The 60,948-nt window shown below is 38.1% G+C and overlaps 4 protein-coding genes across 5 annotated transcripts; 1 reads left to right on the top strand and 3 right to left on the bottom strand.

Annotated features, from left to right (window-relative positions):
• Positions 1-8,052: 8,052 nt before the first annotated feature.
• dpy19l1l (dpy-19-like 1, like (H. sapiens)) lies at positions 8,053-38,121 on the top strand. Its single transcript, XM_053326688.1, has 22 exons — positions 8,053-8,411; positions 9,917-9,941; positions 10,184-10,271; positions 12,576-12,713; positions 14,196-14,316; positions 16,200-16,293; positions 17,552-17,609; positions 20,124-20,215; positions 21,644-21,743; positions 23,954-24,031; positions 26,443-26,529; positions 26,668-26,727; positions 27,403-27,483; positions 27,788-27,889; positions 28,369-28,440; positions 29,607-29,686; positions 30,605-30,629; positions 32,108-32,227; positions 32,396-32,570; positions 34,482-34,581; positions 35,303-35,428; positions 36,260-38,121. Exons 1-22 carry the CDS (start codon positions 8,186-8,188, stop codon positions 36,429-36,431), a joined length of 2,220 nt encoding a protein of 739 aa, XP_053182663.1. The 5' UTR covers positions 8,053-8,185; the 3' UTR covers positions 36,432-38,121.
• Positions 38,122-42,884: 4,763 nt separating this feature from the next.
• Positions 42,885-46,060, bottom strand: LOC128366055 (fucolectin-1-like). Its single transcript, XM_053326706.1, has 5 exons — positions 45,990-46,060; positions 45,091-45,388; positions 44,688-44,842; positions 43,350-43,629; positions 42,885-42,972 (listed from the first exon to the last, which is right to left on the bottom strand). Exons 1-5 carry the CDS (start codon positions 46,054-46,056, stop codon positions 42,885-42,887), a joined length of 888 nt encoding a protein of 295 aa, XP_053182681.1. The 5' UTR covers positions 46,057-46,060.
• A 1,628-nt stretch (positions 46,061-47,688) lies between these two features.
• On the bottom strand, positions 47,689-54,493 carry LOC128366053 (uncharacterized). Of its 2 annotated transcripts, XM_053326704.1 has the most exons (6): positions 53,145-54,493; positions 52,661-52,725; positions 51,437-51,722; positions 50,381-50,535; positions 49,388-49,667; positions 47,689-48,283 (listed from the first exon to the last, which is right to left on the bottom strand). In XM_053326704.1, exons 2-6 carry the CDS (start codon positions 52,722-52,724, stop codon positions 48,133-48,135), a joined length of 936 nt encoding a protein of 311 aa, XP_053182679.1. In that variant the 5' UTR covers position 52,725; positions 53,145-54,493; the 3' UTR covers positions 47,689-48,132. The 2 variants fall into 2 exon arrangements, with proteins under 2 accessions (XP_053182679.1, XP_053182678.1); XM_053326703.1 differs by lacking the exon at positions 53,145-54,493 and having other exon boundaries at positions 52,661-52,736.
• Positions 54,494-54,707: 214 nt separating this feature from the next.
• On the bottom strand, positions 54,708-60,675 carry LOC128366052 (fucolectin-1-like). The gene is made up of 6 exons (XM_053326701.1): positions 60,545-60,675; positions 60,227-60,291; positions 57,339-57,624; positions 56,558-56,712; positions 55,855-56,137; positions 54,708-55,583 (listed from the first exon to the last, which is right to left on the bottom strand). Exons 2-6 carry the CDS (start codon positions 60,285-60,287, stop codon positions 55,433-55,435), a joined length of 936 nt encoding a protein of 311 aa, XP_053182676.1. The 5' UTR covers positions 60,288-60,291; positions 60,545-60,675; the 3' UTR covers positions 54,708-55,432.
• Positions 60,676-60,948: the final 273 nt, after the last annotated feature.

The raw sequence follows: 60,948 nt of genomic DNA on the forward strand, positions 1-60,948 counted from the left end.
GATGTGTCTTCTCTTTTTGCGATTCTTTAATTTTCTTTTTTTTGGAAGAACTTGTGAATAAAGTGACGATATTAATTGAACTTCCCACAGGATATGTAGACAAATGGCTCACACTGAGACAGTTAGGCAGCAGGATGCCACAACTATTGTGTATATTTTAATTAAACAAAAATAGTCTCACAAATCTACCATTTCCAACTGCGATGCTATGCTTCTCCTTAACTTCTTTGGTTGTTTAAAGTAGGTAAATCTGCACCTTCTAACATTACAACATAAACAACTGAAGGATGAAAAGGCATTGTGTAATCTAATGTCATCCAGGTAATTTTAACAGCTTGGCACAGAGTTTTGCTCAAATGAGATTTGAGAGGGGTTTTTTTTACCAGTCAAGTCAATCACCAATATTTTAGATTAGAGTATTTGCTGTGGTTTTGTATTTGCACATTTACATTTTTCAAGAAATGAGTTGTGTCTTCAGTGTAATCTTCTTCTTGGCGGTTTGGAAACATCTGTACTATCACCCTCACCAGTCGAACAACATCTTAGCATCCTTGTTAGAGAGGAATGGTGCTGATATAAGTTTTGATAAACCTCATATAATAATGTATTATATAATATAAAATGTAAAACCATCTGACCTGAAAGAAACGTTGAAAGAAACAAAGATTGCTGAGCCACCAGCCTTTAATGTAACGAAGCGATGGCTCTGATGTGTATCAGACGCCGTTCAGTCTGACGTCTCCTCCTCAGTTTATCTCTCCATCAGCTGAGCAGCAGGTGAACCGGCCGACAGCTTTGTCCCGGGAAGCGAGGGATTCAAACACTCGAGGTCAAGGTGCCCCGGTAATCCGGGCAGCTGTGTTACCAGGATTAAGATGAGGCTAAGGCCATCGCTCAGTCCACCTAAAAGAGGTGTTGCCATGACAATGACCCAGGGGAAAAACATACTACAGGTACAGCACCTGCTGAGGTTAAAGGCAGTTATTGACAAAACACAAGAGAATCCAATGAAATTAGGATAACATACTTGTTGCACCTACTGATGTATATTTACACCCTCACATGTACACACACATGTACACACACATGCACACACACATACACAAATACGCAAAATCAAACTACAGTCAGACTGATTCACTATTTTTCTCTCACACATCAGTACAAATTACAGAGTTAAAAGATTCATTAACCATCAATTAAACTAAACTTCCATCCTAATGTGTTTTCAAAATTTCATTGGAACTATTTTTAACCAAGTCGCAGAGAAAGTAAATAGAAAGAAACAAGAAAATTATTATATATATATTCTATTATTATTGTTATGTTTTTCTTTTTTTCAGTGCTGTGAGCACAACAAACAAAATCTCATTCACCACCAAAACAAAAACTATCTGCATGGCTAGAAAACACAAGAGGTAAATGATAAAATATACTGTTTTGGAATTTGGGTGAACTGACCCTTTAAAACTGATGAAACAAGCCATCAGTGATTTAATGCACTTGGCATCGCTGGATCGTATAAAACTGGCCCAAAAAGAAAATATGATGATGTCCACATTTCCAGCTAGTAAATTAACTTTTGATATCAGCAAATGCTTCAGAGATTGAAACATCGAAGTCTGTCTGATGCTCAAAATCAAATAGTGTGGCCTTCCTTCTACAGCTGCAATCGCAGAAAGTAAATCATAATGCATTGCAGATCCGAGACATGTTGTGTATAGTGTCCTGTTTTCTTAGCTGGGAAGTCCACTCCACTACTGCTATTTGTGTCTCCACATTATTCATTACTTACAGCAAAACATCCATGGTTTATCAAAAGTCACTCTTGTTGATATGAAGAGGGAAAGTTTATTCATTTATTTATTTGGATCAGCGTTAGCCGCTACCAAGGCAACAGCTACTCAAGTAAACATTACTTAATAGGAAAAAGAAAAGGGGAAAACTACAGTGAATCAAGAAACTAATAATAACAATATTATGAACAAAAAGTACACTATATATTATGTATTAATGGGACATAAAAAGTCACTTAAAAAATGTGATAAAATTTTTTTTTTTTTAAAGAAAAAAGACAATGACTAAAAAAATTCCTAAGAAATAAAATGTATTCTTTAGCAACACATTAATTAGAGACGACAAGTTTGACGAAAATTGGATTCACCAAAAAAAGTACATTACAACTTTCCATCAAAAAACAACAAGAGTCCACTGATCATGACAATAAAAATCTAAACTTAAATTAAATTTTTCCAAACCCTAAACCAGCCTCTACAGATAAAAACATGGATATCATATTCATTCTTAACCTCTAACATTTTATTCCTCTAACATACACAACCACACACACACACACACACACACACACGCACACACCCCTGCCTGCGACAGCCACTCTCTCCTGCGGTCTGACTGATGTGGTGTTGCGGCCCCGGGGCCCCTGGAGAGCGCTAATTGAATTGGTTTCCAGAGAATACTAATGGGTCTTAATGTTGAGATAACTGATACTCAAACAACGAGTGATCATTGACAGCATGTGTTTCTCCTCTGTAATAAACATGTCACAGCAACACAGGGAGCCAGTTGGTCTGTAAATTAATTCCTCCCCCTTGTCCCATCCCCGCTCCCCTCCCACACACACACACACACACACACACACACACACGCACGCACGCATACACACACACACACACACACACACACACGCACAAACACACACACATTTGAACTACACTTGTGAGGACCCTCTTTAGCCCTTTTAGCATTAAAGAGCATCATGAACTATGATATTCAGGAGCTATACCACAGAAGCTAAAAGTAGCTTCCGCATATTTCTTTCTGCCTTTTAACATTCAACAGTTCTTAAACTTTCTTGTTGGTCCAAATATCTCCACTGTGGCCTAATTTTCAATAACTTTGAAACCATAAGCGGTGCATGCTGTTGCAGAGTTTTTAAAAATGATAAAATGTTTGTTCATTGAACCCCAACAGTTAAAGTAAATTCCCTTAAGAGGGACTTTTTAGGGATCTGTAACTGCAGACTAGGAGCTAATTAGACCTCTGTGCCTAGAGGCAGCAGCTGTATTGACTGGCACCAGTGCAACATGTTTTTACAGGATCAAGAGAAACACATAAAGAAATAAAATCAGATAAATGTACTTAAAACATACATAATAAAAAGAATAATCTAAACAAATAACAATATGTTGAAGCTGTAAGACCTTTGTTTTTTGTTGTTTTGTGTTTAAAGATGATTTCCCAATGGTGTTGCATATAGCGTTTGAGACTACAGGATTTCAGGACAATACAGCCATAATTAAAGTACAAATTAGTTTCCCTTTTTTGTTTTGTTGTTTCTTTTGTTGGGTGCACACCTGCAATACTGAGAGGCATCTACCCATATTTTCACCATTGCTAGTTCCTCTTGATGAGACAGTTTCCTGAGTATGCTGGTTTCCGAATAAAGGAGACTGACATAATCCATTCTCTAATCCACTAACCTAAAAAACTGTGACAAAATGCCTTAACCCAACCTTTACCCAAATCTTAACTAAAACATTATCTAACCTAAAACCCTAAAGGCAAGTTTTAACCCTCAAAGCTCTTTGGAGAAAGTGAAAGCAGGACAAAATAGTCCACACTATTAAGAAGTGAACTCAGAAGAAGAGCAGAAGTAAACACAAGTGCACACACATCGTTGAAGGGCATTTAATCACAGATTCATGCTTGTGTGCTGCACAAATATGCACATGCAATGAATATGAATATGAATCCAGACATAATATAAATGTTTCACTAAAGAAAAGCAATTCATACACACTTACGTGTCCATCCACATACAGTGGATTGTGCCCACTGCTCCACAATTACAAGGAGGTTAGTTCAACAAAAATGTGATTCATCGTTTTGCAATTTTGTAATTACTAACCATTGTATTGCATGACTGAGTAAAACATACACACAGTCACTCAGGGTCAAGCACACACATACACACACACACACACACAGCCGTCTTCCCAGTGTCCCTTGGTTACTTTGGCATCGATGGACTCCATAGCTGTCCAGACCAGAAGCCTCCTCCTCCGCTTCCTCAGCCATCTGGGAGATGTTATTCTGTCGTTTTTCTTGGGAGGACAGTCTCTTGTGCCGCAGGGATGACCTCGGTGCACTGAAAGCAGCAGCCTATAAACACCACTCACTGTTTCACACCTCAGCCTGCACACAGACAAGACAAACACACACACACACACACACACACACATACACACACAAACACAACACATATTCTGTTTTGAAGTTAGGTGCTTGTGGGTGACTGTAATCTGCAAAAATCCAGTTATTAAAATGTGTCTTTTCTTGAGTGTGGACAGTTTAATTGCTGTGTAGACAAAGCTATTCTTTGTGTGGGCAAGCTGTCTTTAATTAGCAAAAGGTCCCTTAGGCAACACATGAAGCGTCTTGAACAGAAGGTGTTGTCAACTTCCAGCTACAGCACCATCTTTGCCAAAAAACTCTGACTGTCACCGCACCCACCCACACTCTCAGCCGGCCAGCGCCAGCCCCTCTGCCATGCTGTGTTTGGTATAAAAACAAATTCCCTCAGTGTAATCGCAAGCTGAGTTAACAGTTTTCAATAGCTTGTCCTTCATCGTCGTCATCCCCTCCAGCGACACCTCAGCGTCTCTGACAGGCCTGACGACAACTCAGCCTCAGTTATTGTATTTCGGCCGAGCCCGGCAGCCATGAATCAGCCGGGAATTTGAGAAAATACCGCCGTGAGAGTGAAGGAGGAGCAAGGGGCTCCTGCTGGGTTAGAAATTGGGGTTAATGCTGAGAGATGTGGCATGCAGGGAAGGGTTTCTATCCCATGCGATGTCCACATGTGCTGGTGGGTTGTTTTTTTTTTTTGGAGTGGCTTTGCACAGGCTAAAAGGGGAAGGGCACAAACGCATGGTGCTCCAACAACAACTGTAGGGTGGTAAAACAATAAGCATTCTGTCAGACGTGTGAGTGGGCAGTGAGAAAGCCGGTTTGAATAAGGCACAGTGAGGAATCTGTAGTCCCATTTTATGAGAATCACAGTATATTTACAATACAAAAAGTTGTATTTTCTTGCCAAATAAATACATTGAAATGCAAGAAAAGTACAATAAAAAACATGGATGAACATACCGTAAACAAAAATAAAGTACAGTAATGTGAAAACTGCATTCACAAGAGACTGAAAGAAGTAAAAAACAGTTAGCATAACTATTATAGTTAATTGCTGCTTTACTCTGTGTTCCTGTCATATTGATGGGAAAGATTTCCATGTTTCTACAAAGTTTGTCACCATGAATTACAGACTTTGTCCAATGTGAAATGTCCCTATTTGCTACATTTTTAAGCACTTCCATGTTATGAAGCGCCAAGTCAGATTCACAGTCGTAATTATGACTTGGAAATGTACATGAATGCCACAAAATAGTCACAAGAAACTACAATTTCCAAGACATAATGGAGCATTTGGAGAGTAACATGCAATACAAAAAAATATGGTAGATAAAGTTTCCCAAAATAAATGATCATTTTCTTGGGTTTAAAATTGACTTGCCAGTTTTTCCAGTTAATTACGATAAGATTTAGCAGTTCCTCTAAATATCAACAACTGCAATGAAGTGAAAAACAACAAACCATCTCAGAATATTGTCTCTATTTCCCCTTTATCAAACTGCATAGTTCTTTCCAAAGAAACACCTGAATAATTACCAATAACCTGTAAAATGAAGTAAAGCATTCCCAGATCAAGTCGGCATATGAACTAATATGGAGACACATTAAGTGTAAAGGTCAAAGCCACAAAGTCCCATAAAATAATCTGACACATTTTTCCCGGTTTGACATATTCAGACTGATGACCTCACTGTGCAACACCTGGCTGTCCACATCTATACACAGACTGCTTTGACCTAGCTTTGTCCTTTTTCTCTGCTTTGACTCTCACAGATTCTCACATGCAGCGGTTGGCTTCCAGCACTGCGCCAGCGAAGAAAACAAACACACTGTCTCCCAAAAACTTCTCATCCCTCCCTGGTTTTCTCACCCACGTACCCCTCCCAATCCCGCCACCACCACATCACCCTGAGCGGGAATCGGCGTGCAGATTTTCCCGGCGGGTATTTGTTTGTGGAGTTTGATGCAGACAGTTTTTCCCCTCCCGCTCCCTCCCTGTCTTTCTCCAAGCTAAACAGATGAGTTCAACTCATCTCTCCTGATGTTACAGTCTCTTTTGCCAGATAGACTACTTTACTGTTGAGTTTAAAACTACAGTTCCCATGTATCAATCCAACATCACAATGTCTCGTCTGCTCAATTGCCTTATTTTTGTGAAAATGCATATTTTCATGTGCCTTTTATAACCTGGGAATCTGCAGAATCTCTTCAGTGTAGGGATGATGTTGATGATGATGATAATAAGGTTGCACCTGTGGTCTGGCTGCTCCACGCTGGCTCAAATAGTCCAGACTGGAGACAGATCAGACCCATGATGAGTCAACATCTTTGTCTTCTCAGCAGTACAAAGCTGGACTAATACTGGAAGCTTATTAAAATGGCAGCTGAAAAAAAACATGATAAGAATAATAATTAAAAAGTATGAAAATACAGTTTGGGAGTATGAAGCCCATATTATATGAAGACCCCTTTAAATAATGTTGTGAACTAGATTTCTAATCACCAGAGCTGCTGTTAGGAGATGCAGTGTTTAAATGTGAGCTCAGGGTTCAGATGTATTGTGGTTCTTTAGTGACATCTACTGGTTTTAAAGTGCTGGTGGAGTTTACATGATGCCACAAATTCTACCTAATGATTCCTTTCATATTTATGGACAAATTTTACATCCATAAATGTATCTAGCAGTAAATACACTTTTTTCTGCTGATTATTTAAATTAAAAGCGGTATTTCTATTATTACTTGCAGTGCAAACAGACAACCAGTAAAAAACACAATATGTGTTTGTATTAGGGTGTTCTTATTTCATTGGTACCTCTGTGTAGCCTATGGTCTTCCTTTATTTTACTGTTAAATGTGCAATGCAGAAGTTCCTGAGATTATACATGTGTGCAATGTTCTGGGATTAACAGGAACACCTTTTTCCTGTTATTAATTTGCTGTACATGACTGCATCTGCTTATTGTCTTCGCATGTTGGATAGTGTGTATCATGAGACACTGAGATTGATTACAAACTGTGTTCCTGTTACTCATCATTGTGTTCTCTACACTAAAAGTAAATTGGTCATCGTTACATGCTCGTTGCCTGTCAATGGTATGTATTCATCCATAAAGCCACACCTTCTTACTTATCTTCACTTTTAATATGGAAACAAGGAGGTCACAATCTCCGCTCAATGGACATTTTGCAACTGGTTGTTCCAAAAAATAAGAACTGAATTTGGAAAGAAAGCCTTTAGGTTTTTGGAACAATCTTCAATCTGAACTTCTTTAAAACCTCGTACCCTTGACTGAATTTAAAGCTCAGGTGAAAACTTTGGAGTCTGGGCCATCTGTATGCAAGTGTTTTATAGGGCTAATTATTTGATGTTTGATTTTTTAATACTGTAACTGTGTTGCTGCTATCTTGGCCAGGTCTCCCTTATAAAGAGAAGGGAGGAAGGAAGGAAGGAAGGAAAGAAGGAAGGACAGATGGAAGAAAGGAAAGAAAGAAGGACAAATGGGTTTTTTTTGTTTTTTTTTTTACAAAACTGTCTTTCTCATTTTTATTTCAGTTAACTATAATAATGTCCTTAATCTCCTTGTGGTACCCCACCACTTCGGCGTCGCCATGGTTACCACGTGTAGCTATCTGCAGTGGCGTCAAATGTCCAGCAGGTGGCCCACCGCTTCGCCGTCGCCATGGTTACCGCGTGAAGCTCTCTGCAATGGCGTCAAACGTCCAGCAGGGGGCGAAGTTCCATCACATTTCTCCGTGTGTGTGCGTGTGTGTGTGTGTGTGTGTGTGTGTGTGTGTCTGAAGTAAAAACACAGTGTGGTAGTAGAAGGGGGCAGATCCGTGGAGCAGATACGAGCGACTCTCTCTCTCACACACACACACACACCCCTCGGGCTTTTTTCCAGCTGCTTCAAGTGGAAGAAGAAGAAAAGGAGGAAGAAGAGGAGGAGGAGGAGGAGAGATAAACATCCATCATGGTGACTAAAAACAGAAAACAGACCGGGAAGAGTGCATCGACCCCGGCTGACCGAGACAAGAGCCCTCTCCTCTCCCCTCCTGGTAAAAGTAGCACCAGACGACCAGGCAGCAGAGATGGCAAAGCTCACAGTAGCTCCCATTCAAACGGGCTCTCCGGTATCAGACACAAGCTGGGGCTCACTCCCTCCGCCGTGGCCAAGCTGGGACTCACTCTCCTCCTCGGTAAGTTAGTAGCTTTTTAGCCTGCTAGCTCCGGAGCTAACGAGTGCTAACACTAGTAGCATCAGCGCTGAATTTAAGTTATCTGCTCTGCTCATCAGCTGGCTAGTGTTAGCTCACCTATCTGCTAGCTCACTGTGGTTAGCTACCTTGTGTTGCTATTCCTGTGAGGGTCGAATTGACGGGAAGTAGACTGGAAAAGTATGAAGCTCAAAGTACTATACTGTAACCTAGGATCAGACCTTTAGAGGGGTTCAGCTCCTAATGAGACATGCAATGCACTGCAAGTGTCCAAACCCCTCTGCTAAATTAGATTTTATTTCCTAGGCTGTGCACACACACTTGCAGGGCAGTGGCGATTTTAGACCCTTTTTAGGGGTGCTCAAGCATTTGATCAAAGCACCCTCAAATTAAGCACCCCTAAAAATAAGTAAATAATTAGTCTTTTTTTCCTAAAAAATGTTTTATACAACTTTAATTATTCCTGTCTTATGCTACAGGTTCAAATGGTTTATTTTAACAGGGTTAATGCACTGTAATGTAATTCTGTCATTAATATATAATCTATAATCTATATAATTTATTTATTTATTTTAGGGTCCTCTCTGTAGACATCTGATTTATTCTGAACCATTATCATTATTATTATTGTTATTAAACACTATAATAATAGACCTGTCTACTATGTATTGGTGTAATTTCTGTTATCCAGTGAAATTAGTAATTTAGCAGAGAGGTTTGAACACTTACAGGGCATTGCATGTCAAATTCTCAATAAGAGCTGAGCCCCCCCCCCAAAAGGTTTGATCATAGAATCGCCCCTGTTCAAACCCCCTTACTAAATGACTAATTTCACTGGATAATGTAAATTACAACAAGAAATAACAATACATAGTTGAGTGGTCTACTCTAGTGTATAATGGTCCCGAATAAACAATCACAGATTTCTACAGAAAAGACTCTAAGATAGTTAATGAAACCTGAGGGAAAAACAATATTAATGACAGAACTACATTACACTACATTAGACCTGTTAAAATAAAACCATTTGAACCTGTAGCATAAGTGTTTGTCCCATCTTTAATAGACAGGCTTGAACAATACAATAAGGGGCGCTGAGATCAAATTTAGGGGTGCTTGAGCGGTCTAAAGAGGGGTTGCGACTACCTACAACCAAGAAGTCCAGCTCCCCCCCCGCCCCCCCCCTCCACTGATTCAACCCCCTCATTATAGATAAAAGCATGACCTGGATGACTGGAGACTTTTCTTTACAGACATCGTTTCTGTTCATTAAAATCACAGCAAAGCAGCCTTTGTCCTTTTTTCTTTTCTTTCTTTTTCTTTTTTTTGTCTTTACACGTGTTTGAAGGTTTTTCTGGCAAAGTTCATGCTAATATTTGTATGATTTTAGTCCTCAACACGATTAAAAAATCACAGTTGATCTGCTTCAGTGTTTGTGTCATTGCCAATTTGCAGCATTTTCCTTTTCTCTCTCTCTCTGTCCACAGCTGCTCTCTCTGGATATCTCCACTGGTAAGTAGCTCTAGTCTGTCAGCATGCTGTTACTCACACTGTGATATATTTATACTGTCTGCCTTGTCCATGTATTATCTTGTGTTTTTTTGATCTTGTTTTGTTTTTTTGTTGATGTGGACCTGCAGATGTGTCCATAAATAAAGTTTCATACATTCACACATTACTGCTGTGTTTACTTGTTGGATGCAGCTGCTGGATTACACCTTTATCTCTCTCTTTCTCTCTCTCTCTATGATCAGGTACCATCTTACTCAGCTCTTTGAGAATGACAGACACTTTTCACACTTGTCCAACCTGGAGAAGGAAATGGCTTTTCGGACAGAAATGGTAAAATACACTTTTTTAATAATGTATTTTTTAAAATGAAGGATACACTAATAATATAGTTTTGAAGCTGATGCCAATAAAAGCTGATAAATCCAAGCACACTACAGGTTATGAGTAGAGCCTGACTACAGTATCTGTCTTGATGTCATCTGATATGTGTCGATATTATTATATTATTTATATACTTAATCCTTTTTCCCAAATCAAGTTTACATCTTGTAAATTTCCCAATTGTGGGACTTAGAAAGGAATATCTTATCTTAAATTCGTAGTAAGGGTTTAGTGCACTAATGTCATTTTATAAAAATGTACATTATTCTTAAACTGTCAAATATCACAGCCTCTATTACATATCTTTTTCAGTGTGTTAAGTGTCTGTTAACCACATTTCAAAAAAAAATAAATTATTGTTTTGAAGCTGATGCCGATATACACTCACTGGCCACTTCATTTGTTACACATGTACAACCTGATTCAATCCATTACAACAGCTCTGCCATAAATTCTGCTAAAAAAGGTAATAATTCTACTTAATGTTTATTATTGAGGTCGTAGTAGTAGGTGGTGGTGGTGGTGATGTACTGGATTGCATTATTGTGAAAAGTGTTCCTAATATTTTGTCCCCCTCAAGTATGTGATTGGAGTGGACAAAATATTAGGAACACTAGTGATTGAATGGATATAATGCATCCCAGCCACCCACCACCCACTATATGACCTCAATAACCAACATCAAGTAGAATTAGCACATTTCAGCAAAAACTGAAAATATATAAGCTTTATAAAAATAGAAGTTATGGTAGAGCTAGTGTATTGGATTGCATTAGATTGCATGTTTACCTAATGAAGTAGCCGCTGAGTATACGTTGACACATGCAAGCACACAGTTGGTTAATTCATGTTTTCTCTAATAAAATGTCAGAAGATTGTAAAAAGTACACATAATAATTTCCCCTCTCTCCATGGTGATGTCTTCAAATGTCAGTTTTTGTCAGACCACAGCCCAAAACAGGAAGAGATTTAATTTGCAGTCTTATAAAAGCAAAATCCTCAAAAATGACAAACTGGTATACCAAGAAATGTTTTGCATGTTCTTCTTGAAAAGTAGCTCAAACAATAAATCCAAATAGTTGCAAATTCATTTTCTGTTCATCAACCACTCAATTAATTGACTAATTTTAGAAGAGTTTCATCACTTGAACTGTGAGTGTGGTGCTAATTTGACAGTCTTATCAGATAACACACTCACAGAGTAAATGAGGAAGTATATAATGGCAATTCTGTAATCAGATAGTTATGAATAAATCATGTTTAAATATAATTTAGATGTGGTATGTGCAGCACAGAGTACATTTATATCACCACCAGAACTGAAACATGTAATATACAACTATTTTAATAACTCATCAGGCATTGAAGTCTTTTTTTTATAACCAAAATGCAAACCATGAACCATGAAACCCTAGTTTCAGTGTGTGGCTTGTAGGTTTTTTTGGTTTTCTTTGCCTTATGTGTTGATCCTAAGATCTTAAGATGAATATCTTTGAGTCTTGAACTGTTGAACAAAACAAGCGATTTGAAGACTGCGCCTTGCGTTTGAAGGAAATTGCAAAAGGCATTTTTCATTATTTGCTGACATGATATAAACCAAACAATAAATTGCTTAATTAAGAAAATACTTTGCAGACTAAAGATAAAGAAATGAATTATTAGTTGCAGCCTTGGTCACTTTAGAGATTAGGTCATGTTAGCCCCCCCTCCTCCCCCTCCCTCCCTCCAACACACTCAGCCCAAAACATAAGGATGTGATGTTATTATAGTTTCAGTGTCGGTAAAAAAAAAAAAACATTGAGCAGAGCGACGACTGCAAACTGCAAACAGTGTGTGAGAGCAGTGCTGCAGTTTGTTTTCTGCTAGTTTAATATTAGTACAAAACGAATTAGTACACTTCAAATACGACTCCACAAGGTCAAAATCAGCAATTTATTATGTGTCATTTTTATGGATCATTATTAATGCTGTGTGAAAGCTGCTTATGTTGCAGTGCAGGCTTTATGTCCTTTTGAGAGATGAGACACTGAAGGTGATGAATTAATTGCATGCAAACAGAATAATGTTCCTCTTCTTTCGCTACCAAATGGACTGTGAGCCGCTACCATCTGCTGAGCCTGTACTATGTAAAGTTAAATTTAGTGTCTGCTTGTCTTCTCTGTCACTCTGCCCTGACAGTGCTCTAACTTCTTTCTTCTTTTGAGTTTCTATATATGAGTTTAATCACTTTTATGTATAACGTTTTGGTTTCAGGGTCTGTACTATTCTTACTACAAGACCATTATTGAAGCGCCGTCTTTCCTGAATGGCCTCCACATGGTCATGAATGATCGTCTGACAGAATATCCCCTGGTTATAAACACGCTGAAGAGATTCAATCTCTATCCAGAGGTAAGTTTGGCATGCTAGCTACAATATGGTAGCATTACAAGTGTCAGGTATGATACTTTTTTATCTGTTATCAGACTGTAAATACGTCCAAAGCTTCAAAAAAGATTTCTACATTAAAATTTCAAATCTCACTGCACCCAAAAAAGGAACTGAGCCAAGAAAATGAGGGAAAAATGCTCAATATGTGCACAAATACTGACAATGAAAGGCATGAAGAACACAGAAAAGATGTGGATCAGCAGCATACTGATGTGTCTCTAGAGGCAAAGAAAAGGCAGGAAGTGATGTGGTAAATACGACATACTTAGAAACTAAGTATACAAAACAATATTGAGATGTAGAGTATTTGACAAGCTCACTGACATAAGAACAAGAACAAAATATATTAATTTAAAGTCATTCTTTATTTGTGCATAAGGTAACACAACTCTTATCATATGCAGAGATTTGCTGTATGTTGAAATTTAATCTTTTCAGCCATGCAGGAACAAAGTTGAAGAGAACAGAGTATGTAGTAGAGCCGGGCGATTATGGGAAAAATCAAAATCATGATTAATTGAACTTTTAACCTCGATTACGATTAATGAACGATTATCTCCACCCTTGATGAACAATGATGTATTTTCACAGTTTCTTTTGTTTTATATTTTCCACTGCTGCCCTCACACATGAGGATCTTTAGAGAGAGAAAGTAATGATGTTTTAAGGTGTGACGCTGTGGTTAATGTCTAGTTTACTTGATTAGAACTATGTAAAGATCATGGTTTGGGTTAAAATGATCACTGGAGACAAGTTTTCAAATTCTTGAAAGATATGCAACCTTTGCTGTCATGGCAACAGTGAACACCACCATTAATTGACATGAGCGAGATTAAGTCAATTAGAGTTTCTAAATGTTGGTTTTGATTATTTTTCGATTAATTGCCCAGACCTAATATGTAGTATCTAGTAAGTGTTTTGCAGTGCACCTGGTAACAGTACAAGCACCTGGCTGCATTGTATGTTGGTATCTACACAGGTAAAAGGTGTGTGTGTGTGTGTGTGTGTGTGTGCGTGTGTGTGTGTGTGTGTGTGTGTGTGTGTGCGTGTATATATGGCAGAAAATGTCAGGGAACAATTGGGCCACTGTACAAGACAACACCAGAATGTAGTTTAAAGCTGTTTTTACACTTCGATTAAATCTTTGTTCTTACTGTATACTCCTCCACAGGTTGGTAAACTGCAGCAAAAATCACAGTATTTGTTCAGATAGACAAAACAATTTAAGGCAGACCAACATTTTTAGCTCATGGAGGGAAAAAAAAGGAAAGGAAAAAGTAATTTAACAGGAGGTCTGCAATGAGAATCCTGTGTGTCTGTGCTCCTCCAAGATAACAAAACAAAGACTTTTTCAAACATGTTGTATAAATAGAGCTTTTCACTGTTTGACGCCCCCCCCTCCCGTCACCCCCCACCCCCTCGCTGTGCCTCTCTGCTCTACAGGTGGTCCTTGCCAGCTGGTACCGCATGTACACAGGTATAATGGGCTACTTTGGGATTCCCACAAAGATGTGCTGGTCCATCAACAGAGGAGAGGGACTCACGCCTGTGGACAGTTGTGAAGGTACAGACTGTTGCCATGGAGCCTCCTGTCTGATCTGCAAATATGCATACACACACACACACACACATACAGAGCTGCACAAACAGATAAAATGCTCTCACAGTCTCACTGAATTGACTGGATGAATAAATATCTTCACAGACTTTGATGATTATCCTCACTAAGACAGATGTAGTCAAAACAGCTGAATGGGGAGTTGGCAGTTAAAAGAGGTATAAATATCATAAAAATAATTAAACATGGGAATTTATTCTTGACTTTGAACCAAAACTGTAAAAAGAGGTTCTTTTTCCCCCCAAAAATACCCAATACGAATAATTTATTCTCCCTCCAATGCTCAGGTGACATGCAGCCTTACATTTAAGAGTCTAAATAGCAGCAGAACAAAAAATATAGACAGCAGGTATAACACATCAGGGGGAACAAAATGATTACTGTAGTAGCCCTGAGGGAAAGAAAAACACTTTTAACCTGTTACACACAAATATTCCTGGAAGGTAAAAATCTGCTGACAGTAAACAGGCAGAAACGGTTGTCAGCTTTCCTTCACGGAGCTGCAATCTCTGTGTTTCTGTCAGTTTCATTAGTGGAGCGTGGCACCCCTAGGGGTCGATTGTACAGGCTGTTTTCAGTGTTTACATAAACCTTGATGCAAGCCGTCTTGCATAACAGCAAATAGACAGAAAGTGGGAACGTTTCCTGTAACTGTCAGCAGCTACATTCTTTCAGATTTGGATCAGGAAGCGCTGCAGAGAGGAAATGATTTGATGGTGATATAAAAACAGTTGCAGTTAGTAGAGTGAAGCAAAGTGTATTTAGGGGTCACAAATTGAGCAACATCCATTCATATACATGTGAATTAAAAAGACACACATCAACACTAAACACACAACAGCAGGTCTGTTAACGTTCCCCAGATGTTAAATATGCCACATAGTCTCATAGTAATTCAGTTCAGCTTTAGTGTAGGGCTGCAACTAAGGATTCCTTTCTTTCTTTCTTTCTTTCTTTCTTTCTTTCTATCTTTCCTTCTTCTGATTAATCCGCTGATTACTTTTTAGTCTTTGAAATATATCAAAATAATGAAACATGGCATTCACAGTTTCAATTTGTTTGTTTTGACTCACTAAAATGTTAAGATATTTCATTTCAGGGTTAAAACACTAAATTGTCATATTTTAGAAGCTGTAATCATCAAATATTTTGCTTTTAAAATGACTGAAATGACAAATCAAGTAGCTGCCAATTAATTTTCAGTGAATCTATTAATCAACTAAATGATGCGGCGCTAATGTAGTGTCTCAAATCTGAAATCTCCCTCTCCTTAAAGAGACCCTGTAAAAACAACCTTCAGTACATGTAATTATGTTTGTTTTCATTATTGATTAATATGCCTTTTAGTTTTTATAGGATTTAAAATTGCCTTCTCGTAGCCCATGGTGTTGCTATCATTTTGGGTTAGGATTAGTATTTTGGGGGAAATTTTATCTGTTCTTGGATACAACACAAGAGAGAAATGGGAAGTTCAATATTCATTCTTAAGATGAAAAGAATAATTTTAGGCCTGCAACCAGCGACGATTTTAATTGTCAGTTTCTTGATTAATTTGAGTTGTTTTGTCTTCTTTTGCTCTGACCTATAGCACAAAACCCAAAGATATTCAGATTACTATAATAGAAGATTAAAGACAACAGGAAATACTCAAATTTGAGATCTGGGACCAGAAAAGTTTAGAAATTGTTCTTAAAAATTGATTAAATTAATCAAAATAGCTGCCAATTAATTTATTTTTTTTAAGTTTGAAACATTGCAGCTGTAATGCTTTTGTTCTTTGATCAGCCTCCACATCTCCTCTGTGTGTGTTTGTGTGTTGTGAATATTAGGGATGGGTGACCCAGCGTATTTCTATGTGACCTGTGTGTTCCTGCTGAACGGTGCCATGATGAGCCTGTTCTTCATGTACGGTGCCTATCTCAGGTAAATCCTGCCCAGCGATTTGTCTGGTTGTGCTCAGATGAACATCAGATAGGAAAAGAAATCTTAACAAGTCGTTCAGTCACATACAAAACCAAATCAGTCAACACAAACGATGTAAACGCCTTAAATGTAAGTTAAATGGCTCGTACAACCTTAAAATAAAGTAGATATCAATAAAAACAAGACCATTGTCACAAGTTTGATTTTCAATTATTAGAAAATAAAATGACACAAGAACAGAGATACTGTTATTTAGAAAGTATGTATTTCTACTGTGATTAAGAACTACTTTTTCAGTCCATTTAAAAAACACAAAAACTCTCAGTCCTCTTTGAAATAACAAAAATATTCTTATATCACTCCAACAAAAACAAAACCAAACTACTCAAGGTAACGAGCTTTAACAGGAAATACACACAGTCACACAGGACTGAACCCTCACTGTGGTTTCTTCGGCTTGTGCTGAATCGAATTGAGAGACTAAGCCACCTCAACTTCCTCACATTCTGCCGCAGTGTTTGGAAATATTTTACTGCCATGTATCGTAACCTCCCAACTCCGCTGCATCCTCTTATGACACCGTCTGTGTGACTTAATTGCTTAAGCATCCAGGTGGCCCACAATCGGACTAATTGAAAACAAAAGTTGCAACCAGATTAGCTCCGTTATTGGACGACTGGTTTAAAATGATTTACGAAAATCTACACAATGGAAAGATAATGTGGATAAAATGGGTTGATTACATCATCACACGGAGACCTGACCTGCTCTGATGGACAGTGTCGTCTCCAGTGGACGACTGCAAGAGACTGTGATAGAAGAAGAGTATTTTCAAGAACTAATGAGTATGTGTGATGTTGTTTGGTTCAAATGTTCAGTGAGCTACTCAAGGTAAAATGAAAGAGAGAGCAATAGAAGAAGACAATTTGGAGTCAATACTGTATTATTATGTATTTTTGTAAATGTGATGTGTGTCTTATATGTGACTTTTCTGATTTTCCTAATAAAAAAACAAAGAAAACAAGAGGAGTATGAGGTGGCCGACCTGGACTTTACAGACTTGTCTCAAGCTGTTAAACCCAGATGGGAAAAACAGATAATATGAGAATCAGCGAGGAGTGAAGTTTTACACTTTGTCTCCTGCCTCCGCCAAGAATTGAGACGTTAAAAGTCACATGGAGGATGACCTTTCTGAAACTGTCTTATGCTTTCTGCCTCTCTAATCTTGCTCCGCTGCTTCTTTCCATTTCTCCTCTAGTGGCAGTCGGCTGGGCGGCATCGTTACCACAATGTGTTTCTTCTTCAATCACGGTGAGGTGAGTGCACCGCCCTTTTCCAACCCTACTATCAGAGTCAAGAGATTTGGAGCTGGCGCATCTAACTTCAGCGCGAGTCGCTCTAGGTGTAAAGCTCCTGAAATGTGTACAAGCTACAAAATGAAAATGCACTCAGCCAGAAAAGCAGAGGGTGGTTAATAGGGACTCATTTCAGCCCTCAAAGGAGCTTAGAGTTGGTTTTGGCTGGCGCTCAAAGCCGAGTCCTTCCACCCACCTCTCTCTCTCCAGTTTCCTACAGAACAAATAGCAAATGCCTCTACTTTTCCAAATCAATACACCGGCAGTTCAATCACACACTTACAAATACTTAGAGGTGTTTCTCAGTCCTCTCTCAAACATCCTCCATGCCTCTTAACAAGTTGTTCTCTTTTCCCCTAAGTACAGTCCTGTTTTTTCACATTTTATGAAGCATCTGTATGAGGAAGCAGTAGAAGTGTAATGTGTTAATACGCGTTTATCATAAACGGCCGAGGTGATGAACATGTAAGATTGCAATGTGAGGTTGTGAAGTGTTATGATTATATATAATTAGTGGTGTGACACGTTATCGAGCGACGGAGCCTGGTTCCTCTTTTTATGAACAGTAAAGAATGTGCAGCAGCCATGAATCTAAATATGTATCAGTAGTATGTTATGTTATCTTGCATTAGTCCATTTCTAATCAGAAATAGCACAACTTGCTGGTGGGAAACAATAAAATAATACTCTATAAAAAGTAAATGTTTATCCTCAGTCATCCTCACTTTATTGGCCACTCTGCCTCTCCATTCAGTCATTTAAATTGTGATTTTTTAAAATCTCAATTATGTGCCTTTCTTAGTGGCCTACATAGTATTTAACAAGATAAATGCATTACTAAATGATAAGTGCAGCTTTTTGACATCAAGGCCAAAGAAAAGTCAGCTTCTTTGTTACCTTCCCATGCGTTTTTTTTTTTCAAGAAGAATATACAGGGTTTATTAAATGTTACATTAGCGGTTAACTTGATGTTACTCAATTATTCATAAGTGCTGCACAACGCTGAACCGTGGAGGTCCAAATTTAAAGCTTTTAAGCGACAAAAACCAAACATCTTTGTTAAGTGCAGCGGGAATCGTACAAACACGGCAGAGAGTGATCATGTAAATGGTAAATGGACTGAACTTTTATTGCACTTTTCTAGTCTTCTGACCATTCAAAGCACTTTCACACTACATGTCACATTCACCCGTTCACAAACACACCGCGGGTGCAGCTATCAAGAGCAATTTGGTGTTAAGTATCTTGCCCAAGGACACATTGACATGCTGACTGGTGGAGGGCCGGGAATCAAACCACTAGGCTTTACGCCGATCTGATTGGCTATATCGGATCGGCCGATATTTAGCATTTTATGCAATTTGTGAGATCGGCTGTAATGTCTTAATTCGCCGATCCGATGAATGTCGTCATGTTGAAACTTTTTGCAGATGCTCTCGTTGCATAGATTGCAGATGGCTTGTTTTTTATCGGTCTCATTGGAAGAAGTTCCACACCACCGACATGTTTGTTTGAATCCGACAGTTAGTTTTGAGCCCTGCCGCGATGTGACGGACAATAAAGGTTTTTGAATATTGAATCATGAGCTGTCGGATTCAAACAAACGTTGGTGTTGTGGGCAGACAGATAAAACACAAGCTATTTGCAATCTGTGCAACACTAAAGAACCTCGTGGGGAAGCATCTGCAAAATGTTTCAACACCACAAATGTACCTGGATAGGGAACACGAGGAGGAGAAGCCGAGTTTAAGAAACGGAGCGTGGACAAAGACGACATGATCGGATCGGTGATCGGTTTATTTAAACTCACTGATCGGTGATCGGCCCCAAAAATCCTGATCGTGTAAAGCCTACAAACCACTGCTCCTTCAATAAGCGGACGACTCACTCTACCTCCTGAGCCACAGCCGCCCCCGCCATGAAAATCAGACAGCAGCCAAAAGTTTATGTTGTTGTTTCACTGACTCATGAAATTAACATAAATGAACTACAGCTGAGCAAATTTTAGCCGGTGAAATCAATGACCACTGGATTAAAATTTCAGTTGCTTCTCTTCTTCTATGACTCCTGTTGATTATGCCCCAGGTCAGATCAGACTGTGCAGGGCAGTGAAGGGAGTTACTCTACTTCTCTATCTGTGGCTGCACTCTGAGGTCGCTCATCTCAGCCAAGGATCTCCTGCTCTTACCTCACAATGTTGGAATGAACTTTGAAACACTCCTCAAGCAAAATGAGAAGAACAGCACTGAACTAACTCTTGTTTCTGTCGGTTTTGAATCTACTTATCTCCCTCAAAGCCTCTGCTGAATAACCACAACGTACTGTAACTACTTCTATGGCAAGCCACGTGTTGATTGACAACTTCAGCTAAAACGAAAATGCAGCCTAGTAACCGTCACATCTGTTTTGTGTGAAAAAAAGTAATCAGCTTTTTAATGTGTGTGTGTGTGTGTGTTCATTTCTGCTTCTTATCAGAGCACTCGCGTGATGTGGACTCCGCCCCTGAGGGAGAGCTTTGCGTACCCCTTCCTCGTCCTGCAGATGCTGCTTCTCACCTACATCCTGCGGTAAAAATCACCTTCTGTCAGCGTCTCTATAATTAATCATAATTCCCTTTTGTGTTATGATTATAGAAAGAGTCTATTTAGTAAAACAAAAATGATTACTTCACTTATTGAAGATTTTTTGTGGACATTTTTGGAGTAGTTAGACAACACCTGATCATTTATACAGTGTAGGTAATGTATTTATTGTTTGTTTGTAAAGAGAGTTTTCCCCATACAACAATACAGTTTATATGTTGTATTATTAAATGTCATGTGCGATTGATCATTTTTAATGTTATGACATGAAAATACAAATTCATTCATTCATTCATTCTCTCTATCAGGCTATGTTAAAATTATAAGATTACCTTTCTAAAAGTTCCACTAACATAAAAATGCTAAAAACAAACATCCTTTTAATTTTAAATAAAAATCTCATCACCTGAACACAACCTTATCATTATTGATGATCAGTATTATAGGTGCACATACTGTACTGCTCACATTGCCAGTAGTGCCATCACATATTTCTGAACGCTCCTCAATAAAATCATCTTCTAAAACCTGCAGCTTTATCATTTTTTTAATTGATAACGTTTGTTCTTTATTCCAAAATTGAGTCTTATCTTGCTGCATTGAATTTCTGTTGAAAGAATTCTAACATTTTTTTTCCAAGTGTCTGTTTTAAATATGTGAATTAAACACAAAAGATCGATCATAACGCTGTTTCCTGGTGACTTTAAAGTAATCCAGGCGACAGACAGTTTGCTCTTTGTGTTGTAATTACTGGGGTGAAGCAAAGCTGGTTTCTGTTGTCTGCTCAACAGCGCGCTGAAACAGGCTCTTCAGCGAGCTAAGAGCTTGTCACAGAGACTTGTAATCTTCTCAGTGCACATCAACTCGCTGAAACCACCTCGTGTTTTTATGAGTTCAGCCAGTAAACTGTGACTTCTACCACCACAGGATGAAACTGTGCCTCTTTGTAGTACAAATTATACAATACATAAATTGATACTAAAAAGTAGATTATGTAAGAGAAAGCAAAGAATAAGCCAGAATAAGAGAAAAAAAAAGTTTATCAAAAGAAGTTAGAGTAAAAAAAAATAGGTTAAAAAGAAATTAAAAAGACAAAAAAAACAGATGAAGAAAAAAATATATAGAATGATAATAATAATTATAATGATAAAGTAGAATAAAATTGAATTAATACACTATAAACACCTCTTAATTAAAAGCCAGGCTGAACAGGTAGGTTTTGATTAACAGCTTGGAGCATGATAGCTAAAGGTTGTCTCGCCATAGGTTTTAGTTTTCTCAGCTCCTTAATACATAGCCTCTTATCTTCCCCGACACCAACACTTTCTCAATAATCCTCCTTTTTTTTCTCTGTCTCACTCTCTCTCTCTCTCTCTCTCTCTCTCTCCATCTCTGTCTCACTTCTCTCCCCAGGACACGGAACCCGAGCAGGACAGCCATGGTCGCCCTGGGCATCTCCAATTTGTGCTTTATGCTGCCTTGGCAGTTTGCCCAGTTCGTGCTGCTCACTCAGGTAAACAGAGGGCCAGAGAAACATTGAGAGAGGGAGGAGGGGGGGTGGGGGTTGGGGGTTGGGGGGTGGTGGAGAGAAGAGGTGGGAGGGAGATTCGAGAAAATAGAGACTTTGATAAAACAGGACAAAGAAGGTGCAAGGAGAGCAGAAAATAAAATAAAGAGGTGTGAAAGACTGAAAGAAAATGAATAGATGCAGCAGAAATAACAAGAATACACAGTTGTATTTTATTTAAGTAAAGCTCTCAATATACCTTTTTTTAAAAATATGCACATAAAATCCTAAGATTACAATATTTTGAGTTGAATAGTTGAGACTGAGAATAACATTAAGATGATACGTGTTAAAGAGTGTAGGCAGAAGAGTTTGAACTGTGACTCCAGAACAAACAGGTCACTGCTGTGAGCATCTGCGCCTAGCAACAGTTCATTTTAGTTTATTTTATTTTGCTAAAATTACACACATAAAAAAAGACAGATAATGACAGTTAATATGCAGAGCAGGGAGAGGCAGAAAACCCAAATGGGCTTATTTAAAGCCTCCATCTAGAAAATGTTAAATATTACAGAAAATCCAGTAATATGACTACATAGAACAAACCAAATGATTTCAACATATACAGTATATGAAAACAGGAAAAATGAGAGTACCTATACTGCCGACGGGCCCCCCTAAGGGATTATAAGACGAGATGAGATATTTAACAGCTATTATTTCTTCGTTTCATACTTGTAAGCTACTAATTGACCTCGTTTGCCTCATTCTCTGTGTGCATAACCCAACCTGCGTCCTCATATATCCACCATAGTCACTCTGATTCTGCATTGTCCAATACATTTAAAGCAGTACTTAACAATAAATACATATATTTACATTAAAATAGGTGATGGAGTTGGTTGCAGAAAGCCCTAAAATGCATCCTTAAGAGGAGGGGGCTTAGGAGAAAGGGTTAAAAAAAAGGGGGCTGGCGAGCTCTATAAGAGCTTTAGACAGGCTCTTATTGAGGATGATCACAGCTGATGGAATAAAGGATTTCTTGTAGCCGTTCTTCCTGGCCATCGGGACTTTCAGACTGCAGTTTGATTGCAGCAACTGAAATGCTGAGTGGAGAGGAACGGGTGGGGTCATTGTAGATCTGGATTGGCTTTTTGGTTGTTGTGGATTGAGGAAATAAACCCTAGAGGTGGAGTCATTTGTCTGCAGTGAGCTTGCTGGACTGGTTGACAACCTGTATCAGTTTTTTCTTTTCTTTAAGTGAGAGGTCTGAACAGCAGGAGACAATAATTAATGAGATAAACACTCTGTTAGTAATTAGTAGGTATGGACATGATGTGCTGGCTGGTGTTTAAAGCTCCTCAGAGTCCTTTCATTCTTGTAGATGTTGTCGACATTGTCTTACAAGGCAAGTTTATTATTCCCAGATACTTGAATGTTTCACCTGTTCATCTGATGCATTTAGCAGAGTAACAGTAATATTACTCAGTGCTGTCACCTGGTGACCAAAATCAGCAAAAGCAAGACAATAACAGCCCACTCACAAATCTGCTTCACCTTTTACTTAAACAGTGTTACACTCAAAAGAAAACCACAAAGAACACATTCAGTAAGATTTAAGCAGCTTTGAGCTTTGCTATACCAAACCTAAGTGGAAAATTACCAGCATAGATTTACCACCTGACTCCACATATGATTATAAATACCTGCTCACACACCTGGTTAACGTCATACACACACTTCATTTACACAAACACTAAATTAAAAAGCTGAACAGTTTCCAAATGCTATAACAACTTGACTTTAAAAAATATTACACACGTATAGATTGTGTTTTAAAATAATCTAGATTAGTTTGTTTTTGATATTTTTCACTATACTTTGTATTTTATCGGCCTCCATGGCTTAATAATGATAACTCAGTTTTCTATTGGAATTGTACTGTACTGTAACTACTCCTATCTATCTATCTATCTATCTATCTATCTATCTATCTATCTATCTATCCGTCTATCCATCTACCCAGCTACCCATCTATCTATCCATCCATCCATCCATCCATTCATCAACAAATAGATCAACATTTTCATTCTCCGTTGACTCATCTGTCTCTTCCTTCCTCTTCCTTTCCTGACTCCTGATACTACAACTTAACAACAGCATAGTTGTTTAAATGGGATTTAGTGTCAATGTCTCTTTTTTCTTTTTTTTCCCAGGTGGCTTCTCTGTTTGCGTCGTACATCCTGGGTTACCTCGGTGCCGCGAAGATGCAGTCGATCCTGGTCACTCATATGGTACAGCACACTGCCCTTTCCATATCCTCCATCAATCAGTCAATCCAACACAGTGTTTTAAAGTGTTTCTGTTTCCTAACTTTAAATTGATTTGTCAATCGGTGCATCGTGCAGGTCATCGACACTGCTGCAGCTTGAGCGGATTGAACAGTAATAAAAATGACACAAAAGCCATTTACTGAAACAAAGAGACAACAAAATGATTAAATATCTGCAGGTGAAATGAAAAAAAGAACTTAAGCTGAACAGATAGTGGTGCGTTTAGGTGTTTCACAATTGCCTTTCCATGACTGTATGGATCATCTGTCCTCACTAGTCCTCCTCTGCTCTCCAGCTGCTGTCCTCTCAGCTCTAATGTGCTCATCCTCGGTTCTCCTTATCTCGCTCCGCTGTGGCAATTTCACAAGAGCTGTGAGGACAACACCAGCGGAGACAGGAATGACTTTCTGAGGAATTAACTATGATGCTGGCCGTACATCTGTGCATCCTCCCAAAAGTCTGTTTTAGCTTGAAATACGGAGGATGTGACGGCAATTTGGTTGCCAAAAAACAAAAAGTATGTCTGAGTTCAAGTGAGAATGTAAAGGTTTGTGTGTGTGTGTGTGTGTGTGTGTGTGTGTGTGTGTGTGTGTGTGTGTGTGTGTGTGTGTGTGTGTGTGTGTGTGTGTGTGTGTTATTCTGGTCGTTGGTCCCTCTCCTCCACATTCTTTCCTCCTAATCCTCTCAGCAGGCGCTGCTAGCGAGGGTCTGTGTGCTCCAAAGATAAGGAGAAGGCCCTTTGTGGTAAGATGGTGGAGATTTGTGTCAGAGGAAGGCATATGGCTCTGCATAATTTAGAGAGCTTGGCAATAATGAATTTGGCTTTTGTGTGTGTGCGTATGTTTAGGGAATGAATACAGACACACTGCTGGGCGCGTGTCCTCTGTGACCTACAGCAGTGTTAATGAGCCTGACAAGTGTCACTCGATACAGAGTGCACAACTACCAAATATTTTCATCATGGATTATATAGTCAGTCTAAAAATGTCAGAGAATGTTAAAATAACTGTCAAAAATGTTTATTTCACAATCATATGCATCAGAGAAAAACAGCAAATCTGTCCATTTGTGAAGCTGGAATCAGAGAATATTTGGTATTTTAGCTTAAAAAATAAAAATAAAATAAAAATATGTAAAAAATATTTAAAAGAGCTGACAGTTTGAGCAGACCTCAGATCTACAGGAAGTTTGTTCCACAGATGAGGAGCATAGTAACTAAATGCTGCCTCACTTTGTTTGGTTCTCGTTCTTGGGACACACAACAGCCCGGTTCCAGATGACAGTTATAGAGCTGAAAGTCAGCTGATTGATCGACAGAATCTATCCGGAACAATTTTCATAATCAATTAAGTGATTTTTCCCTAACCCTAGTCTTCTATGATAGTGCAACTGAATATCTTTGGATTTTTGGACTGTTGCTTTGACAAAACAAGCAGTTTAATTTAGAGGTCAGTGATGAATCAGTTTGGCCAACAGGACATTTTATAAACTCTCTGTATTGGTGAAACTCGGCTCCGATAGTGGCCGATGGCTCCGAAACCTCCACTGGTCGCACATGCATGGAGGTTTCCATACACAAAGCTCCCAAATCAACTGAGAAAAGCGATGCTGTGAGTTCATTCTGCTGTCTGTTTACCGTCACGGTGCCTCTCTGTCCTCTCTGATATCACAGAGGACAGACGATATTGGCCAATTAATCAGCTATTAATCAGCTTTTTCCCGCTCTGAGCCGTCATTGTTATAGTGAGAGCAATCGGTTGACCTTTAGTTTACATTTGTCAACTGGAGCTTTTTCACTATTTGATTTAACAATTAATTTACACAGAAAATAAATAGCAGATGAATTAATATTAAAAATAGTCACTAGTTGCTGCCCATCATCACTACCTAAATGTGTATTTTTGGTCACCCCTACTGTCTACATACAGTATGTTTGCATTATTTTCACTTTTCATTGACGGATTAAGCGTCGAGAGCTCATTTAATAGGATTATGATGTGATGCTTGCTGTGTACTCAAAGTTTAATGCACTGGATTTCAACTCTGGAGTGTATTCGCTGTCACACAGAAGAATTATCCTTGACACTTATCTCACACTACCCTCGTGCTTTAGAGAGAAAGAGATGCTAGTTTAGTGTGAAAATGTAAGTTGAGTGTTTTTATGAGACCAATGGAAACCCAAAGAAGCTGGCGTTTCCTCTGAGCTCAGTGCCAAACTCACATTCACAGCATTATTTGTAATTACACAGGCAGATCATGTGCATCAAGCTACTGGAAACACCAGTCGCACAGTCCACAGATGTGTGAATACGACAGAAGTGTTGGTGGATGACGCCTCGTCTCCTTTCTTTCTGTGTCTCACCTCTCTGCAGATCACACTCGCTGTCTGCTTCATCCTGATGTTTGGCAACTCCATGCTCCTCACGTCCTTCTACGCCTCCTCGCTCGTCTCCATCTGGGTGAGTTGGACCTTTTTTAGAGTGTGTCCTACTTTATTAAGCCGGTCTACAATAACAACATTTTGGATGGGTCTGGATTATCTTGTTGTTGTTTTCCTCGTTAATTCTGGTTCATTTTGTTGTTGTTGTTATTTTTAGGGGATCATTGCATTGAGGGATCGATTTGCTCAATTCTTCAAACCTGGCATCATCACCTGGGTAGGAATGATTTATCTCTGTTTCTTTCTTCCTTTTATTAGGATCGCCATTAGCATACAGTACATACATATACACTATAGCCACATAAACATAACCAGGTTAGGATTAACAGTATAAATCAATCACAGCTCCTCATGGAACGATAGCAAACTCACAGTAAATAGTCTTTCTTGATAAACATAAATCCTATTCACAAATCCATACTCATAATTGAAGTATGATTTTACAGTAACAATTTTATCCCCGTCACAAGAAGAATAAGGGTGTAAGAATATATTTCACATCCCTGCATGGCAGTAATTTCTACTTTAAGCCAGGTTTCACTAGGTTACACACACACATACACACACACATACTTGAACAACGTACACTGGCAATGAGTTCCACCTGTTTAGAGGGATACACTTAATTCTGGCACAAAAACCCCCAAAATGTGGTTTAAAAACTATCTTTTCTTATTCAATGTTTAAATCCAGTGCCTTTGTACCCATATTTGAAACATAACAGAAAGTAAACAGGCTATTGACCATAGAGCCTTGATTTTGGACTCTTCTATCAGCGAGTTTAGGCTTTAAGAGGTGAAGTAATGGAACTGGCTGATCCCACAGCACCCCGAGGCGTTGATAGCAGGTTGCAGGTCTCCGTCTGAGTGTTGAATCTCTTCTCTCTCCTCAGGTCATGCAGGTTTTGGCTTGGGTCGGCTCCACCGTTCTGTTCAAATTCATGCTGTCCACAGTCCTCGGTGTCTCCGATGATGTAAGCTACTGTGAATAAACCAGTGACCTCACATTAAATCCATTATTTTGAGTTATTAGATTATATGTTCAGTCACTTTTTTTATACTATGAATTGATCCTGGCCCCAATCTGTATTAAATCACTCTTGATATGAAAACAAAAAATTATATGACTACAAAGGCTTCATGCCTACAGATAGAAATTATTTAGTAACTGAACAATTATCAATTAATTAACATTTAACATTTATACATAACAAGATTTAAATTACATTATGATATACAAAATGTCCATAATGTTTTGTTTCTTTTTGTCTTTCCCAGGCTCACATCAGTGGACTAATCAAGTCTAAGTTCACCAGCTACAAGGATTTCCACACTCTGATGTACACGTGTGCTGCAGAGTTCGACTTCATGGAGTTGGAGGTTCGTTTCGGCTGAACACTTAGCTTTTTTTTGCCTCAAACCACAACCTCCATCAGAGCTGACATTCGCCTTCCTCTGGTCAGAGCTGCTACAGAGTGGTGATAACTGAAGAGTGCGGCTCAGTGAGCTGCAGTCAGTGGCTGATAAAATGCAAGTCTCTGGTGGTTCGGTGTGAAATTATCGACGGACTCTTTAATCTCAAAATGTCATTCCAGTCTGCTGCGAACATATCAGAAATGCAAAAGGTCAAAAGACAGAAGGTGTCTTTCTTCTTTTTGCCTTTATTGAATTAACGGGTATTGAAGTGGCAGACAGAAAATAAGGATAGACAACGGTATGACATACAATAGAGACCCTCTAGCTAGTATTGATGCAGGGATGTAGTGGTTTTGTGTGCAGTGTCCATTCGCCTACCAGAGCGCTCCAGTTTATATGTTTTTATTACATTATGTGATAACTGTTGTCTCTCTCCCTCTCAGACTCCTGTACGTTACATCAAAACATTACTGCTGCCCATCAACATGCTGGTGGTTGCTCTCATTGCTTGGAGGGTAAGTTGTTCCATGTTTAAGACCAGACCTCACAAACGGATTAAATTCCCAACTTGGGTATTTTGATTTATCATGAGCAGGTGCTGCCCCAAACTTACCACCTGTTGCAGCCTACATGAGTCTTATGTTAGACTTGCGTTTCCATGGCGTTGCTCTGTATTTATGATGTAAAAACAATGTCCTCAAAGTCAGAAAAATGAAAGGTGTTGCATGGTGTTAATTAAGTTATAAAATCAAGGCACGCCACTGACTCGCTGATAACAGTGCTGTCAGTCAAACAGTCAATCAGTGGACTGTAGCAGAGGTTTAAAAATACTGTACTGTGTGTTGGAGGAGGGAATAAGAGTTGCTCTCTGTCATGTCACCCTGCCTTCTCTGTGCACAATGACGCAGCTAAAAAGAAAATGCAGGTCGACTTCTCAACTGATGCACTGATTTAGCATCAATGTTTAGGGGTCAGCCCTGCAAATAACACATCTTGTAGTAAATACAGTGCATCTGAGGAGAAGCAGGGAAAAGGAAACACAAAATAAATATTAATAAGAAGTGTCTGCTTTGCTTTCTCAAACTAAACTATACATACAAATGCAAACTAAACAAACTAAACTAAATAAATGAAGAGTCTATGGTGTAGTCTGTAGGAATAGAAATTGACAGTCAGATAGTGTCAGGCCTGCAGTATGAAACCTTTCAGTCAAACATTCAAATCACTGAAGAGTGTTGAGATGCTGCTTCACTGCAGCAGAAAGACACAGCTAGCAATCTTTTAAAATTCAGATTTAACTTTTTCGGTCTGGAAATTTTGTTTTTAATTAATTTGCCCTGCATGAAGTTGACATTTACATGTGTATGTTAGCTTGTAGATGGAAAGAGTAGAGACACTCATTCCTGATTCCTGTTACATGAAACCTGTTTAAAGGGAGAAACACTGGAGAGAGAAAAAAAAAAAAATAATAATTTGAGGAACTGCTCTTTATGTACTCTAATCTTATTACGACGTGCCCACGCTAAGCTAAGAATACATGAGCCGATTTGACAAAGCATGGCATGCAGTACATGAGCAAGCTGGTAGGAGGATCATCACATTCAGTGCACTGTTTGTTGGAAGCGTGACATGTGTGGATGAATAGCCTTTGCATATCATTCCAAACATTTGGCTTTTTCAGACTGTGCAGGATATCGTCAGATTCCTGAGGGACGACGGGAAGGCGTCTGTCAAGACTGACGATGTGGATGAAGCCGTAGGGTGAGCATCCTGAGGCCTCCTCGCTGATTTCACTATATTTTCTTGTTCCCTTTTTAAATGGAAAACACTGAGAAAACCCTTCCCAAACAGATCAGTTAAAATAGTCGGGACAAAAAAAAGGAAAATGCAAATAGGTTCTCTCACTTTCTTGCATTTCACGGCTCCCCTCCTTTTTTCTGAATATGATTCATTTAATCAATTACCAGCATTAAATAGGAAAATCTGAATTATTTGGTAATTATACATTGTAGCCTTAAAGCAGCTTTAATTGATGCTTTGCTTAAAGCCAATATATCAAATGTCAGTGTGCAGTTCATTGTATATGGCTCATAGTGATGAACCTAGAATTATCAGCAGCTCTGCAGCTCCGCTCAGCTTTACAGAGCTTTACAGAGCTTTACTGCTTGTTTCAGCTCATTGTTTAGCTGTTTGGCTACAACTTTACTGTTGTTGTTAACTTTCAGAGCTCTCATAGTGTCCTTGATCCAGAGAAAAAGCTGTAAAAAGCTACTGTACACTACCTGCTCAGCACCAAACAGCAAGCAGACACAGTTAGCTATAGAGTAGCTGGTGAGCATAGTGGAGCATTTAGCAGCTAAAGAGCCATATATTTCCCTCAGGAGAAGGTAGAGAGTAAAAATATTGGGCTTACATTCAGCAGATGGACAGAAAAACAACTTCAAATGAATGAAAATGTTGCTCCATTACTGCAGGATGTGAAAATAAGCAACTGTCATGTCAGTGTTATGTTCATAACTTGTTTCTGCTGCCTCCAAGTGGCCAAAAGTCAGTAATTGCAGGTTTAAATAAGCAGTTTCTATCTAATATGATGAATAATATATATAGTTTTAATATTTATTTTGTCCCCATTGGACAACCTGAGTTTAAACAGTATATTTCTTTTGTTCTGTGTTGCAGGCCTGAAATAGTCGCAAAAGGAGAGGTGAGAAAAATATTCATATCCTTTCCACAGTGCTATCGATATGCAGAAGCACTATCTTGATGACTCCTCAGTGTGAACTTTCAGCCATTTTCACAGCATAGCTCCAGTTCTCTAAACCTGTTTTATTTGATTAGATTCCTCCAGTGCAGTAATGTCTTCTCAGTCACTGTGCCCCTCAGCCATTTTCATCCCTTTTCTCATTACTGCCAAATGAAACGCAGCTTCCCTTCTGCTATGAAATCTCTCTGTATTTTTTTTTTTTTTTGTCAGCTCTCTTCCAGCTTCTTCACGTCGTTTTCTTTAATGTTTCTCCCGGGGCAGGAAAATGTTCAGATGTTCATCCACCAGCCACAACGTCTGGCAGTTTCCCATATTACTGCTTTAATGTTCCTGTATAGCTCAGTGACTAACACTGCTGAAACCCAAGGGTGTTCCCACTGCGCCTGGGGAAGTCATGCTATAAAAGTGCTTTAGATCAAAACATTAATTCATTATATAATATGTCCAGGAAATTTAGATTTTTCTTCAGAGCTCAGAGGACAGTTTAACTTGGATTGGAGCTCCCTCTACAGAGATAAATGCTCTCCTGATAGAAGGGCTGCAGTTCAGTATTGTCAATTATTTTTTTAGATTATTTGTTTCATATATAAAATAATGTGAAATAGAGGACAAATGGTGAGTCCGAGAGTCCAAGATCTTCAAAACATTTCTTTTTAGGACTGCAACTAAGCATTCATTAGTGATTCATCATTATTATTTAAGCTTTTAGGATTTCTCACAACCATAAAATGCCTTCTTTTGTCCCGCCATTAGTCCAAAACACAAAATAGAAGAAAGTGTCAATTCTGCTTATTAAAACGGGAACCAGCAAATGTTTGGCATTTTTACAAAAAAAAATTGACTAATCAGCTGTACTTGTTTTGTCTCACCGACCATCCAAAACCAAAAAATATTTATCACTATATAAAAATAGAAAAAAGGAGCTGAAACTCATGACATATTTGCCTTTTTTGTTCTGTATTAATAACTAAAATGATCATCAGTTTATTTTGTTTATTACTTTAATCAATTAATTATTTAAGCCCTTTTTGACACAAATCCCATTCTCAGTTTATTTGTAATCAATGATTAATAATGCTGCAGTGTAAAATGATAGAAGAGCCTGTAGATATTGTAGATATATCAGTATTAACGTCAGCTGCTAAATGACATGAAACTAGAGTACAGAAATGCCAAAGGGTTGTGACAAGTTTATTTTTCAAATGTAAGACATCCTGCTCAGTACACTTCTGGGCTTCAGTTGTTTTAAAAAGGCACATTTAAGGAAACTAAAGAATCCAAATAACCCCAGAAAAATGAATTCAGTTGAGGGGATGAGCTCACTTGATCCCTCCAACTCCTCAGGCTTGTTTTCTTTCCTCTGTGCCTTCGTGTTAGTTTTGATCAAGACTGTGAATTTGTCACGTGTCGCTCTGCAGCTGGTGTATCACAGCCTGCAGCTGGTGGCGTTCGCCGTCCTGGCCGTCCTCATCATGCGTCTGAAGCTCTTCCTCACGCCTCACATGTGCATCATGGCCTCACTGATCTGCTCCAAACAGGTGTGTCTTTCTCTGCGTGTGAAGTGATGGGAAAAAAACCCTAAATATTGCATCTGTGAACTTAAATAATATGTACGGCATGTTGAGAATTTCTTGTGAGATGATCTTTTTGTTGCAAGCTGTCCTTCAGTAAATCTCTCTTCGTCCTCCGTGGTTGTTTTACGTCAGCTGTTCGGCTGGATCGGGGAGAAGTTTAAGCACCAGGTTGCAGTGTTTGCTGTGATGGCCATCATGGCTGTACAGGGAGTGGCCAACCTGCAGGCACAGTGGGCGATCATCGGCGAGTTCAGCAACCTGCCGCAGGAAGAGCTGCTGGACTGGATCCAGGACAACACCCGCCCAGGTGAGTGATGATTCACCCTGAACACAGCAGGGCTCCATGGGTCCTGATGCTTCTGCTCAGTGCTGTGAGAATATAGAAAGTCTTTACTCTGCATTTTGTAAACCTCATATCAAACTGTTTAAACTCCAGCAGATGTTGCAAGATTACAAAACCTCATGATTAATGGCCGTAATGCAAAGCCAAGAGAGCTTCTGTTTCTCTGTTTCCACTTTATATGCTGTTATAGCTCTGCGATCCTGCACACGGCAGCAGAAGCGGTTCAGCAGGTCCTTTGACTTTACAATGATAACATCATAAGATAGTGACGAGTATGTATATATGAGTTGTATATATTATTTTTTATTATTTATTTATGTATTTGTGTTTATATATGAGCTACTGGATACATGAATTTCCCCTATGAGCATTAATACTATCTATCTATCTATCTATCTATCTCTATCTCTATCTCTATCTCTATCTCTATCTCTATCCCTCTCCCTCTCCCTCTCCCTCTCTCTCTGTGTGTCTCTGTCTATCTAATCAGACAATCACTTGTGCAGCTTCTTCAGGCTGGACACAAGTATTATTCCCTTCCATAATATGTTTGTAAGTTACTTGCAGGCATTATTTCTTTGGTCAACACTACACTCAAACTTCTGGTGGGGGGGGGGGGTATTTTGAGTTGTTGCACAAGCAGTCTGAGAGAAAAACAGAAGCAGCCTGAGTGTGAGGAGAAGGGCTGAAGCTTGAACAGGATGTCTGTGCAAGAAACAACATATCTGAGTGAACAGCGTACAGTTTGAGCGGAAGCAGAACGAATCTAAGCACAAGATGAGGTCGTTTAAGGGTGAGAGCAGGGTTTGAGGGAAAGCATTACAAAATCTGATCATGTAATCAATAAATCATGCTCTCAATTTCAAACATCGTGCTCTTGAATAAAAATAGGGGGAAAAATGGCCCCATAACTGAGACATATTCATTCTGGTTATTACAAACCTTCCTCTTGCAGACGTCTGATGGTGTCGCTCTGCACAGTCAGACACATGAATAATACCATCATTACTAGAATAAGCTTTTCTCAAGCTTTTTTATTGCTCTCTTCTCAACATTATACAAAAACTAGACTTATACTTAAATTGGTATATACGTATGTGATTTTATATGTTACCTTACTGTATGAACTCATACCTGTTATACAGATAAATGGGCACTTTGTTGTTGTTTAATTTTTAACAGATAAATTCACAGAAACATTTCACTTTAATTAATCTCTGTATCTGAGTAGAAAAAGGCTGTCTGATATAAACTGTATCATAGTATTGTCTTATACTATGACCACTTGTCACAGGAAAAAGAAAAAAACAGGTGTTCGACTCATGGTTAGGTTACACAAGCAGTGTTGCCATGGTTACCTGCATCTTAATTTTGTAATACAGAGATTTGAATTAGGGCTACTGTTGTTTATGGTGTCCTAATAAACAACTGAGTCAGAATGAAGTAAGAATGCTGTTGTAGAAATAGACTTATTGTATCCTCACAGAATTATGAAAAATAAAGAAAACACTCTCGCTCCAATATGTGTCTTTTCTTGTCAAAGCCTACAAGTAGAAAGAGAGGTGAATGAATCAATCAAAATATACATGTACGGGTCAGACACACGGGCAGTGCAGCAACGAGAGGCCCCGATTATTGATTTTAATGTAGTGCATGTTTCACCTACCTTAGGTTATTGTTTTATTGAACACTGTCCTTGTTTAAATTAAATAAAAAAAATGTAATAACAATAACTGGTTCAACGGGTTCTGAAACCTTCAAGAGCTAGATTTGGCTCGGCCTTCGTGCATAGTTTAATGATGACATAGTTATATGATTAATGTAATTACTTCTTTTAACAGTGTGTTTTTGTGTGTGTGTGTTTGTGTGCTGCAGATTCTGTGTTTGCCGGAGCCATGCCCACCATGGCCAGTGTGAAGCTGTCCACAGGTCGACCCATCGTCAACCACCCTCACTATGAAGACGCTGGTCTGAGGTCAGTTTTATAGTATCACCCATAGACTGTATAAAAGAAATGGACGTAACATCCGTGACGTCACCCATTGGTTTGTGGACTGCTGCTCGGAAGCCAATAGTTTCGAATCTGGGCAGCGCCATCTTGAAAATTTCAGGTGCATGCTGGGAAAAATAAAAACACAGATTCTACTTATATGGGCATGAGGCGGGGCCGTGGGCGGAGCGGGGAGGTTGCTATGGTTACGAAGGCTGGATTTCAAGGACATTGGTCAATCAACCTGTCAATCACGACATAGCCACGCCCTAATGCATACCCTGCTTTATCGTCACATATAAAATTTCACAAATGAACATCATACTGCATTGAAGAAGGCTTTAAACTAGCGACTAGAGACGGTCGCCCCCTGGTGGCCTTTTGATAGAATGCAGCTCTAAGTTACTTCCGCTTTGGCCTCATTTCAGAGGACTGGAACTCCCCACCTGGTATCACCCATGACTGTATGACTAAATCTGTTTTAATTTGAGTTTGAAATGTTCCCAAAAAACTAAATCTTGAGTTTTGCGGTCAATATCCAATCACATGTACATTCATACTTTATTGACTATATTACCACCTCATTGACTTCATGGTTGTTGTGCTGTCTGGTTGCTCTGTGTTGTAGATTCACAGAGCAACCAGTCGTCCTCCGCTGTGGGCGTTATAGCAGTCTCATTGAAACATCGTATTGTTTTCCCTGCAGAGAGAGAACCAAGCTGGTCTACTCCATGTACAGCCGCATGTCTGGAGAAACCGTAAAGAGGAACCTGATGAAGCTCGGCGTGGACTTCTTCATCCTGGAGGATTCGTGGTGCACCAGGCGAACCAGGTACCTCAAGACTGCACATCCTTACCTGTGACCATTAGGTTTTTTTTTCTAGATTGTGGGCTTTTAGCTTTTATCCAGAGAGAAGTGGTTCAAAAATAAAAACTCAGCTCCTACATGCTTTCACCGTATAAGTTTATGGGTCAATGATGTGATGCAACCCAGTGTCCAATTGGTGTAACCCGTATTTTTTGATAAAATTATATACAGGACTAGAACTAAAATGTGGAATACATATAATCCACTTTAACAATGCAACACTATGGTTTTTAAACAAATTTGACATAATTTGTCAAAACTTGACAGTGGTTGACATTTTTAGGATATGTCCTGCTCAATATTGACAAAATGCTTTAAAATGTAAATGTAGAAATACTAGTAATTATAAAAGTAAAAGTAATTATTTGTACACTATAAGTTCACGTAAATACACTGTAGGTGGATAAAATATGTAATGTTTATCATTCTTTTGTGGTTACACCATTTGACATTTTCAGGAGCATTCAGTCTTACGTTTTAGTTTTAAAAAATGCTGTAAATGTAATTTCCAAATGATATAAAACCAACAAAAATACAAAATGTACATTTTAACAAATCTGATGATGCTTTATATTTTTGAATTGTTCATCTTGCCAACGTGTATTTGTCACTATGCCATATTTATTCAGTTTCAGTCCTTCAGACACAAAAAAACTGAAAAGAGCTAACTGGAATCTTTTAATTTTGTTAAAATGCTGCACAAATTGTTTCTATTTCTAATGAATATAATTTTCCTTCCTCTCTCTCTTTCTCTCCCATTCATTGTTCTTCCTCTTCTTCTCTCTCTTCGTCCAGACCCGGGTGCAGCATGCCAGAGATCTGGGATATCGAGGATCCTCAAAATGTTGGTAAAGTTCCTCTTTGCACCCACATGTCCAGGAACTCACGGCCTCACTTCACCACAGTCTTTTCCAATGACATTTACAAAGTTCTCAAAGTCCCCAAAGTAACCAAAGATCTCAGATAACAGCGTGGGACGGACTGCTTCAGCACCAAACTTCTTCTTTTTCTTTTTTTTATGTTTTTGATTTTTTTTTTTTTTTTTTGTCTGTCACTGCCGATGCTGCTTTTTACTTCTCAAAACTCAAAACACACATAGTTCCCCCTTTTTTTTTGTTTTTGGACTAATATCAGTCGGACATGCCAAAACAACATAAGAGCATTCTTGTTGCCATAACAGTTCTTAGTATTTGTAACTTAAAGAAACCCCTGATTCACCATGTTTTTTTGCCAAACCTTCTTATTGCTACATCTCCTCCTGTTCCCGTTATGCTCCAGCTGGTAAAGTAAAGGCCAAAAGTTATTGTAGCTCTTCATGTAGCTCGCTGCATCGGTTCCGTTACCAAGAATCTCCGTTTTAAGCAACATTGTGCCCTAAGAGATGCTGTTCCTACATCAGTGTTATTTTTTTATTACTGTTAAGAATAAAATCATTTTTTTTTCTGTGATTTAAGCTTAAAGGGAACGTATCATGCACACATATCACGGTCTGTATTTGTTATTCTTGGGCTCCACTGGAATATCTTTTCATAATTAACAGTTTAAAAGACCAATTAATGTTGTGCTGGCTCTCAGATCAGCCTTTATCTGAAACCACTATGTTCTTCATTTCACTTCTCTTTCTTGTTTTTTCTTTTTTACCCTAAATATAAACTTCTCAAATACATGTGTACATGCTCGAGCCTAAATCACATCAGAAATATGTGAATGGAAAATGTGAACAACCCATTGGGCAACTTTAGCAAAAAAAGCGATGAAACAGAGGTCCGTTTGTGAGATTCAGTTTGATGGAGACGTAGAGATAACTTTACAAACAGCATAATTACAGCATAAAAATTACATAAATAATCACAATAAGATGATATGTCCCCTTTAAGAAGTACGTTTTGTCTGGCAGGACCAATCCATGATGTCCACATACTGTGAAGCAATACCCTTTGCAAACATGACAAAAGCTGACTTCTTCTCTTGTTATACAGTGTGGTCCTCCAAAAAAAAAAAAAAAAAAAAGATTTTTCAGTAGTGTACTATTTTTATAATTTATTTGTGTGAGTATTTTTTTATGCAAACTTCAAAGTGTTGAGACTTTTTCTTTAGAAGCAAACAGTGTTTTAAGAGTCTTGGGAATCACAGGGTAAATTCCTGTTCATGTGTCAATAAGCTCATAAAAATTGTTTTCTTTCATATTTTCTCAGTATTGGCGTCATCTAGATTGAATTAATTCAATCCAGAATGAGATTTTTCTTACTTCTTTTGAAAATAAGAGTTTCTTTATGTCGAACCATTTCCCGTTCATGAATTTAAAACTTGTTCAGCCCCCTCCCCGGAGCTGTGCCCTGTAACAACTTTTTTGTGTAAATACCCAAACAGATGTTTTGTAAAATACCAATGTGTACCTTTTTAAGAGGTTCTTTGTGTTTCTTTAATTAATGTTTTTTTTTTGCCAAAGGAAATCTGATATTAAAGCTGTGTATTTCAGGTGTAGCACATGAGAGCCATCAGTTGTGTAAGTCCTGCAACAGCCAATCCAAACTATTCATAGCAGTGACCGTTGTTGGTCAATCTTCTGCCCACATTAATGACTGTTTAACACTATTTTGGAAATAAGCTCTTGCTCACTTTCTTGTATAGAGTTAAACTGAGGAGATATAACTCATGCCTTGACACTAAATATGAAGGTAAATTAGCTTAGCTTAGCATAAAGACTCAAAGCGGGGGGGCGGGGGGGGGGGGGTCTAGCTTGGTTCTGTCCACTGAAAAGTACGAGCACCTATAAAATTAAAATGCACAGGGTAACATGATTTAAAGTTGAGTTTCATCTGTACAAAAGTAAACATGTAAAAACAAGTTGTGGTTTTACGTGCTGGACTGTTTCTTGGCAGTGTGCAGTGACTTTCTGTACCAGTAAAACTTATAGACTTCATTAGTGATCTTTAGAGGATGTTGGTTGGTTGGTAGGTAGATTTTTTAACCATTGGATGGAGTCACTACCTCATCCCCCACTGCTTCTGGTGTTCATGCTAAACTAAGCTAAGCTAAGCTGCTGGCTGTATCCTCATATTTACTATACAGACACCAGAGTGTTATCAACCTTCTTCTCTAACTTGAATGAGCATGTTTAAAAAAATAAAATGTTAAAAAAGCAAAACTAGTTCACTCATAGCTGTCAAAAAGTGTCCTTTACATCGCTGCCATGTAGTCCTCATATAGTCAGACTTGGTTTAAATTGCCGTCACATCCCCATCTGTTTAAATCATGCATCAAACATATTTTAAATGTTTGCTTTGCTGCCAGAATCTTTTTAATTCAGGTTAGTTATTTCTCTATAAATGAACAAATAAGTTAGTATACACTGTGGCTGTCTTAAAATGACCTGAATGTTTGTTTTTCTTCAAAGGAATAATTTGTATTTTTGGGATTATTCTGTCTCTTGCTAAAAAAATGAAATTAGGAGATAGATACCAACTCATATATCTGTAGCATAGACTGGACATTGGAGGAAACAGCTAGCGCCTGGCTTAAACGTAACAAAATCCATCTACCAGCACATCTAAAGCTCAATAAATTTTGTTTAATTAATAAAAATTGATGAATTGTGGTTTTACAAGGTCGGAGTATGTGTTTCAGAGTATTTCTTGACACTGGCCAAGAAAGAGTCCCATGCATATCTCCCCATTAAACTATTATTTAGAGAGCTGCAGAGGTGTTTGGATCGAGTCAGGCTTTATGCTAAGCTAACCCTCAACAACAAAGCGTATTCCCAAAAAAATGTTTAACTATTTCTTTACCAACCATGTTGGAAGAGTTTCAACAGGAGACTTCTTCCTCTCTGATCCTGTGAATCTAAGCAGCCACACCACAGATTTTGGCAGTACCTCTCTCAAAGAGATGTTAACAACTCTGCTGACTCCTCCAACATGATAACATGTCTTTCACAAGCATTGGTCGTTACTTCTCAAATATGTGATGATGGTCTGATCTGAGGGAAGCACTTTTTCTCTGGGCTTTAAAGTATTTTTCTTGTGTAAAAACTTGCAACAGGTTAAAATCATTTCAGTGCAGCACACCTTGGTGCATATCATTGATCGGGCACTGTGATGCCATGAATGAATGAATTAGATTGATGATGTTTTTTAACAAACATGCACAATTCAGAAAGTGCTTCTGTGCTGTGATCAAACGTGCCAGAGTGAGCGGGTTGAACAAATCATACAGCATACATCTGATCTGTTACATTTCGTGCATTTGTTTGCAGAGCTGTTGGTTTATGTACTACACGTGTCAAGACTGTAGATTTCACTGAATAGAAGTGATCCTGTAAGTCAAGTGCTCGTTTTTAGGAAGTGGGGCTGTTGTCACACCTCCCGGTACATTTTGACATACTTTATTGCTGTTGCAGACCTCGGTGTGTTTTTAGATGTCTTTTATAATATTTGTCTATTTTGTCTGTATTTAAAAGAATAAAGTATTTCTCATCAGCACCATTGCTTTTGTATCTTAAATGTATGCTTTAAAAAATCAGCACACACTTATTTTTATCAGACATGAAAATCACTCACCTTTCGGCGAAATTCACCGTTTTGAAACCAAAATTTTTTGGGGGGGGGGGGGGGGGGGGTGTCAAGTGGCCTCCGTCACTTGGTGTTTTTTTTTATGTGAGTAGACCTCATTAATACCATAGATAGACGATTAATACACGCACCTATTGTCACCCACTTTGTCGTCGGTCACATGTCCTCATTGGCTTTGGAGACATGTGCTGCCTCATCCTAAGCACTGATTGGCTGGTGTGTGTGGTGTCGTATGAAACAGTCACGTGTCCCACAGATGCACGCAGGAGTCAGGAAATGACGTAAACGGACCGTATATAGTTTGTTATTTGTGTTATTACGTTACGTGTTGGACTAAATACATGGACATATTGAGGAAAGTATTCCGGTTTTATGGAAACGGATTTCATATTTCACAAGAATGGATACTTGGCGAGCTGTACAGAAAGTCCTGAGTCATAAGATGATCGTTGTGGATAAAGGGAAGACTTTGAAGGTATGTAGCATTATAGCTTTTCTTACTTTAGCTAAGTGGCTAGCCAAGCTAATCGCTAATACTATTACGGCTGTGAGCAACCATATAAGTCGTGAGTGGTCTTGAATGAATCAGGACAATCTAAGCTTTCCAACAATGTACGGCATGAATATATATGTTTAAGGGTTGGTGTTTAAAACATTCAGAAGAACTTGTGGCTACCTCCCAACTTCCGGTCCGTCCCGTAGGCGGAACAGCGTGTTTTACGTGTCTGCAGTTCCGATCCTTCATGTTGGCTGAAACAGACAAGTCACCCTCAAACATGCTGAAAACCAGATTGAAGTTTGGTCTGCAGTTAGTCTTCCCTAATGTTTATGTGGCTTTGAGGTTGTTCCTCACGTTGCCGGTGACAAACTGTGAGGGGGAGAGCTCATTTTCTCATTTGGGGAGAATAAAAAATGAGCCTGAAGTCCTTTTATCATTACTGGAAATAGAGTCTGAACCTGTCAGAGACCTGGACTTTAGAGATGTTGTGGAGGAGTTTGCTAGGAGAAAGGTCATTGCATAAGGGAACTACTCTAATGTGTGTGTGTGTGTGTGTGTGTGTGTGTGTGTGTGTGTGTGTGTGTGTGTGTGTGTGTGTTGTTAATGTGCATTGTGTTTTTTATGACTCTGAAAACATTTGTTGTTGGGATGTTTGTTATTGTGGAGATTCTAAAAACAGGTTGTTTGCTATTCTTTGAAGTGTTTCTGCATATCTGAGTGTAGACTGTTTTGATAATACACACACACACACACACACACACACACTGCATGTGCTGAGAGTCTGGTGTTGAATTTATCAGTCAGTGTGAATCCTGTGCAAGTACAGGAGTTTCCAACAACTACTACATCCACACTTGTGCACTAGTAAACTAGTTGTCTGTTGTATTGGTGTGTGTGTGTGTGTGTGTGTGTGTGTGTGTATTTAACCATTTCCATATAAATGGGATAAAGATGTGGTTTTCAAGCAGAAATTTACATTGAACATGTTTCTTTTAATCTTTGCACTTTCATCAAACTGTACTGTCCTCCGTCCGTCTTCTGCTGCTTATCCGGGGTCGGGTTGTAGTTCTGCTTGAATTTCCTCTCAAAATGCAGATTGATGCTTTCAAGCCCTAACCTCCCTAGAGGGCTCGTATCCTTCTCACCTTTTTCACCCATGACCCGTTTTCATGTCTGTTTATATATAACGTGTTGAAGATGTTTTGTGCGAAAACCTTCACTGTTGAAACGATCTTATCAAAAGTGTTTATATCAACTGTGACACAAAATTATTAATAATAAATATTATATGATTTTCACCATAAAAGGACACAAATATGTCTTGGAAATGCACTCAGCTGTGTCAATTAAGACCAATTAATTATGAATTTGGAAACAGTTGTAACTTTAATCATTTACCAGACAATGTTTTTATAAACCAGATGTTTAGAAGATTCTTCAGGGACTCTGTACTGTAAGTACCTTCAAAACAACAGTAGGCCTTGTCCACTGCAGGAACGTCGGGGCAATGGCCATGAGTGTTGGCGTGTGTCTCCATAGCAGAAACCGCCCTGAAGGACAATCTTGTGGAATTTTTACAGGTCAAACAAGTCTGTATCTACTCCATACGCCCTGAAGGTTTACTCAGTGCTGATGGGCTAAACTTAAAGGGCCTGATTTACTAAAGTGTGTAAAAACCAGTGCAAACTTGACATCACCTGCAAAAAATGTGATGTGCAAGCTGATATACAAACACGGCGCGTCTTTCAAATGTGCACGATAATACACGCTGTCCATTTAGTACATTTGCCATAATGAATATGTAATATGCACACACATTGAGATTTACCAGACAGTAACTGCGTCTATAAATAATACCTTTTGAAAGGAAGGTGTTTACTGGCCCTATATCCATTAAATTTAGGTTACATCACCATGAACAGACTTTGTCTGGATGTGAGGCATCCCTATTTATGTTACATTTTCAAGTACTTCTGTATTATGAAGCACCAAGTCAGATATACCAGCAGCTGAAGAAAAGTTTCCCTGTTGTAATTACATCATGGAAGTTGTTGAGTTACTTATGATTGGAAATTTCGTAATTCCAACATGTCCAATTTGACATGAACACAGCATCATACATGGGTTTGTAGTCTAGCCTCACAGCAGATGATAACAATGCAGACTCACACTGTTGTGGTCCTGCTTGTTGTCTGATCCACCCCCCCAAAACAAACCATAAATCTCTAAACGGATGGAGAAACTCTGCATTCTCTCAACTCTCAATTAATGAATGGGTTTACACACAAATGTATTTGCTTACATTGAAGCTCAATTTTTAATTCTTATTCTTCTGAGTGCAGAAGTATCTTCAGATTATGTTAACGTAGCGGCCATCCATCTTGTTACACTGGAATTCAACAGTAGCACCTGCTGGGATGTGTTGGATCACAGCACACCTGACAGAAGAAGCAGATATTACGTAGTTAACTCTTTAAATGTTTGCTAAAGAAAAAGACAATTTCTTTTTTTTTTTATCACACATGCCTAATTTCATAAACAATTATAATAATGTTAGGGATTGGTAATAACACAAGGAAAGCTTACATTTATTTTCAAATCCATACAATCTACTGTATAAAGATTGGACATATGGACTCATAACCAGGGCCTCACAATTTTTAATGTCAAAATGTTAAATTAGTATTCAGCATTAGTCTGACAGGGAACATTTCATAAAGCTAAATTTTCTCTTTCCATAAATCTGCTAAACTGACTAAATTCAATTTGAATGACTTTTAATAATATTGTTATTCTTATTAAGGCTGTGCACTACCTGGGATTGGTGTTGCCTTTATTTTCTATAGAATCTCCGATGCGGATTTCAGCTCCATCGAGTCGATTTTCGTATGAATCTCTGTTGGTTATCTTAACAGAAAACACTTTATGTGTTGTCCGCAGGTCAAGTCTCCACCAGGGTTTATTGTCGTTTCTTGTGTGAGTGCAGGAGCCTTCTTCCCAGTGACTGGCACGATTTCCATCTATGGCATTATATGCAATCCCCTCTGCAAACAATGATGACTGTGTGGCTTTTCCTTGGAGTGCCAGATTCTCTCCTGCAAAAAACATGGAGTATAGTTTTCTTGTTTAGTTTTTTTCCAGTGTTATAATCACAGTAATGTCCTAACAAATTTGGGATTTTCTGATATGTGTTTAAAGCTGAAGTGGACTTTATCATTCAGGGAGATTCTAAACAGAAAAGACTACTGAGTTGTGTTGTGACAATATTCGATAAGTTTCTCGTTGTTCAAAATATTGAAGTTCAAAATTAAATCAAATCAAAGATCATCAGGAGTCGTCCAGCTGAATGCAGTTAGAGTTTTATTGTCGACAGCAAAACCCGGAATCACAATACACAGACCATGTCCATGCACCAGTGACACAAAGAGATAAGACTCTTGGGGAGTCTTTTTTATACTGTCAAAAGTTGTATCCCCTCCCCATGTTTGGTGTACGTTTAACCAATCAGCTTTCTTCCAAAACATGATCTTACCCCTTGGCACCAAATCTTGAGATGCCCTCACTGCAGGTGCATCGGCCTTATAAGGCCTTAAGTTTTGTTTTTTTCCCTACACAGCTGCTGTTTTGCTCAGCAGATCTTGGCGCAAGTCATGTCAAGGTCACCCTTACCCGTTACCTTATTTCAACTGCATTCGCTTTCAATAATAGTGATTATAATGATTATAATAATGAAAATGAAAGTAATGCATATTTCATTTAAACACATATATTGTAGTTTGACTTATTCAATCATAAAGTACTTATTCACTTAGTAGTTGCAGAATCACATATACTTCTTCATTTAACATAATGCCTTCAGATATGATCACCTTTAGCATACGATGGTCAACAATCAAGTACCCTTTTAACAGATACAACATTGTTCATTATTAGTAATTATCCCCTAAATTTTACACTACAGTTGCATAACAGAAGTTGCAGGATCCAGCATTTTTGGAGTTTGTCCCATACTTGTCTGCCGTGGGTTTTGTGGGACCTGGAGGCCTGATATCAGCCTCTGTGATCTGTGAGTTTTATAGTGACTGATTAGTTGAGAATAAATACCAGTCACATTCATTTCATCTATACAGCATAGTATGACTCAAGTCCTCACCAGTTGGGGCACGGTACCCATAAACCTCCACTTCGCAGAGTGTTAGAATCTTTTCTGCACCAGGTAGACGCACAGTCACATAACGTCCCTCCACATGATTACTGAAACTCAGAGGGAGTGAACTCCCAGCAGGGATTTCAGGAATTACAGCAGCCCTAAAAGACAAAGAGATGCAGCATCTCATTAATTATGTTCTGTATCTATTTGCTGGTATCTGACAGCAGTGTCATTATTAAAGAAATAGGTCTGTCAAAAGATTAATTCTTCAGACTGACTTTGAAATCCTGCAAAAGAAAATGATGACCAAAGTTTTTATTTGGAAGATATGAAGTTACAGAAATGTATCTCTAGCTTTGACCTTATTTAACTTATATTTTATTACTATATATATATATGAACTCACACTGGGTTTGCAGCACCATTGTCTTGTAAAGAGTTGCCAATATGAATCTCTGCCCCATTGATCCTTTCTGCACAGCAGTCTCCTCTGTTGGTGATGATGACAGAAGTGACCACGTAGGACTCCAGCAGGTCCACCCTCCACCAGGGGTCGGTCATTGTTTTAGTGTGGCTGCATGAACCGGCCCCAAAAGTAGAGTCACGGTTTCCATCAATGGCGTTGTAAGCAGCCCCAAAACCCTCCCAAGGAATTTCCTGCAAGCGATGTGATTGAGTTGCTTTTCCACGCAACGCCACATTATCTGTAAAATACACAGGTTTTCCCCAAAAGCTGTATGTTGGTTATTAATGTGGGGGAATTGATATCACATCTGAAAACCACTGTGTGCCCATCTTGTGACCTGTTTTAGTTTGATTTAAAGGCTCTCTAAGGCCTGGTAGCTGTAACTGGTAACTGTCAGCTGGTCCGTCAGTCAGTTCACCACTTTGGCTCAGATGGAAATATCTAAACCAGTACTGAATGAAAGCCTTATGAAACCTAACCAGACTTTAACCATGATGATGCAACATCATAAAATTGTCTGGTTTTGTTTGGTTTTAAGTAATCGATTAAGATTTGTATGAGGTTGAAATAATTCACAAAATATTATTACCATTTTTAGTTTTCCTGAAATTGTATAAATGATCCTAGATTTTTGATGAAAATGTACCCACCAAAAGTTTCTTCAGTTTAGGCAAAACAGACCTACATTGACACTACAGCAATCTTATCATACCTCCACCGTTTTCTAACCTGTATAGTCTGCATTAAAATAGATGCTTATTAAATGACAGCACCAGATGTATCATTTGAAATTAGGTGATGTTTCAAAGTTAATACAGATATCCACACATCATACTTACGATAGGCTGCGTCCCCAGAGTGCATCCCCAAAAGGAGCAGCAAAAGAAATAACACACTCTGTTTCATAATTCTGGTTGAGAGACGAGAGAGATTTATTAATAATGTTATTTGTTAAATGTTATTTCAAGCAGACTTTGTTTTTCTTTTCTTTTCTTTTCTTTTCTTTTCTTTTCTTTTCTTGTAAAACATAAAAATATTTTTCATAAAAGAAACAGTTAGTCAGACGTGTGTTTGGATTTCAGCTGGAGAAAAACTTTGCAGGTGCACACCACCATATTCTCCATGACTTCTTTATAAAATAACAAAGTATGTTTGTTTGGCTGCGCTGTAAACACATATTTCTATAGTATGAAATCCTGAAAGGATATTTCTTGGCAACCAACAGGAGAAGAATTGAAGATAGTCAGACTACAAGTTGATTTTTGATTTGGTTGTTCTGTTTATGCACAAAGGACAAAACACTGACTAGATAGTGAGGCTTTCTCCCCGAACAGAGGAGAGTTCACCATTATATAGTATTGAGTGTGACCATACTGTGTCCATATCAGATGTGAGGATCCTCCGAAGATAAAAGTCTTTGTACAGTTCAATGTACCCTATCCCTAACAGCCAGGTCAGTAAAGCAGGACACAACAAGATGTATTGATGAAATGAATAAAATGAGAGAAATATGGAATCAATGCTTACCCTGATTTATAGTTAGCTAATACAAGTTTAGGAAGGTGAGAACTTCTTAATCCTTGGAGATCAGAGCTTTTCCCACTATGTAAAATCTCCCCATACAGTCAACCTTTAATAACGATCACATTCATCTACAATCACATCACATCACATCATGAGGTTAACTCCCACATGTATTACACCAATTTATCCTCATGTGAACTAGAGATTACAACCAAATACCTGGAAAAAAAGACAAGCTCCACTTGTAAAATCTTTAATTAAAATCATTAATTAAATCATTAATTAAAGAAAAGTCTCAATCCAGGTTTGTGAGTGCAAGAATCAAAGAAAATAAAGTGATTATAATTGATCATTATAAATTGTGATTAGATTAATGACTTTAGTTACACAGGTGTTTAATAAGTCCGATACACAGTCTAATAATTCAGTTTATGCTGTACTGGCCTGTTCTCATGTGATCTCCCTAAATGTGTTACTAAGTTGCCTACAACTCAGAGGTCAGTGTCCTCTCTCACTCCGCCTCCACAGCTGTGTAAAGGTAACCTTTGAATACTCATGCAAGCATAACTTCTAGTTCACTCTTCAATGTGTGGGTCTGTTGTTTATAGCAATGCTTCTGTTCAGGTTGTCTGGCTGGAAGAATACCAGATAATGAACAAGGCACAGCTCAGTGTAGTTAATAGACAATACACTTCATTTTCAATAATTAGTTCCAATTGAATGGTATCCATGGTAACATATACAGTAAAAAGCTCATAAAACAATTCACCCTCACAGTTAGTGTGGTCTCTTGCACACCAAATACTGTAAAACAGCAATAACCATGTTCCAGGTGGTAGAATAGCTAGCGCAGGACATTTAGAAAAGAGAGGGTTAGCGTTAGAGATTTAGAAATATATGTTAGATTTAAAATCATATCCATATAAATGAATTAAACTACAACAAATGTGTTACTCAATTGTGATTTTATTTCAGCTATGATAACAGAGTAAAGTGAAGTAAAGTAAGTTTTTAAAAATTACAACTCAACAACAGTATGAGAAATTAAAAAAGTAGACAAAACACAATGTAGACTGGCTGAAGTTTCATTTATACACAATTAAAAGTTGCACTCAAAACGGTCAAAAGGTTGAGGGAGGTCACTTTTCAAACTGGAAATCGCAGAAGAAGACTTATTAACTACAGTGACCATTGCTAATCATCATTTCTAGTAAGTGCGCAATGGCCGTATTTGTCTAACATGTCGAAAATTGCACACTGCACAGGAAAGTACACAGTGTACTACACAGAAGAGTAATAACAAAAGTATGTCTATTGATACACAGCATTTTCCGTATACTGCATTATATGTCATTTAAGTCTTTTGATGATATTGAAGCTGAAGCTATAATCATAAGTTGAGCCGGTTAGTATTTATATGCCAAAGCCAAATGTCATAAATTTTGAACCTCCTCTGACTTAATCTAAGATAGAACCATACACCTCCACCTCACACAGGGTTAGGAACTCTTCTCTATCTGGGATAACTATGTTAACATAGCGACCGTCCATCCCATTACACTTGAACTCAGCGACATCACCTGCGGGGATGCTTGTGATCACAGCACACCTGGAAGAACAAAAATGTATTAGTTGAAGCCATAAAAGATTAGCTGAATACCATAAAAGATTAGCTGAATACCATTAATTGATAATTAATATTCACCACACCCATATGTCTAATTTGGTACAGTGTGCAGTTCTGCTATCACCACATACGTGCAGAACACACAGTCTTTTGTGGATCTAAGCTCTTGGGTTTATATGTTTTGTTCATGTTTTTCATGATTCTGCAATTATTGAAATGGTGGCCACTTTCTGGCAGCACAACAACCTGTAAACACAACACTATGTTGTCATGGTGAACTTCTCAGTCACAGCTGTCATCTCTTCCTGACAGACTAACATTGACATTCATATGGAGATGTGTTTTTGTCCACTTGACAAATGTACGTCCAATATTCCCTCGACTTTAAGATATATTTTGGTTAACGAACTCCTGAAGGAAATATGCTATTAACTGCTAAAAGGTCCACTGTGTTCATTACCTAGTCGGAATCTTTGCCTGTTTGGTGCTGGACAGGTAGTGTGCAGTCAGTTTGAGCAATCTGAGCATTTTTATCCGTATCTGGAGAAGCTACTAATGAGAGTGTTGAAAGTAAACCACTACAGACATGTTGAAAGCCATAAATCCACAACGATGAACTGAAAGATGTTAAAAAGCTTTATGGAGCTGAAGGGAAATACAGTTGTTATCTGTTGACTCCTTCACTGGTCATTTCAACCATTGTTAATATATAATATTAGAGTCACACTGGGGGCTCCATGAGCCTGTGCTTTGCGCATTTATATCATGTCAAAGTAATCATAATTATCAGTTTCTGACTCTAAATCACATCAACCTCCAATGACTCTAAATCACATCAACCTCCAAGTTGTGATTATGACTGGAGTCACATTAATGAAAGTCTGTCGTTTTTTGTAAAAAAATGTAATGTATAAAATGTCAACCATCAGCATTGACGGCACAATGTAGGAAAAGTTTAGATGTCAGTTTGGTGTGCATGTAGTGTAACTTATCATGTCAGCATACAGGACTGTCATGACTCAAAATAGCTATGTAGTCAGCTACCGTACCACATCCCATCTCTTAGATTAACAGTCAGTGAACTACCTGGTATTGTTGTTTCCATTGTCTGCAAGAGAATCTCCAATGCGGATCTCAGCTCCATCGAGTCGTTCTGGCTCAACATCTCTGTTGGTTATCTTAACAGAAAACACTTTGTAGGTTTTCCCCAGGTCCAGTCGCCACCAGGGATTGATGTCATTGTTTGTATGAGTGCAGGACCCCTTGTCCCACTTGCTGTTGTGATTTCCATCTATGGCATTATATGCTATGCCAAATGAATACAATGATGATTGTGAAGCTTTTCCTCGGACTGCCAGGTTCTCTCCTGCACAAAGAGCATACATGCATGACTTCTAACTTCTTTGAAATACGGATAAAAATAATTTCTTGCAATGGTCAGTTTCAGTCCTCCTATGACTCATAAAAATGTTTTTAATTTGCACTTGCAGACATAATTTTGGATACAAGATAAATGGTCACTTAATAATAGAAAGTACAAAGTTAAAAGATGAGTTAGATAAGTAGAGCATAGCATTGTCATGGCTGTATGTTTAACATGAAGCTAGCATGCAGCTTGTTAGCTTAGCTTAGCATGAAAACTGGAAAAACATTGAAACACCTAGCCTGGTTCTGTCTAAAGGTAACAAAACAAAACACCTCTAAAACTCACTAAAAAATATGTTACATCCTGTTCAAAAACTACTCAGGATTGGTAACACATGTGGAACCATTTCTTGGTTGGGTGCAGTAACTTCCTTGGTCTTCACTGGGTTCCTGGGAGCCAGGTGAGCAGTTTTGTTGTCTTTATCATAGACTGTATAAGGGTCTTTAGCCAGTCTTCATGCTAAGCTAAGCATGTCCTGGCTCTTGTAGCTTCATATTGAACAACAAAAATGGTATTGACCTTCTCATCTAGCTATCAAAAGGGTGTAAACATATTACCCTAAATGAAAAAGTCTAATACAACAGTAAATTCCCAAGTAAGATGACAATTTGTGAATACTGCATTCACATTTATGCAATAGCTCTAAATCTCACCAGTTGGGGCACGGTACCCATAGACTTCCACTTCGCAGAGTGTAAGATACTTTTTTGAACCAGGTATAGTCAAAGTCACATAACGTCCCTCCAAACGCTCATTGAAAGTGAGAGTGTACGATTTAGCGGCACCAATTTCAGAAATTGTGCCGACCCTAACAGAGAGAGAGCGAGATGGAGAAAGCAAGGCATTAATTATATTTTCTACATGTAGTCCTTACTTAAAGTCATTACTCAAACTGTAATGATAGAGCAGAGGATACAACTTTTTGTTTTTGAACATACATTTGTGGAAGCTGTATATAAGCTTCAAGCCTCTGGATGGGTGTTTCCCATCACAGCAGCTGAATGACATTTGAGAATCGATGTTGCCAGCAGTCTTATATTTATACATACATATATATATATATATATATATATATATATATATATATATATATATATACACACATATATATATATATATATATATATATATACACACATACACATAAAAGCTTGGTGCCCACAGGTAAGGCAGAGTATTCCAAAAATTTAAACACTACAGCCTCAAAAGCTTGATTTTGCATGTTTGATGTAAGAGAGTGAGCTAAGGTCTGCCACACATACCCTGACCATGTAATGCTTTAAAGTAAGAGTGAGAAAGAGGAAGCCAATGAAAAGATTTTAAAAAAGGGCAGAAATACTGAGAGAGCAAAATAGTGTGTTATAGTAGTCGACGCAAGAAGAGAATTCATGGCGTGAATAAGCATCTCTAGCTCAGTTGTTGGAACTACAGATCTTAATTTACTTATATTTCTCAAATGGAAATAACAGGATCTGGTCAGCTGCTTAACTTGGCTGCTGGACAATTAAGATTGTTTAAATATTACCCCTATTACACCAGGTGGAAGCTGCTGAGTCATTGGCAGCTCTGTACATTCAGTGGTGTGTTATTTCAGAAAAGAGAAGGTCTAAGAAGATGAAACATAGCGTATAGGAGAAAATGATTAAAGATGCTGAGCAAACTTGGGTGTAAAGGTACAGTAAATGAATATTATTTTCATATTTACTCACATGGGGTTTTCTATACCATTTTCATGTACAGAGTTGCCTATGTGGATCTGCAGCCCATTGAGCCTGTGTTCACAGCAGTCTCCTCTGTTGGTGATGGTGATGGAGGTGACAATGTAGGCCTCCAGCAGGTCCACCCTCCACCAGGGGTTGGTCTCTTCATCAGTGTGGGTGCATGAACCGGCCGCAAAAGTAGAGTCACGGTTTCCATCGATGGCACTGTAGGCAGATCCAAACATGTGCTCATAGCGATCTGACTGTGTCGCTTTTCCACGCAAGGCCACGTTTTCTACGAATGAGAGACATGGGTGAAACAGGTCAAATATATCATGTAAATCATTAAGTGGAAAAACTGATTATGACTTTCCTAATAAGTCTCTATACCAAACTTCTGAATCACTTAATAAATGGGTGATTACTCCTTGAATGAAGATTTCAGTGAGTAGAGAGATTTATGTATTTCTCAGTTTTTAAACTATTAGTTTATGGAGAAATAACATTTACAATTAGACTATTATGACATTTATAAATGGTGATTTTTGAACATTTCAAATTAATACAGGACATTTTTAACCAGGAACATGCTCTAACGTAGGTGCAAAAATGAGCTACATAAAAATGAAATAAAGTTAAAATATTCTTATTGTTGTATATTCTGGGTCAGACTAAAATACAGATGATTTTACTGCTTTTATTGCTTTACTCAATTTCAGCTATGGGTTAACTTTGACATGAACATTTTGTTATAGTTAAAAAAAAATCTGTCCTTTAACCCCTTTCTTCACACTCATGGTTTGTGCCATTAATCTGCTGAATACATTTGTACTACATGACTTTATTTGGACAGCTGACTAGGTATTACTGCAGGAGGACAGATATTGTTATTAGATGGTACAAAAAAAATCAATTGACAAAAAGTCATGCATTTATCACTGATAATGAAAAGCTTTTAATTAGTTGAGCTTTTAACTTGATGAAGAATATGCATTTTGTTGAAAAATAAGTTGCTGCCTGCATTTCATTACCACTTTCAAATCCAACAAGTTCACCTTAATTTGTAAAGGACAAATACTCTTTACCAACATTCAACTCTTTCTTGTTCTAAAATGTAAAATTTACAGTATGTATCATATTTAATCTCAAATTACACTATTTTTCCAGAAATGTATGCAGGTGCTTCTGTGAGGTTTTATGATATGACTTTATAGATACTCTGATTGTACTTACGATAAGTGTATGCCGAGGACGTCCCCAAGACGAGGAGCAGAAGGTGAATGCTGAGTTTCATCATGCTGGTTGAGACAGATGACAGTTTTAATATACTTCTAATTCTTCTATCAAGATGTCTAAAGACTACACGTTTTGGGTCAAAGAGGATATCAAGACTTAATTAAGGTGGAGTGATTATAACAGTAATGGTGAATGTGACACTGGAGATTCAGAGGGATTTGAAATGAGAAAACCCTAAACCCTAAACCCTAACCCAATACTACCATTCCCATTCTACCAAGAGGGGCCACTTACTCAATCAGCTATTCAGGTTCTGATATTATTTAAGTGATCATTAATTGCATGCTGCAGAGGTTTGTGTATGTATGCAGTCAGTGTAAAATATTATTCTCAGCCAGTGTAAAGCCGGTCAAGAGAGCCTAGATACGTAGAACTTGATGTACTAAGATGATGTGACGCAGAAAGAAATGAAAGGTGTTACCTGGAAACCCGGACAGAGCAAGCGCTTTCTTCCTGGAGTATGATGATTCAACCAAACAGCAAAAAGCTTCAAATCCCTGAAAACAACACACTTTCTCTGCTCTTTATATGCATCTTTTTCTTCACCTCTACCATCAGTTGAGCCATATCCAACCAATCATCAGAAATAACGTCATATTCATTTCAACACTGTCCAGTCATGTCCCATTGGTTTACTTCCATGCACAAGTATTTCACTTCCCTATTTGTGAATTGAATACAAGAGGTTATCAAAGTGCATGGTAGCAACTGTGCCAAAGACCACACAATACAAACCAATTATATTACCAATAATCAAAGTAATACAATAACTCACTTACTTATGTCAATGGGAGACGACCTAAACTGCTGCAAACTAGTGTTTGATTAAAATGGATTAATTCAATTCCTGACTGCACATAAAAATGTATTATTCAAATGTTATGATTTGATATGCACATAAAGATATTCATATATTATACAAACACACTCACCCAAATACACTCAGCTATACATTCATTTTAAGTGAACAAACAATTAATAACAACTACTATAAAACTACCAATGCACTACTGCACTGTGCCACTACCCCAAGAAAACCAAAAAGAAAGAGGACTGCTGGAATTTAAAGAAAGTGGAAAGGATTGGTTGAGGATGGGTGAATAATCTGGAGACTTTAACTGTTAAATGGATTATTATACATAGTTATAACCAAACACTTCAATGCTTATGAGCAAGTCAAGTATTTTCTTTAGAAGAATATAGTGGCTGCCTTTATCTATGTGCAGGTGTGCAGTGGCACATGCAAATTGTTGGTGTTCTCAAAACCTAAATTACAGTGCACCCCTGGGACGTCACCAAAATACCAAGTGGGCACAGGCAAAGAATGATAATGGTATAAAAACAACAGTAAGCAAACACTCAGAAAATGCTTAGTGGCAAGTTTTTAGTTACGCAATGTCCACTTTTTATGCAACTTCTTTAATTTTTTGCCTGTAATCGCTTGAATCATTGGGCGTGTGAACATCCCAATGTTCTGTTACTTCACAATTTTGTTGTATGAAAAGGCACAAACACATCAACCTTTCCACAATGTAAGTGTACCTGTAACTATGCATATTATGGTATTACAATTGGGGCTATGCCTTATTCAGATTATGGGCCATAAGGGCTGTGTATGATTGGCAGATATATTTGGTATATACAAGATACAGCACTTCCAAGTTCAACCAGTCAGATTGCTTCTTTTTCTGGATAGCTCGGCTTCAACCAGCTAGATTTAACAATCTCTCTGTAGCTACAAAAGTCGAGACATGACAGAGATGAAGCTCCCTCCACAATATTTAGTTTATTTCTCTAAGCTCCATATTCAGCAATGTGAAAAGCAACACTCTGAATTATAACCATAATTATATCTAACAGAGCCTTTTACTCTGTTTTGCTTATTGTTTTGGTTTTACACACTGTATGGTTTGGTGTCACTGCTGAAAAAGCTCTGATAAACCCACAGTACACTTCAGAGAGAAAAGACAGGAGCACACTGATTGATATGCAGCATTTAATAATTCTAGTGCAAGCAGATTAATGTTTCAACACTACTGACAGAATCAAATAAGGACAAAGGCAAACACACATCAACGTATGATAGGTGTGTGCATTTCTTTTTGGGTAGAAGGTTGAACATGAATTCAAACATTTTGGATGATAGATGGAAGGTGGGAAGTGACAGAGCCAATGTCCAGGTGCCAAACCCAGAGATTAAAAACAGAAAACAAGAATTATGTGAAATCAATAACACAAGACGCATGTTTTGTAGATGAATCATGAATTGGAAGAAGCTCTTCCTCATCCTTCATCAGATATTTTTCTCAGGAGTCATGGACACCAAATTAGGGTTAAAAGAAGACTGAATAATGGATTCACATTCATCTTGCAGGCAGATACATGACTCTGAATGAATGCTAATGTTGTTTTTGTTGACAGGATGTGTGAATGGGCAACTCTTTGCTAACATATTAGCCATAACACATTTATTGGACTAGATGATGACATTGGGGTTGTGTTTGTCATGTTTCAGAATTATTCTGCCCCCTAGTGATCAAAAATGGTTTAATGCAGCTTTGATGATCTAACCATATGTTGTATCTAATGATGTCAATGTCATAAGTGAAACTTATGAAGATATGATTTCTACCAGAATATATAAAAGAGCATCAGCTAAATATCGGCTGTGTAAATTTCCACTGTTGTACATTTTGAACTTCATCAGATCTAGTCCAATACAGAGCCATACACCTCCACCTCACACAGGGTCAGGTACTCAGTTTTTCCAGGACTGACTATGTTAACGTAGCGACCGTCCATCCCGTTACACTGGAACGTTTGGGTAAAACCTGCAGCGATGTGACTGATCACAGCACACCTAAAAGAAAAATAAAATACACTGTTAACTTATTGAATGATCAGTTCAATACATGGATACTATGTTTTGGCTTGAAAAGTTAATATAAATATAATTTACTGCAGATAAACCTAATGATTAATATCTATATATTGACCAATTTTTAGTCATAGTAATATCAATGATTAATTAATTAATAATAATAATAATAATAATAATAATGATAATAATAATAATAATAATAATGAATAATAATAATAATGAATCAATTAATTAATGAATTGTCAACTACCGGGGATTGTTGTTTCCATTGTTTGAAAGAGAATCTCCAATGCGGATCTCAGCTCCATCGAGTCGTTCTGGGACAATATCTCTGTTGGTTATCTTAACAGAAAACACTTTGTGGGTTTTTCCAAGGTCCAGCCGCCACCATGGATTGAGCTCACATTTTGTGCAAGCACAGTTGCCCTCTTCATACTTGCTGGCACGATTCCCATCTATAGCATTATATGCATTGCCAAGATATGATTCCAATGATGACTGTGAAGCTTTTCCTTGGTGTGCCAGGTTCTCTCCTGTATAAAAGGACACGTTTACAAACATCAGCACTGATACCTAATTTTCATTTCTATCTGAAGAACAAAGTTTATGTATTATTATGTATAATTATGCAGGTGCATGTTGCTCAAACTTGACGGATGCACCAGCAGTTGACAGTACAAAATGTGCCAGATTTGATGTTGTGTATCAGAATCCAATGTTTATTTTTATTTTTCTCTTTATCATTCAACACATTTTTTGGTAGGAATTGTTTCTTCATATAATTCATCATATGAATAATTTAAAAAAACGTTTCATTCACTATGGTCCCATTTACACATTATGTGTTTAAAATGTGTTCTGAATCTGAATACATTTTCTGAATAATGACATTCAATACTGCTTTTCTCACTTGTGCCGCATTATGAATCAAATTTATGTGGCTTCATTCTCACCCGTTGGAGCACGATACCCGTAGACTTCTACTTCACAGAGTACGAGCCACTTATCTGGACCAGGTAAAACCACAGTCACATATCGTCCCTCCACATGTTCTGTAAGAGTTACTGTGTGAATTGTACCTTCTGGGATAGTGGGAATTACAGCAACACTGAAAAAGAGAGAGGAAACAGTGTATGAATGAAGTATTTTATGTAATAAAAAATGTCCAAAAGATGACTAATATTCTTTCTTACATATTAATTATAATTCATGGTTCTCTGTATTTCTACTTCCTATATTACTGAGCAGCATGTTGTTCAGCTAAACAACAAACAGCTGATTGTCTTTCACAGGTACGGTGGAAGAATTATTATCCTGACTGATTTTACATTTGGTTTGACCTCACACACATAGACAGTCTGCATGGGTGTGTCCAGTTACACTGTCTGTCACAGGAAATTAATGGACACACGAATCAATTATGTCATTTCAAGCAAGAATAGGGAACACACCTAAGGTTTTAGTTAATGTTGTTTTTTATTTATTTTTGCCATACAATTAAAGTAAGAAAAGCCCTCTTTTGATTTTAAAATGGTGTTTGGGTGTGTAATGAATAACATTAAGTAAATCAGAGTTACTATATCAAAGTTAATTTGGATCAAGAACTTAGGGCCCCATCTACAAATATTCAGGGTAGAAGGGCTACATGAGGATCTGGATGGTTTACAACATCTGCTTAACAGTTTTCAGTCAGAAGTCCTGTATTTAATGAGTATTTACTGTATGTTCACTTACACTGGGTTTGCAGCACCATTGTCTCGTAAAGTGTTTCCGATATGAATCTCTGCCCCATTGCTTTGTTCTGGACAGCAGTCTCTTCTGTTGGTAATGACAACAGAAGTGACCACGTAGGACTCCAGCAGGTCCACCCTCCACCAGGGGTTGGTCTGTTTTTTAGTGTGGCTACATGAACCGGCAAAATAATTAGATTCACGGTTTCCATCAATGGCGTTGGAAGCAGATCCAAATATATGCTCCAAACGATCTGACTGTGTCGCTTTTCCACGCAAAGCCACGTTTTCTGTAAAAAAAAAAAAAAACACACACATTTTCTCCCCAAAGTTTAATAATAATTATCACTGTGCAGGAATTTATATCACACCTGTAAACCTCTGTGTGCCCACCCTGTGATTTGCATTAGTCTGATCTGAATACTTTTACGTTTTAAGCCATGTTAGCAGCGTTGCCATAGGGACAGCTGGTCCAGACTGGTGCTGTAATTCTGCTGTTTATCACATGATTGTACCTGAATAAATAAAATCTTGCAGGCATTAGTGACACGTTGTGAACACAATGATTCACACACTCCTATAAGGCTAATATTCACTCATTTTAATCTGTCATTTCTGGCTCTGTAGCTGCTAAATGCTCCACTATGCTCACCAGCTAGTCTCTAACTGTTAGTGTGCAGAGGATTTTTACAAGTTTTGCACCACCATGCTATTAAAGAGCTGAGAGTAAACACAAACAGAAAAGTTGCAGCTGGATGGATGAACAATGAGCTGAAATGTGATGTACAGCTCTGTTAAACTGAGTGAAGCTGTAGAGTCAAAATAGCTTCTTTTATATATTGTCACATTGTTAGAAATGTTAAAGGTAGAATATGTAGAATGAGCAGAACAACGCCATCTAATGTCTCGAGATCGTAGTCGCAACAACCAAAAAGTAATTCCAGCAGTCGGGTTGCCAGGTCCGGTGCCGGATTTTATTTTAGCTCTCACTTTATCCACATGTCTAACCTTTTTAGGCGAGAAAGTAGCCCTTTAGATCCACAATGTGACGCTAATTTGTCCAAATAACATCTGCTTAAAGTTTTGTTCCTGCGAATTCGGAGTCGCTCAAGTTAGCCGTAGCGAGTAATGCACTTCCGGTCATTTTCACAAAATAAAACACCCGTTGCCTTTTATTATTAAGAAAACCATAACGATAGAGTTGGTGCTTTTATTTTGAAAACAGGAAGCGAACATACCCTCGCTGTAACTGACTTGAAACCACCGAGGTACATTACATTGTAACGCCAGTGGGAGTAGCAGCAATGTCTCTGCATGTACTGCCTAATCCTAAACACCGATTGGCTTGTGTGTGGTGTCGTCAGAAGCAGAAGAGGCTCACGGTCGTAAACATCTAGTCACGTGTACTCTGAGATGGACGCGCAGGTCAGGAAATGACGTAAACGGACCGTATATGGTTTGTTATTTGTGTTATTACATTACGTGTTGGACTAAATACATGTTGACATATTGAGGAAAATATTCCGGTTTTATGGAAACGGATTTCATATTTCACAAGAATGGATACTTGGCGAGCTGTACAGAAAGTCCTGTGTCATAAGATGATCGTTGTGGATAAAGGGAAGACTTTGAAGGTATGTAGGCATTATAGCTTTTCTCACTTAGCTGAGTGGCTAGCCGAGCTAATCGCTAATACTATTACGGCTGTGAGCAACCATATAAGTCGTGAGTGGTCTTGAATGAATCAGAACAATCTAAGCTTTCCAACCATGTACGGCATGAGTATATATGTTTAAGGGTTGGTGTTTAAAACATTCAGAAGAACTTGTGGCTACCTCCTAACATCCGTCCCGTCCCGTGAACGGAACAGCGTGCGTTAAGAGGTTAATGATCAAATATCAAAATCCGAATAGCGTCAGAAAGTCAACCCACTCTCCACATTTCCATTGCTACCGTTTTGATACTTCATGGTACACAAACAAATAGCATCTCATATGAAAGCTAAGACCCTGGCGAGTTCAACAGTACCACTATTATTGCGCTAAAAACTCAGTGAACCAGCAGCATACAAAGGTAAACAACCGCTTATTTACAGCGACTAACAGATATTCTGTCTTACCTTCGAAGTTTTGTGATGAAAAGTTGTACTTGAGAGCAAAAAACGCTGGTTTTAGTGAGTCCAACACGGCCGTGTTTGTTTACAACTCCATTTCACCCAGTGCCAGCCTACAGTAGCTGCACCGGAACAACAGACAACCCTGGCAACCCGCAATTCCGGCCGCTAATTGGCTGGTACAGTGTACACAGAACGTCATTGTCGAACCCGTCAAAAATTTTTAAAAATATTAATTCAGACTAAATATTTTTTTTTATGGAAAAGCAATACTTTCATTCTGTACCCCTCAAAACGCCCCGTGGCTGTATTATTTTTTTAAAAATATAGCTTTTAATAAATATTCTACATATTCAACCTTTAATTATACAAGCTCTAATTTTAAATAAATGTTTCAGCCAATAAGTTGCCTAATAGTTATTTTCTGTCAGTCGCATATGCATTGATTTTCTTTTAAATGTTGCTGAAAATATTTTTTGATAACGCTGCTGATGTGCAAGGCCGTATTTCTTCTGCAATTTACACATTAAATGCATCTGAAATTAGTAGAATATACTGGAATTAATATATTTAGGGATTGTATGATAGGATGAACAAGGATTCATAAGACACATCAATCTTCATCATCACTGCACTAACTTCATTTCACATTAACTAATTATTTATGTCAGGGCACTCGGTTTTTTAATTTTTTTTAATTAATTCAATTATTTATTTATTTTTGGGGTTATGCTTATTCATGTTTAATTACATATCAGGCATAGCTAGATCATACTTACTATAGTCATAAGCCGAGCATGTCCCCAGGAAGAACAGCATTAGAACTGAACCAGTTTTCATTGTTCTGGTTGAGACAGATTACATCTTCAATAATACAACTACACTGAAGAAATGTACATTGTCAACATCATTAGTGTATTAAGTTCATAACTGACCAGCAATTTAATGATTTGTTTGAAACACTGGATACCCAAAGTGCATATAAATGTGATTAATCTTCTAAAGTAAATCATGGATTGATTGAACAATACACATAAAATTAAATAAACATCATAACTGTATATTTGAAACAAGGCTATTCAGTAACTACCACATACCTTGACGTGCAAAATAAACTCAGAAGAAGATACGCAGCCTCTGTTTCTGCTGTCCCAATGAATCTGATTTGATGAACCAGACAGTGGTATTTATGTGCAGGATCAGGGGCCTGTTTCAGTTAGCAAGTTCAACAAACTATGACTAACTCTGAGCTGTCACACAGAGTTTTCAATTTCAGAATAGGAGATAACAGTTAGTTCAATCAACTCTGAATCAAAGTAAACCCTGAGCAAAGCTCCAGAATGAGGAAATACCAAACCCTCATCAATGGAGCACAGATAACATGACTCACCATGGCAACAGCTGAAACAAAGGGCTCAGTCCTCCTACTTCTCCCCAGTGGAGTTAGAAATATTAATGAATGCATGCAGATAATGATGATATATTTAAGAAAAAAAGCAAT

The sequence above is a fragment of the Scomber japonicus genome, chromosome 10, assembly GCF_027409825.1.
Source record: "Scomber japonicus isolate fScoJap1 chromosome 10, fScoJap1.pri, whole genome shotgun sequence".
In the NCBI taxonomy this organism is placed as follows: Eukaryota; Metazoa; Chordata; class Actinopteri; order Scombriformes; family Scombridae; genus Scomber; species Scomber japonicus.

Coding starts and splice junctions, on each gene's coding strand:
- dpy19l1l (XM_053326688.1), top strand. CDS start 8,186: ATGGTGACTAAAAACAGAAAACAGACCGGGAAGAGTGCATCGACCCCG. Junction 8,412..9,916: donor GGGACTCACTCTCCTCCTCG/GTAAGTTAGTAG, acceptor CTCTGTCCACAG/CTGCTCTCTCTGGATATCTC. Junction 35,429..36,259: donor TGGTGCACCAGGCGAACCAG/GTACCTCAAGAC, acceptor CTCTTCGTCCAG/ACCCGGGTGCAGCATGCCAG.
- LOC128366055 (XM_053326706.1), bottom strand. CDS start 46,056: ATGAAACAGAGTGTGTTATTTCTTTTGCTGCTCCTTTTGGGGATGCAC. Junction 45,389..45,989: donor CTCTGGGGACGCAGCCTATC/GTAAGTATGATG, acceptor TGTATTTTACAG/ATAATGTGGCGTTGCGTGGA. Junction 42,973..43,349: donor AAAGGCAACACCAATCCCAG/GTAGTGCACAGC, acceptor TTCTTCTGTCAG/GTGTGCTGTGATCCAACACA.
- LOC128366053 (XM_053326704.1), bottom strand. CDS start 52,724: ATGATGAAACTCAGCATTCACCTTCTGCTCCTCGTCTTGGGGACGTCC. Junction 50,536..51,436: donor AATGGTATAGAAAACCCCAT/GTGAGTAAATAT, acceptor TCTCTCTGTTAG/GGTCGGCACAATTTCTGAAA. Junction 49,668..50,380: donor TGGGTACCGTGCCCCAACTG/GTGAGATTTAGA, acceptor CTCTTTGTGCAG/GAGAGAACCTGGCAGTCCGA.
- LOC128366052 (XM_053326701.1), bottom strand. CDS start 60,287: ATGAAAACTGGTTCAGTTCTAATGCTGTTCTTCCTGGGGACATGCTCG. Junction 56,713..57,338: donor AATGGTGCTGCAAACCCAGT/GTAAGTGAACAT, acceptor TCTCTTTTTCAG/TGTTGCTGTAATTCCCACTA. Junction 55,584..55,854: donor AATGGAAACAACAATCCCCG/GTAGTTGACAAT, acceptor TTTTTCTTTTAG/GTGTGCTGTGATCAGTCACA.